Genomic DNA, 72,089 nt, shown 5'->3' with positions numbered 1-72,089 from the left:
TTTGTCTTTCTTCAATCTCTTCTATCTAATCATACCTCTTTTTTTCCTTCTTAAATATTTTTGCATTACCCATTCCTTTAATTTAGTCACCATGGGCTCATTTATATCCTTAACCTTTTATTTAAAGACAGATCATAAAACGTTGGCTTCTGACTTAGCCGGTAGTTAGTCTTTCTGCCTCAGTCTTTTTCTGCCCTTAGAAGTTCATCCTGTATCTTTCTGCCAGATTCATCTTCCTTTTTCAGTCAGTTGCTCCAGTACTATATTTATTTATTTTAACACACTGAACATAAATACCCTTACTAATATCCCTTTATCCTGAGCTGTTTCATACTTGTACAGCTATAGATAAGAAAGCATAAATTGTTCCATCTTGCTCCTCATTATCTTTTGGGACACTGATATTTCTCATATACAAAAATGGAGGTGGATATAATGTTTATATTAGACGTGCTTATTTTAAGGATTGAAATAACTTGCTTGAAAATACTTCATAAATAACAAGCAAAAAGGGGCGCCTGGGTGGCGCAGTCGGTTAAGCGTCCGACTTCAGCCAGGTCACGATCTCACAGTCCCTGAGTTGGAGCCCCGCGTCGGGCTCTGGGCTGATGGCTCGGAGCCTGGAGCCTGGTTCCGATTCTGTGTCTCCCTCTCTCTCTGCCCCTCCCCCGTTCATGCTCTGTCTCTCTCTGTCCCCCCAAAAAAATAAACGTTGAAAAAAAAAATAACAAGCAAAAACCATAGTTATCATTGAGGGTTTTTAAAAGGTTAATATTGTGAGACAGATATTATGTACTAATTTGGCATCTTGCTTTCCCCCTCCACACCCAATTGCACAACTCATCCCAGGGATCCATGCCTTCCCAGCTTCACTTGTAGCCAGCATGTACATGTGATGCAATACTGGTCAATGGAATGAATAAGAAAAACTGCAAAAGGAAAAAAAAAGATTTCTGGAGAGGTTTTCTTTCTCAACAAAGAAGTGTGCAAAGATAGTATGACCCTTGTGTTTTTCTGTCTTAAGATGGTGTTGTGTGAGAATGTGGTATCTAGGACTGTGGTACTTATCTTGCAAATGAGGGAGAGGGTCATGCAATGGAACAAAGAATGCAACGTGGTCACTGAGGATATTTATCAGCTGGTGTCAACAAAACAAAATGTATGCTCTCACAGTCTTTTTTTCTGTTTGACACTTAATTAAATAGTCCGGTCCTCGCAGTTGAAAACTTCCCATCCGATACTTATTTCTACTGCATTCTTGATAGTGCCTACTGCTGGTTTATGCATTCAACAAATTATGGTTGCTCAACTAATGATTACTCTCTAAGGTGCTTGTGAAATGTTAGAACAATCAGGAGTTTCCTTGGACAGTCAAAAGGAAGCGTCATATAAGGTGAAAAGGCATTAACATAACCATGTACTATAGCAGAATTCCACCAAACTAAGGTTTAAATAAACAAGACTTAAAATTACAGCATTGCTATAGGCAATAAGGAGCTACGATAAAATCTAAAATTATGATCTAATATGATGCTTCCCAACTGTGATATGACACACTAACATAGTACAATTCCACAGCTTCATGCCTAATATCTCTTCATTCCCTTAATGATCAATTCCCTTAATTAATACTGTTGAAATTTTTTCTACTTGTTTTCATTCCTACTGGAGTGTCATTGTATTATAAATTAAATTTAGAAACAATGACCGGGGATATTCTAGAAACACTAAAACATATGACTGAATAGTCCATGATGTTCCTAAAAAATAGTCCTTAGAAAATTTAATGCCTATTATTATGAATTAGTGTCACCAAAAGAAAACTACTCTCTCTGCCTCGGAGAAGGTTTAACAGTCTATGACCCTAGTATAAATAGCATCAAATATATTTTGCCAGGTAGGAAATTATTTCTGAGGCATTGCTTTTCCATATTTTATAAGACTGATTTTTAGCTCTGAGCAAAGTGTGAAATTGTTGTTGTTATTTTGACTATTTGATAAAAGACCTTCCTATATGATTGCACTAAATTTGGTTAAGTTGCTGGCAGAAAAGCTGATTCTATGCCAAAAATAATTTTGCAAACCATGAAACTGCTTAGAAGCATAGAAGTTATCTACATTATCTGACCAAACTGAAGTTTCAATTTGCAAACACAGCTGGAAACCTCTGAAAGCAACTTCCAGATGTCATGACAGAGCACCTTCCAGATTTTGAACAGCTCCTGTCAAAATGATAACTGGGAAATAGACACTATGCTTGTGGGAAATTGAATTTATTTCTTATCTCATAGTTGCCAAGCTTCAGTAGTTTCACAACACAGGAAGGACAAAAGTTTATAATTATCTGTCTGTACTTCATGATCATATGGGGTTTTAGAGATTCTGCTGGATCTCATTAGTGTAGTGACTCTGTTACGCTAAGTATAAATGTGAGAAACTCAGCATGCAGAGGTCTGGGTTTCAACTTCAAAGTTTTGAATAAGTACCTGTAGATAGGACCCAGGGGTCTAAATTTTTTTTAATATTTTTTTTCTAATAAAATTTATTTTTAGAGTACTTTGAGTTCACAACAAAATTGAAAGTAAAGTATAGGAATTCAAATATAACCCCTGTCCCTACACACATACAACCTCCCCATCAACATCCTGCACCAGAGCAGTACATTTGTTGTGATCAATGAACTAGATTAACCCATCACTAATACCCATAGTACATAGTTTATGTTAGGGTTCACTCTTGCTAGAGTACATTCTATTAGTTTGGGAAAAATGTATAATGGCATATATCTACAATACAGAATAGTTTTGCAGCTTTAAAAATGCTCTGTACTCTGCTTACTAGTACATCCTTCCCTTTCCCCCAACCCCTGACAACCATTGATCCATTTGTCGTCTCCACAGTTTTGTCTTTTCCAGAATGTCATATAGTTGGAATCATATAGTGTATAGGCTTTACATTGTTTTTTGTTTGTTTGTTTGTTTGTTCATGAGTAATATACATTTAGGTTTCCTCCATGTCTGTCTATGGCTCAACGGCTCATTTTGTTTTAATACAGAATAATATTCCATTTTCTGTACATACCACAGTTTATCCACTCACCTATGGGTGAAGGGCATCTTGATTGAGCAAAGATCAATGAGCAAATTTATGAGCAAAGCTGCTATTAATATCTGTGTGCATGTTTTGGGGTGGTCATAAATTTTCAATTCCTTTTGTAAACACTAAGGAGTGTGATTGCTAAATTATATGGTGAGAGTGTGCTTAGTTTTATAAGAAAACAGAAAACTGTCTTCCAAAATGTATCATTTTGCTTAGTGAGTGTGCTTAGTTTTATAAGCAAACAGAAAACTATGTTCCAAAATGTACCATTCCCACTGCCAAAACTTGACAGTTTCTATTGGTCTGCATTCTTGTCAGCATTTGGCATTATCAGTGCTTTAATTTTGGCCAATAGGGGTATCTCAATGTTTTAATTTACACGTCCCTAATGACATGTAATGATAAACATCTTTTCAAATGTTTACTTGCTAGCTCTACATAGATTTGTTGAGATATCTTTTCAGATCTTTTGCTTATTTTTTAATCAATATTTTTTGTTTTATTTTTGAGTTTTTAGAGTTCTTTGTACATCAGGGGTGGGAAGGTCCTGTATCAGATATATTATTTGCAAATATTCTCTCCCATTCTGTGGCATGTTTTCTCATTTTCTTTCACAGAGTAGATTTTGATTTTCATGAAGTACAGATTATCAGTTATTTATATCAATAATCATGACTTCATTGCAGTATCTAAAAAGACATCATCATCCCAAAGTCATCTAGGATTCCTACTATGTTATCTTCTAGGAGTTTTGCATAGTTTTGCATTTTGCTTTGGTCAATGATCTACTTTGAGTTATTCTTTGTGAAGCGTGAGTTAATTCTGTGTCTAGAATTTTTTTTTTTTTTTTTGGCCTCTGGCTGTCCAGTTGTTCCAGCACCATTTGATGAAGACTATCTCTTCTCCGTGTATTGCCTTTGTTCTTTTTTCAAATGCCGGTTGACTGTATTTATGTAGGTCTTTTCTGAACTCAATTCTAGAGTTCAGAATCTATTGATCTATTTATGTTCTAATAGTCATTTATGTCTTTTTTTTCTTAATTACTCTAACTAGAGGCTTATTAACTTTATTAATCCTTTCCAAAAAACTGAGCTTCTGACTTTATCGATCTTCTCTATGGATCCCCAGTTTTCAGTTTCATTGATTACCACTGTAATTATTATTACTTCTTATGCCTACTTTATATTTAATTTGATCTCCTTTTATACTTTCCTAAAGTAGAAGACTGCAGTATTGATTTTATATCTTTTTTTTATTTTCTAAAAATGTAAATGTAGCTTTACATTAAGTCTAGAATTTAGATAGAATCGGTCCTCCAACTTTATTTTTCTCTTTCAATATTGAGTTGGCTATCCTGGTCTGTTCATATAAACTTTAGAATCAATTTATCAATATCCACAAAATAACTTGCTGAGATTTTGATGGGAATTCACTAAAACTGTAAATAAAAATGTTTTTAATTTCAAATTCTACCTGTTCTTTGCTGGTATATAAAAAGGTAATTGACTTTTGTATATTAATATTGTGTTCTAAAGCCTTTTTAAGTAGCTAATTAGTTTCAGAAATGTTTATTGCTGTTGATCCATTAGATTTTTTTTACATAGAAAATCATGTCATCTGTGAAAAAAAATGGGGTTTTATTTCTTCTTTCATTATCTGTATACACTATATGTTTTTTTTCTTTTCTTTTTGCATTGATTAGGACTTCCAGGACAAGTTGGAAAAGTAGTAGTGAGAGGAGACATCCTTACCTTATTCCTGATGTTAGTGAGAAAGTTTGAGTTTATCTGTATTAAGTGTGAAGTTAACTTAGATTTTTGGTAAATGTTCCATCAGGTTGAGAAAGTTTCCCTCTATTCCTAGTTTGCTGTGAGTTTTTAATCATGAATAGGTGCTGGATTTGTCAAATGCTTTTTTATGTATCTTGATATAATCATGTGATATTTATTTTTTAGCCCACTGTGATGTATTACACAATTTGATTTTCAGATATTGAACCAGCTTTGCATATCTGTGATAATTCCCACATGGTCATGGCATATGATTTCTTTATACATCAAATTATGGGATTGATTTAATGTGGTTTGAGTATTTTGTATCTATGTTTATAAGAAATACTGGTTTGTAGTTTTGTATTCCCTTGTCTGATTTTTGTAATGTTGGTTTCATTGAATGAATTAGAAAATATTTTTGTTGTTATTTATGATGATACCATGAGAATTGGTATAATGTTGTTCCTTAAATGTTTGGTAGAATTCACCAGTGAAACCATCTGGGCCTTGTGTTTTCTGTTTTAAGAGGTTTAATTATTGCTTCAAATTCTTTAATAGATACAAACTTGTCTAGATTGTATCTATATTTTCTTGTGTGAGTTTTAACAGATTACATCTTTCAAGGAATCAGTCCATTTCATCTAAGTTATCAAATGTGGGCTTACAGTTGTTCACAATATTTATTCCTTTTAAATGAATCCTTTTAAAGTCCATGAGATCTGTGGTGACACCTCTCTTTCCTTTCTGATATTAGTCATTTATGTCTTTTTTCTTCATAATTAGTCTAACTGGAGGCTTATCAATTTTATTAATCTTTTCCAAAAAATGAGCTTCTGACTGTTGATTTTCTCTATGGACTCCTACTTTTCAGTTTCATTGATTCCTACTGTAATTATTATTATTTTTGGGACTTACTTTGTGTTTAACTTGATCTCTTGTTTCTAGTTTCCTAAAGTAGAAGACTACATTATTGATTTTAGATCTTTTTTTTCTTTTCTAAAATTACAATCAATGCTATAAATTTCCCTCTAGGCACTACTTTCACTGAATTCCACATATTTGATAAGTTGTGTTTTCATTTTTCTTTAGTTCAAAATACTTTTAAATTTATCTTGAGATTTCATCTTTAATTTATTTGTTATTTGAAAGTATATTATTTAATACCCTGTTATTTTGGTTTTTCTTCAGCTTTCTGTCATTTATTTCTAGTTTAATATTATTGTGGTCTGAAAGCTAATGTTGTGTGACTTTTATTCTTTTACAATTATTAAGGTAGGTTTTTAGGCCCCAGATATGATCTGTCTTGGTAAATATTTTATGTGAACTTGAAAACAATACATAATTTGTTGTTTTGTGTAGTCTATAGACTTCAGTTAAGTGGTTTATGGTGCTGTTGAGTTCAACAATGTCCTTACTGAGTTTCTGGCTGCTGTATTTGTCCATTTGTGATAGAAAGATATTAAAGTCTTCAAGTATGATAGTGGACTCATCAATTTCTCTTTGCAATTCAATTTATTTTGCCTCAGATATGTTGCCACTCTGTTAGGCACATACACATTAAGGATTGTTATGTCTTATTGAATTGTTGATTCCTTTATTATTATGTAATATCTCTATCTTTGATAACATTTCTTGCCATGTAGTCTGCTCTGTCTGAAATGAATAAGGCTACCACTACTTTCTTTTGATTAGTGTTAACATGATATATTTTTCTCCATCCCTTTATTTTAAATCCATATGGGTATTTAAAGTGAGTTTCTTGTTTTTTGATTCATACTGACAATCTGTCTTCTAATTGATGTATATAGATCATTGATGTTTAAGGTAATTATTGATATTATTGTGTTACCACCTGCCACGTTTGTTACTGTGGTCTATTTATTGCCCTCATTCTTTGTTCCTATTTTTGTCTTAAGCACTTATTCTGCTTTTTCTGTGTGTGTGTGTGTGTGTGTGTGTGTGTGTGTGTGTGTGTGTATTTTTAAAGTGGCATGTGTGCCTGTGCACAGTTCAGTAAACTTGATAGTATTTAAAATTTTTATTGTAGAATAGTTGGCATACAATGTTACAACAGTCTCAAATGTTCAACACACTGACGTGACAAGTGTATATATTATTCTATGACCACAAGTGTAGCTACCATCTGTCACCATACAGTGAATGCTATTACAGCACCACCAACGACATTCCCCATGCTGTATCCTTTATCTCCATGACCTGTTCACTCCATAACTGGAAGCCTACATATCCCAGTCCCCTTCCACTTATTTTTATCATCCCCACTCCCACCCTCTGACAACGATCAGGTTGTTTTCTGTACTTATGTGTCTGTTTCTGGGTTTTTTTGCATAGTTATTCTTTTGTTTCGGGTTTTACCTTCCAGCATAAGTGAAGTCATATGGTATTTGAATTCTCTGTCTTATTTCACTTACCATAATACCCTCTAGATCCATCCATGTGGATTTTGCCATGTGGCAAAAAAAATGGCAAGATCTCATTTTTTATAGGTAACATTTCATTGTGTGTATGTGTGTGTGCACATGTGTTTGTATGTGTGTACATATGCCACATCTTCTTAATCCATTAATCTCTTAATGGACACTTATGTTGCTTCCGTATCTTATCTCTTATAAATGATGCTGCAATAAACATAGGGATGCATATATCTTTTTGTTTTAATATTTTTGTTTAATTTGAATAAATACTCAATGGTGGAATTACTGAATCATGTAGTATTTCATTTTTAAGTTGTTAAGGAATCTCCATGCTGTTTTCCATGTGGCTGCACCATTTTTATTCCCACCAACAGTGCCTGAGGGTTCCCTTATATCGACTTTCTGGACAATACTGTGATTTCTTGTAAATGAGATTGTTTTCTTTATTGCTTTTTGCTGTTTTATTATTAGTGTATGCAACAAATTTCTGTATATTAATTTGGTATACTGTGACTTTGCTGACTTTATTTACCAGTTCTAGTGGGTTTTCTATATATAATACCATGCTGTATGCAAATTCTAACAGTATTACTTTTTCCTTACCATTTTGAATGCCTTTATTTCTGTCTGATTTCTGTAGCTAGGACTTCCAGTATTATGTTGAATACAAGTGGTGAGAGAGGACAAGTTTTCCACCATTGAGTATGCTGTTAGCTTTGGGTTTTTTATACATGGGCTTTATTATGTTGAGGTATGTTCCTTCTAACCCTACTTTGTTGAGAGTTTTCATCATGAATGGATGTTGCCCTTTGTCAAGCGCTTGTTCTGCATCTTCTGAGATGATCATGTGACTTTTATTATTTTCTTGTTAACATGATGCATCACATTGATTTGTGAATATTGAACCATTGTTGCATCCCTGGAATAAATCCCACTTGATTATGAGAGATAATTTTTGACGTATTGTTGAACTTGGTCTTCTAATATTTTCTTGAGGATTTCTGTATACACATTAATCAGCGATACTGGCCTGTAGTTTTCTTTTTTTGTAGTGGTTTTATCTGGTTTTAGTGTGAGTAATGCTAGCCTCATAGGATGAATTTGGAAGTTTTTCTTTCTCTTTTATTTTTGAAGAGTTTCAGAAGAATAGATGTTAACTCTTTTTTAAATGTTTCATACAATTCACCTAACAAGCTATCTGGTTGCAGATTTTTGTTTCTTGGGAGTTTTTTGCTTGCCAAATTATTTCCCCTTACTAGTAATCAGTCTGTTCAGATTTTCTGTTTCTTCCTGATTAAGTTTTTGGAGATTGTATGTTGCTAGGAATATATCCATTTCTTCCAGGTTGTCCAATTTGTTAGCATATAATTTTTTCACAATATTCTCTTCTAATTCTTTGTATTTCTGTGGTGTCAGTTGTTATTTCTCCTCCCTTTGATTTCATTTGAGTTTTATCTATCTTTCCATGAGGATTCTGGCTAAAGGTTTATCAATTTTGTTTATATGTTCAAATAACTCTTCGCTTCATTGCTCTTTTTACTTTTTTAATTCTCATTTTCTTTATTTCTATTCTAATCTTTATTATTCCCTTTCTTTGATTAGCTTTGAGCTTTGTTCTTTTTTGTTAGTTTGCTTTTTGGTTCCTTTAAGTATAGGGTTAGGTTGTTTATTTGATATTTTTTCCTGTTTCTTGAAATAGGCCAGTATTGCTACAAATTTACCTCTTAGAACTGTTTTGCTACATTCAAATTTTTTGATCATTGTGTTTTTCATTTTCATTTTTCTTTATATAATTTTTAAGTTTTCTCTTAGATTTCTTGTTTGACCCATGCATTAGATAGTAATGTATTGTTTACCTTCCATATATTTGTGTTTTGTCTAGATTTTCTTCTTGTAATTGACTTCTAGTTTCATAACATTATGGTAAAAATACGCATGATAGGATTTCAGTCTTCTTAAATTTTTTTAGGCTTAGAGTTATTTTGTGGTCTAACATGTGAAATATCCTGGAGGATGTTCCATGTACACTTGAAAAGAATGTTTATTCTTCCGTTGTTGAATTTAATGTTTTGTATATATCAGGTCCCTCTGGTCTAATGTGTAATTCAGAGCTGCTGCTTCCTCGTTGATTTTTTGTTTGGACGATGTATCCATTGATGTAAATGGGGTGGTAAAATCCCTTACTATTATTGTATTACTGTCAATTTATTTCTTTATGTCTGTTAATATTTGCTTTATGTATTTATGTGCTTCTATTTTGGGTACATATATATTTACAATTTTTATTTCCGTTTGTTCGATTCATCCCTTTATTATTATGTGGTGCTTTGATTTGTCTCTTGCTACAGTCCTTATTTTAAAACCTCTATATGTTTTTTCCTGATACAAGTATTGCTAATATGGCTTTTTTTCCTTCCATTTGCATAGTATATGTTTTCCCATCCCTTCATTTTCACTCTGTATATGTCTTTTGGTCTAAATCAAGTCTTTTAATGACAGCATATAGATAAGTATTGTTTTTGTTTGTTCATTTACCCTATGCCTTTTGATTGGAGTATTTAATCCACTTATATTTAAGTAATTGTTGATAGATATGTATTTATTGCCATTTTGTTAATTGTTTCTCGTGTTTTTGTAATTCTCCTGTCTTTTCTTTTGCTCTCTTTCCTTGTGGTTTGATGGCTTTGTTTAGTTATGTTTGGATTCCTTTCTTTTTATTTTTTTTATCTGTTATAAGCTTTTGATTTATGATTACTATTGGGTTCTTCTGTGACATCTTATATATGTAGCAGTCTATATTAAGTAGATGGTTGCTTAAATTCAAACACATTTCTTATGTTTACTTATTATTTATTTTGAGAGAGAGAGAGAGAGAGCACGTGCGTGCAAGTGCATGAGAGGGAAGGGCAGACAGAGAGGAAGAGAGAGGATCCCAAGCAAGCTCTGCACTGCCAGCACAGAGCCTGATGTAGGGCTTGAACCCACAAGCTGTGAAATCATGACCTAGGCCGAAATTAAGAGTTGGGCACTTAACCAACTAAACCTACATTCAAACACATTTTAAAAGCATTACATTTTTACTACTTCCTCTACATTTTATGTATATAATGTCATATTGTGCAACTTTTTATTTTGTGTATTCCTTGTCTAATTTTTATAGATATAATTTTACCAGTTTTGTATTTTAACATCCATACTGGCTTTAAAAAATAATTAATCTACTACCTTTACTGTATGTTTGTTTTTACCTGTGAAAATTTCCCCCTTTATGTATGTTTTGTACTCTACTTAAAGCTTTTTCTTTTTTTTTCACTCGAAGAATTTTTTTTTTAACATTTAAGTCTTGTTTAGTGATGAAATCCTTTAATTTTTTTTTTTTTTTGGTCTGAAAAATTTTTATTTCTCTTCTATTCTAAATGAGAAACTTTCTGGTTAGAGTATTTTTGGTAGCTGTTCTTTTCCTTTCAGCGTTTTGAATATATCATGTCGCTCCCTTCTTGACTGCAGTGTTTTGGCTAAAAAAAATCAGCTGATAGCCTTTTGAGGTTTCCCTTGTATTATGTAACTGTTTTTTTTTTCTTGCTACGTCTTAAATTCTTATTCTCATTGCTTTTTGCCATTTTAATTATTATGTGTCTTGTTACTGACCTCTTTGGGTTGATCTTCTTAGGGACTTTTTGTTTACTGGACCTGAATGTCTGTTACTTTCACCAACTTTAGGAAGTTCTCAGCTATTATTTCTCTACTAAATAAGTTTTCTGACCCTTTCTATATCTTCTTCTTCTTGAATCCCTGTAATGCCAGTGTTATAATGCTTGATGATACCACTAAGTTCTCTCAGTGTACTTATTTTTTATATTATTTTTTTTTTCTTTTCACAGTTCTGCTTGGTTGCTTTCCATTACCCTGCCTTCCAAATTGCAGATCCACTCTATGTCTTCTAATCTGTTGCCCATTCCCTCCAGTGTATTTTTCATTTTAGTTACTGATTTTTTCTATCACTGACTGGTTCTCTTTTATATTTTCTATCTTTCCATTGAAGTTCTCACTAAGTTAATGTGCTTTTTTCTCAAATCCAGTGAGTGTCTCTATGACCATTACTTTGAATTTTTTTATCAGGCCTATTTCTTACCTCTGTTTCATTTAGCTCTTTTACTGCGATTTTTCTCTTTCTTTAATTGGGACATATTTATTTGTCTCATTTTGTTTAATGCTCTGTATTTGTTTTTCTATTTTAAGGTGGTGAGCTATGTTTCCTGGTTTTAAAAGTAGTGGCCTTGTTTAGAAGAGATCTTCTTGTTTCTTCTAGCACAATCCCCCATGGTAAACAGAACCAAACACTCCTGGGGTATCTCTTATGAATGTTGTGTGTGTCCTGCTATTGTGGCTGAGCCACATTGGCCTTAGCCCAGGTGGCCCTGCTGTTGGTGCACTGGGCAGGGTAGGTAGAGTGTCCTACTTGAGGCCACTGAGACCTCGTTTGTGGGCAGGGTTGACAAATTAAGTGTCTACAATTTTCGTGTGTACCACAGTTGCACATGTATGAAAGGGCAGTGCTTGCTCTTTTCACAGCCAGCTTAGATGCCAGGCTGCAGAAACTGGGTATGCTGGTGTGTGGGATATCTCCCCTTTTCCCCAGGACAAGAGTCACTTTAGAGATGCTGGTCCCTGTCAAGGGGACCATGCTTTCAGGATGTGGTAGGACAGGAGTCACTATGGAGGGATGCCTGCCAAGCAAGGTGGGCTGAATAGGGTGGGTCTGCAGGGGAAAATGCAAACGAAACATATAGTGTCAGCAAGGTAAGATGGAGTGTTACTGCTGGCCCCTGCAAGCTTCCAGCTATGTAGGTTGGGGAGGGGAAGAGAAATGGAGCCCCCAGTATGTTTGGTCCCAGAGAGATCTACTGGCAATCCCTACCCCTCTAGCATACACACTGAGAATAGTTAATAAAGCTTCATGCACACCACAGGCACTTTTCAGACTGCTGCTTCTGTGATGTGTCTTGGGCCAAGTTATGCTTGCTCTTTAATGGTGGGGACTCAACTGCCTGTCACCCTCCAGTTCTCCTGGAGTTAAGCCCACTGGTTTTTAAAGTACCTGGAATTAAACCCCATTAATTTGTAAAGCTTCTGAAGTTAAATCCTACTGTTTTTCAAGTCCAGATGTTATAGGGATTTGTCTTCACAGTGCAGGTCCCCACTGCTGGGGCTCCTTGTGTGGGATTTGATTCTTTTACTTCTCATTGCTTGTGGTGTCCCTCCCATATGTGGCTAGTCTCAACAGGGTTGTAGTTCCCAGCCACATTTCTGCCCCTCCAACTCTTTTCAATAAGGCCTCCTTCTGACAATTAACTGTGAAAGGTCTGTTCTCCAAGTCTTCAGGTTGTTTGCAGAGTTAGTTACATATATGTCATAGCTGTTATCTGAGTATGATAATGAGATGAGATTAGCTCAGAATCTTCCTACTCTGTCATCTTTCTTGAACTCCCTTGTGGACTCTACTTTTTATTTAAGGTAGCTTAATTTTGGTTTTCTGCTCCTTCAATCTGAAAAATGTTTAACCAATGCTGGTACCATAAAAAGCCAGATTGTTGGGATAATAAGACTCATCAGAGAAATGTACCATGAGTGAAGAATACTTCAGTCAGAGTCAGGCAGGCTTTGCCTCAGAGCCTGGGTACTTGAATAAATAGACATGACGGAGCTGGGTGAGAAAACTGTCACACCCCTGCGCCTATGCACTTCTGAAAGAAGATGATTGCGGTAAAAATAAAAGTTCTCTGTCTGAAACACTACACTGGAGGAGCTAGGCACAAGAAATGAGTCTTTTCACAATTGGCTGAGGAAGTTAATACCATAGATGTATAAACAGGTTGGTAGTGGAAATAACAGAATTTTGTTGGTAGTATGAAAATTCACGTAAGGAGTGTAGGCAATGGTCTACAACGAGTAGAGCCACAGTAGGCACAGAGAGGCATAGCAGGCATGCAGGCAGCAGCTTTGAATCTGAGAGATACCCCAAATGAAGACTCCAAAGAAAAATCCGCATTGGTTACAGACCATAAATAGTGCTGCATATGTGAGCCACAGTTGAAGGCAACAATTAATATATTTTTTTCTTTTTTTTGTCAACCTCAGTACAAAAATATAGTTGACTTGACACAGCCGTATTAAGTCTTAAAGACTTGAGTTTCTCCAATAGTAATGGAGGAAAATCATGCTTTTAGCTGAGGCTGAGTCCAAGCACACAGCCAGGGTTCTTGTAAGTATTTAGAAAGGTAATTCCTAGAAAAAGAAGGACTTACTAGTAATCTAATGATGAGAGTATGTATTCACCTGCTGATGAGCGAGTTTGGGATATAATTACTCAGCATAATTACTCAAGTGTCTTTATTTTTTTATTTTTTTAACATTTATTTATTTTTGAAAGAAAGAGAGAGAGAGCAGGGGAGGGGCAGAGAGAGAGGGGAGAGAGAATCCTAAGCAGGCTCTGCACTGGAAGAGCAGAACCCGATGCAGGGCTTGAACTCACGAACCGTGGGATCATGACCTAAGCGGAAACCAAGAGTCGACTGCATAACCGACTCAGCTACCCAGGTGCCCCTCAAGTGTCTTTAGACATAGTACTTGGTTGCCCTTCTTCCAAGCCCAGAAATTTCAGTCCCTGGTTAGTAAGACACTATGCTTTTTGTTGTAAGAACTTTGAAAAATCCAACTACTAAGTGTGTCATAAAATTAGATATTTATAATTGACAACTACAATGGCAAAATGCAACAACTTGACGGACAGGAAACAAAAGTAGTATGCTTGAATCTGAATTTTAGTTTCTTTTGTTTCAACCTATTCATCTTTAAAATTAGAAGCACGGACACCATATTCTCTGATGTTTTTATTACTAATAATAAGTGAAAAATAAACTCAGGCTGCAGCTGACTTAATTTTCGATACAGTTTCAAATCTTGAGAAACATTTTGCTAAGGATGCTGATTTGGCAAAGGAGAAAAAAATATATCTAGTCAACTTTGTAAGATGTGATTTTTGCAGAAGTCCTAATCAGCAGGTCCTGATGGAAATCCTACTGCTCTGATGGATGTTTCTTTCTTTTAAACTAAAGTGTATAATTTTACAATTGGAAAAGACAGATGCCTTCTTGGCGGCTGCCTCCTGTATTGTAGATCCATTTATTAAATTAGATATACGTTTTACCTTAACCCTGGTGGTATGTGTGCAGTTATTAGAATATTTCTATAAAAAATGTATACTTGTTGGATTTCATTACTGGTATTTTTCTCTTCTCCACATACCAATTTTCTCCATGTATCAATTGTCAAGTAAGTTTTAGGCAAGAGTACAGTGAAATGTTGTAAAATACCATTTTAATGGAAAACTGTTTGTACGGATTAAATATTAAAGAAACCTAAATTTGAGATCACATGTTTTTAGCCCTTCAGAATACTTTCCTACAAAATATTTGTATTTATCCAAAGACTCTGTGACATTATGTAATATTTGTCATTTAGCATAACCCAGAAGACTGTGTAGGAAATATTAAACCCAAATAAAAACTTACTAAAATAATTCTATTACCTCTTCATCATTACTCTTGGTATTCTTTTCAGGAAAAGTACTGAAAATATGAAAACCTGTTTACTCATTTTAGAATCATTTAGAATTGAAGATTATGAAGCTTACTCTTATAAACCTCAGTAAATCACTTCATTTCTCACGGTCTCCACTTCTCAAATAAAAACGAGAAACTTAATGATTTGTAGAATCCTGTATAATGCCAAACTCCTAATGAAACAATCAATTGCCTTTTACCATTTCACCTCAAATCTAGAAGCAGCTAAAATGCATAAAGAATAAATTATTCTTTTTACTTATGGGAATCAATGTTTATCAAAATATGCTTGTTGAAGTGCCAGTGTTGTCAAATATTTTATGGGAAAAAGTGTTCTATCCTTAGGTACTTGGAGGAAACATTGTTGGATATATTCCTTTCTGAGGAGATAATACGACTATTAGCACATTAAGGATTCTGATGAGTCCTGCAGTTAAAACTCCATTTATCTTTTTCTAATCCATTTTTACCCAAATATATGTGATCTTCAAAAACTTGCTTCTCAAGTAACACATATTAAAAATATGTGGAAAAAGTCTAGTTTTGCTTTGCTTTTCTTTTTGAGAAGTTTATATATTTATTTTGAGAGAACAAGAAAGTGGGGCATGAACACGTGCTCCATGAGATCATGGCCTGCGATGAAACCAAGAGTTGGACACTTAACTGATTGAGCTACCCAAGTGCCCTTGTAGTTTTTCTGATTTAAGTATTGCTACTCTGACTTTCTTTTAGCATTGATTTGCATGATAAATATTTCTCCACCCCCTTGTTTTGAATCTATAGGTGTCTTTAGGTCTAAAATGAGTCTCTTCTTGGCAGTGTTATGCCCAGAATTCGTGATCCCCAAAGACCACTAGGGAGCCGAGTCTGATGCAAAAGCAAAGAGCCTTTATTCGAGCTAGCTCGAGCTCAATCCCCTACCTGCACCAACGCAGCAGTGAGATACCAGGGAAAGAGAGCGAGTTTCAAAAGGACAAAGGTTTTATTGGGGCCTGGGGGCAGTTGGTGAGGTAATGGCTATGGCCTCAGCCGATTGGCTGGGGAAGGGTCCTGGGGAAGGGTCCGAGTCCTGTTAGGCAGGTGAGGGGGGGTTTACTCAAGGGGAGGAGGTGTGGTCAAGGTGAAGGACACGGAACAGGATGGAGTCGGCCAGCATAGGCCCGCCCTTTCAGCAGCATATAGATAGGTCTTGTTGTTGTTGTTGTTGTTGTTTTCCATTCTGACACCCTGCGTCTTTTGATTGGAGCATCTAGTCCATTTACATTCAAAGTAATTATTGATAGATATACTTTTATTGCTATTTTATTACTCATTTTATCGTTTCTGGGTATTTTCTCTGATCATTTCTTGTCTTTGTCACTTTTGATCTTTCCTTTGCACTCAGAGTCCCCTTATTGTTTCTTGCAGGGCTGGTTCAGTCGTTACAAACTGCTTTAGTTTTTGTCTGAAAAACTCTTTATCTCTCCTTCTATTCTGAATGATAGCCTTTCTGGATAGAGTGTTCTTGGCTGCAGATTTTTCCCATTCAGCACTTTGAATACATCATGCCACTCCCTTCTGGTTTGCCAAGTTTCTGTTGAGAAATCTTCAGCTAGCCTTATGGGTCTTTCTTTGTAAGTTAAGGACTACTTTTGTCTTGTTGCTTGTAAGATTTTTTTCTTTATCACTATATTTTGCAAATTTAATTACAGTATGTCTTATTGTTGGCCTTCTTTTGTTGATTTTGATGCAAATTCTCTGTGCCTCCAGGATTTGGATATCTATTTTCTTCCATAGATTAGGGAAGTTTTCAGCTATTATTTCTTCCAATAAATTTTCTACCCCCTTTTCTCTCTTCTTCTTTTTCTGGGACTCCTCTAATATAAATGTTATTATGTTAGATTCACTGAGTTCCCTAAGTCTATTTTTATATTGCATAATTCTTTCTTTCTTTTGTTCAACTTCATTATTTTCTATTATTTTGTCTTCCAGGTCACTAATTTGTTCCTCTGCTTCTTCATGCCTGCTGTTCATTGCATCAAGCCTGTTTCCAATCTCATTTATTGCATTCTTCATTTCTGATTGATTCTTTTTTAACTCTTTAATCTCCATGGTAAGGGTCTCACTGGTGTCTTCTATTCTCTTCTCAATCCCAGTGAAGATCTTTATGACTGTTGCTTTAAATTTTGCATCAGGCATGTTGCTTACATCTGTTTTGCTTAGATCCCTGGTCATCACCTTATTTTGTTCTTTCATTTGGGATAAATTCTTTCATCTTGGCATTTTATCCAGGACTCTGCCGTCTTTTCTGTGTTAGAAAAGCCTGTTATGTCTCTTGCTCCTGGAATAATGACCTTATGAAGAAGAGATCAAGTAATGCCCAACACCTGGTGCTTCAGGGAGTGTCTCCATTGTGTGCTAAGTGTGTTTTATTATTGTGTTTTGGCTGCTCTGTCCTTCAAGCCAGTCACCTGAAGAGGCTTTCTCACCTGTTGTGAGCAGTGTTTGGTCTCTGGCCTGAATGTGGTGAGTTTTAACTAGTTGTGCTCTGGTCTGCTTGTGAAATGAGACCTGACACCAACCCTACCAGAACTGAGGCCCTGCAGAGCTCTCTGATCAGGAGACATAGTGTGGGCAGGGATTTGTACTGGTCTTCTGGGGGAGAGGCCCACCACACTGGGACTGAGGCAAGCTTGATTAAGAAATGCCATCCCCCAGAGCACAATGGGGGTGGGGCATGGTGTAATCAGGATAGGCAGCCAGTGTCCTCACTGATCTGCTTCCCTCAGGGGGTTGGTTCTGCATTTCTGCTGAGGGGCAGAGGTGGAAAATGGCACCAGCCAGTTCTTTTGTTCCCATAGAAGTGTCTCTGTAAATGATGCCTCTCAGAGACATGCTCTGAGAAAAGTGAATAATCATCTCCCCACTGTGTGCCCCAGGTATTTTTCAGATCTCTGTTTCTATGCTGTTTGCCTCTGGAAATGCCTGATTCCTCTCCAGGAGCAGCACAGTTCCCCCTGGTCTCTATCCCAGCCAAGGCTGCTGATTTTAAAACATCAGTCTTTAGGCCCCATTGGTTGCAAGAACTCAAAAAATTTAGCTCTTCTCATTTTCCAAGCTAATGGCTTTGGGGAAACATTCTCCTTATGCATTCCCCTGTGCATTCTCTCTTGCCCTTCTCCATGACCATAGCTCCCTTCCATCCACAGCACCAGCAATCCATTCTCCCCTACACCACATCTCCACTTCCTACCTTCTTAGATTTGGCCTCTTATCTCCCTTTAGTTGTGGAGTATGTTCTTTTAGTGTTCAAGTCAATTTCTTTGTTATTTAGGATGATTTGATAGTTATCTAGTTGTGTTTATGGGACAAGACGAGCATAGGGATCTCCAACTCCACTGCCATCTTGTAAAATGTTCTTGTATTGTTTTTATCCTGATTTGGTGTCAGGGCTTTATACAATGATTTTGAATGTGTTCCTTCTATTCAATTTGTAAGATTTTATTAAATATTGCCATTTTTTAAAATGCTTGGTAGAATTCACCAATAAAACAATGTAGTCTTGGGCTTTTCTGTACTGGGACATTCTTGGTTCTTAATTCAACTTTCATTCTTATTTTTGGTCTCTATGTCTTGGATTCAAGATTCACAATTCAGTATTGGTAACTTGTGCATTTTTAGGAATTATCTTCTTGTTTTTTTCCTAAGTTTTCTGATGTGTTAGTATATTATTGTGTATAGTAATCTGTTATCACAGTATGTATTTCTGTGGTACCTTTTATATTGTTTTCTGTTCCATTTCTAATTTTGTTTTTTGTTTTTTTGTCTTCTTTCTTTCTTAGTTAATGTAGTTAAAGCATTGCCAATTTTATTTTTTTTTAATTGGTCATTATTTTCAATGTTATGTTATTGTCTATTCTAGTGTCTATTTTATCTATTTTTTGTTTGTCTATATTTTACTGTATAAACAACTCACAGTTCTGGAAGCTGGGAAATCCATGATCAAGGCAATAGCAAGGTCATATTCTGGTAAAGGCCTGCTTCCTGGTTGACAGCTGGTGCTTTCTCCCTGTGCCCTCACATGGAGAAAGGGCTAAGGATTTCTTGGGAGCCTCTTTTATAAGGCACTAATTCCATCTATGAGGGTTTCACATTCATGACTTAGGGACCTCCCAAATGTCCCACCTCCAGGTGCAATTTTGGGGGTTCAGTATTTTAACACATGAGTTTGGGAAAGACACAAACATTTAGACCATAGCTTATATTCATTTTACTTCAATACAGCTGTAAAAAATGCTTAGATCCAATTTACTTGAAATAAAGCATTTCAAAATTGCATTATGCATCACTTCTCTAAGTATCTCCTTCAGGACTAACAACCCATGGATTTTATTTATTTATTTAATTAATTAATTAATTTATTTATTTATTATTTCCTTCCTCCACTAAATTTCAGGTAAATTTCTTCTTTTTATAGTTTCTTGTGGTATAATATTTATTTGAACTAATTTTTTAACACAAGCATTTATACTATAAAAAGTAAAAAAAGTGTATATTAAAACAAGAAAATCAAATAAAATGAAAAAAAAAACAACACAAAACAAATAGAACAAGACAAACAACAACAAAAAAACCCAGAAGCATACTCATAGATACATGAAACAAACTGTTGGTTACCAGAAGGGGATCATTTGAAGGGTCAGGTGAAATAGGTGAAGGTAATTAATAGGTACAAACTTTCAGGTACAAAATAAATAAGTCATGGGGATGGAAAGCACAGCATAGGGAATATAGCCATTAATATTATAGTAAGTTTGTGTGGTGACAGATACTAACTTGATGTATCATGGAGATCATTTCAAAATGTGTAAACACATAAAATAAATATGTATACCTGAAACTAATAGAATATTGTATGTCAGTTATACTTAAAAATAATTACAATGATCCAAAATAAAATAAAACATCTATTTTTAAAACAATGGGTTGTTACAAATTCAAGGTAATTAATTATCAAATGCCAGTAAGAACAATTAAGGATATTACTCTATATTTGACTGAATCTTATAAAATGATCGACATATACATTCAGTATAAATTGGACAATCTGGAAATATGTATAAATTTCATCTTTCAAATACTTCATATTTAATAATACCTAGTATTACTTTTTTTAATAGAACCTGGAATGTTCTATTCATTTGGGTCTTTAATTTCTTTCAATGACATGTAATTTTCAGTGTACATGCTTTCAAATTTTTCATTAAATTTATTCAATAAAACATCTTACTTGAAAAGTTTTATACACACACACACATATACACATTATGTATATACGCATATATATATACACATTATGTATATACACATCAAATACATATATAAATATATACACATACATATACAAACACACATATACATACACACACCAAAACCTCCACAGAATAATCTTTGTAAAATAATCTGCTAGAGAATGCTTCTACTGAAATTCTTTGGATTTTATACAGTTGAATTATATAAAATGTCTGTATTATCTCAGAGTTTCTGTAAAACGTTTAGTTGTATCAACAGTATTTCTCACTTTTGACTATATATTCAGAGATAAGTGATTTCACAGTATGGCTATGTGTTCTTGATCTCTATTTTTAAAACAAAATTAATTCAAGGAACATTTTTTTTCTTACGGAAAATAAATATCCTGGAAATATAAGATAAGTGGATCTATAGTCATTCTAGACTATACCACAGTTTTATTTCCAAAGGCAGCAGATGGGCCTGATTATCACATAATCTTTTATTCTATTTACCTGGTGTTTAATTATGGCCTACACCAGGAAGTTTGTGCAGAAAAATAATACTCTTCACACCACTGTATTTGGTTATAAAGCACAGTCCTTGGCATGACTTCAGTCCAGAAAAATGTCTATTTACATGACTCCAAATTCATTCAGAAGACAATAAGCTGACGGGGAGCCTGGGTGGCTCAGTTAGCATCTAACCTCGGCTCAGGTCATCATCTCGCAGTTCGTGAGTTAGAGCTCTGCATCGGGCTTGTGCTGACAGCTTAGGGCCTGGATCCTGCTTCAGATTCTGTGTCTCCCTCTCTCTCTGCCCCTCCCCCACTTGCACTCTGTCTCTCTGTCTCTCAAAAATGAATAGACGTTAAAAAAGAATTTTTTAAAAAAGACAATAGCCTGATAAGAAATTCACCAACTTTGATATTTTCCCTCTATTCTCTCTCTGCATATTGAACTCTGTGTATTGAACTCTGACATGAAGATAAAAGTATTTTAGTTTGATGACTTCTCCAAATTCATGTATTATTTTTTAAAGTTATGAAAGAAACTCTTTAAATGATAGGGTACTTTAAATCAACACTGACAGACTAATGCATTTTACCTTTAGGATTATAAGTGTATATTTATTTTTCAAAGAAAAGGAGCATGTCAAGTTTTGAATCTTATAAACTATTAATTTTCTTTCTGATGATTGCCAGAATTGGTGGGTGTATTGTTCCTTCACTCTTAGAGAACTTAAATTTTAACTTTTCCATGCCTTTATCTTTCCATTCCTGTTTTTTTTTCCTTATTGTTAAAATTAGGCTTTTTTTAAACTTATGAAGTGACAATAATTCATACTTGAAAAATTGTTCTACTAATCCAAAATAACTTTCACATTAGTTTTGTGTTATCAGCTTTAAATTTACTACCTAACTTTGTGACTGAGCTATGTGTAAACAGTATTATCTGAGAGATGACTGAACTAAATTATTTTGTTTTGGGTTATCGACACCATCAATTCAATGAAAAGTTAGTAATAGATAAAAGTGTGTCTATAAGAAAAAAAGTATTTGTTAACCGAGGTGTACAAGTTGGAATAAGCTGGAAGAAAACAACTTTGGGACATTCATTGTAATGTTGAAAACATACGATCCCTGGGTTATTATGTTGTGTTTAACAAGAAGAGCTTGCGTGCATACTGGAGACATGGGTGAACTTCATTAGCGATGCAGGAAAAGATGAATGGATATTCTGCCTGCATAACATCAGGTGAAAGCACTTGTTAGCCAGCTTCTGCTATAATCTGACTGACATGTGATACAGTAATTATGATAAACAGCCACATTTAGAGAAGTGGCAGATAAAATTAAATAGCTTGTATAGGTTAGATATAATCTCATGGTCAAACCCTATAAAAACTGAATAGGTCTCTGGGGATCAGAAAAACTGCAATAAAAATTTTGCTAGTAGAGTTTTGAAATAAATAGCTTAAAGGCATATGATATTCGAAAAAACAACAAGCACAAGTATTTCGCTGAGTACAGCATATTTTAGAATGGAATGAAGCACTAAATAAAATTACTCAGCTAAATATATGAAAAAAAGCAATATAATCACTTGAATGTGAATGAGAACATAACCCTGAGGTTTTGACAAGAGAATCTTGTTTTTTTTCCTCCCCTGCTTAAGAAACTGATTTAAAAGAAAGAAATTGTATTGAATTTTCAGACTGCTTTAAATATGTTTTCTGTTCTCAGGCTTACATTATCTGAGAAATAATGAATTGTTGGGAAGACAGTGATAGGAGAGGGGACTTGGGAAGAGGGTTTTAAGAAAAGGAGACACATTAAGATTGGAATAAATAAGTAAATAAATACATTGCTATTCCTTCTATAGTTTATTATCGCTGCCATTACCATTATCATTTTAAAAATCAGTATCTGTGTAAATTATCATTCTAAAAGTTTCAAGAAAATTTAGTGGTAGGACAGAAATATGGAAAATGTCCATTTGCACCTCAGTTTATAGATAAGATTTTGCTATGTATTTTTCATTTCTCGGGTTAATACAACATGTATGCCCAAATACATGTAAATACACACAGAAGCATACTTCCGATAAATTGATCCATTTAATACATTTGGTCTGATTTGATGCTTTGATGCAGCTGTGTGTGTTGGCACATTTCCCAAGAAGGAATACACAGGCCTACCTTCCTTTTAATGGCTGCATAATTTCCTGCACGATATAGCTTTATCATACCTGCATAACCACTCTCTCAGAGATGGATATTCACATCAAGTTCATGTTTTTATGTTTTAAACAAATTTGCAACGAACATCCTTAAACTTAAATATTGAAGTTATGATAAAGTATTCCTTTAAGGTAGAATTTAAGGCATGGTATCAAATACACATACATTTTATTTTCTGATCCATACTGTCCGTCTAATTGCCCTCCAAAAAATTGTTTTACATTTTTGTTGTCCTACCTGCAGTTATGCCCCCCTGGCTACTGTCTCACACTCTTACCGGTACCATACATTTTCCAACTTCTACATTGTTGATAGATGATTCTATAAATCTTGAGACAGTTTCTATCTTCTATTAGATAAATATATGGACTCAAATTCACAGGCCTTTGGGAGTCAGACATGTAAAATAAATGTTTGAATCAGAGTAAAAGAGTGATAGCTTGGCCACGATAGGTTTTACAACAACAGATATTGACATTTATACTTTTTGGAAAATACTCTGCTTACCACATACAACACTATTGTGGCTTGAGGACCACTGATTTCAAACATGGCTCTAAAAGATGTGGGAAGACAAGAATTCTCTCTTCCGCACTTTCAGAGTCTGTCCTCCTGCATATATTTTCAAGGTCGGTCCTTGTCCGTGCCAACTCAGAGATCCATATGGGAACATCCTATTTTGAGGACTGAGGTGTGAGAGAATCATTCTCTGTTACCTTAGCATGGGGTGAGTTATTTCACAGTCTGCAGAAAAGTTACTTATCACAGCCAGAGTCAGCATGATAAAAGATAAAGCATTTATTTAAAAAAAAACAAAAACAAAAACAAAAACCTGACATGTTTTCTGCTATTTTCATGCAAAATATGCAGTTTGCTGCAATAACTCAGCTTTTTAAAGATACCAATTACCTCTCCAGTGAAACCATGAATTTTAGGCTTTCACCCCATCTCCTACCACCTTTCCATTCCTGTCTCTTAACACATTGCTGAAAGTTGTACAACTGAAAAGTTCTATTTAAAAACTGTTTTTGTTTTTTTTATTTTTTACTTTTTGTAGCCATTCAACTTACTGTATTTTAAGTGGCAGTGCTGTGCTTTATTAATTGGATTGTCATTAAGCTACATTGTAGGGCAGTTTTTATTATTTAAAAGGAAATTGTTCTTCTGTTCATATATATTTTCTCAAGGTGGTGAAAGTCCCTCTTCTTACAGTACCCGGAAGGGCTATAGATGGTCACATATCTCATGGCCATGAGCCTGAAGACTATCACTAATTTTCTTTAAAGTTATTTCTGGCTTTTATCTGAAGGCCAGCTTTAATATCCATGAGGTACTGGATTCTTGAGTCTTTGAAAACTGTCATGATTTTAGTGGGCAAAGAACAGTTACTTTTCCAAATTCAGCATCCATCTGCTTTAAAAGAGCTCACTCAGCTGCTCACTGTTCTACTTTTCTTGGGTTTGCAAACATATGAACGTGGTAAAAAATTCTTGTAGGATGAATTTTATGATCGAAGCCAAAGCCAGCCCCTAGCCAAGTGATGAAGTAAGACTGAGTGACAAGGGGTATTTGGAAAATCTGTAGGAGTATCAGAATTGGAAATACCTTTTTTAGACCCCAAATTTGGCACATTTATACTATGAATTCACAGCCCATTTGCTGTAACATTCAAAACCATTAGTTTCCTAATAGGATGTACTGGGAAAACATCAGTTCTCCTCCTGTGTGTCTTTCTTTTACTCTCACACAGAAGACTTCACTTCTGACACTTCGTGTCACCAAATGTGTATGTTTCCCCTGCCCCCCCCCCCCACAGCAAGTAATTATCTGACACAAGCTAGGTGTCTATTTAACTCAATTCTTGCCTGAAGATAGCTTCAGATCCTGCAGGTTAAGGATTCAATCCCATGAGACTGCCCCCCTTTTCAGATGCCAGTTATAAGTAATAGATCCCCAGGTTACCCACCATATCTATCTGACCTGGCTACAAAAAAGAGGTTCTCATGATCTCCTCTCCTTGTATTTGATTATTTACTAAAGCGGCTCAGCTCACAGAACACAGAGAAACACTTACTTGTGTTTATCAGTTTATTGAAAAATATGATAAAGGATAAAGCTGAGTGGCCATATGAAGAGATGCATAGGGTGAGGTCTGGGAAAGATCTGAGTGTGGGGGCTTCTGTCCCCATGGAGTTGAGGCATCTCACCTCCCTGGCATGTGGATGTGTTCACCAACCTGGAAGCTCTCCAAACCCACTACTGTTGGGATTTTATAGAGGCCTCTTCATGTAGGCATGATCAATTATTAACTCCATTTCCAGCCCCTCTCTCCTCCCTGGAGGATGGGCTGAAAATTCTAAGCTTCTAATCATGATTTGGTCTTTTGGTGACCAGACCTCATCCTGGAACCATCTAGGAGCTCACCCAGAGTTACCTCAGAAGAATAAAAGACATTCCTAGTGTTTTATTACTTAGGAAATCACAAGGGTTTTAGGGGCCTGTGTCAGGGATGGGGTCAAAGACCAAATATTAGAATAAAAGATACTCTTGCCATTAGAAAATTACAAAGGGTTTTAAGAGTTGTGTGCCAAGAACCAGGGGCAAAGACCAATACATATGTTTTCTGTTATCTCACATAGATAAAGTAGTACTAATAAAAACCTATCTCCTTAGGTTGTCTGGATTAGCCACATTGAGGTAAATAAGAGAAAGCACTATGCTTTCTCTTATTTAGCTCTAGTCTCTCAGTGAATGTCATTAACTGAGAAGTACAATAGAATGATTCAACAACTCTCTATATGTCACTCGGTGCTCTTTATAGTAAGTGTACTCTTAATCCACTTTATCCATTTCACCTATCTCCCTGGCTACCACCCCTGTGCCAAACACCAGCTTGTTCTCTGTATTTAAGAGTCTAATTTTTTGTTTGTCTCTGTTTTCCCCTTCATCCATTTATTTTGTTATATTCCACATATGCATGAATTTATACAGTATTTGTCTTTCTCTGTCTGATTTATTTTACTTATTTATTTGTTTATGCACTTTAGGACCATCCATGTTGCCACAAATGGCAATATCTCATTTTTTTTTAATGAAATTTATTGACAAATTGGTTTCCATACAACACCCAGTGCTCATCCCAAAATGTGCCCTCCTCAATACCCATCACCCACCCTCTCCTCCCTCCCACCCCCCATCAACCCTCAGTTTGTTCTCAGTTTTTAACAGTCTCTTATGCTTTGGCTCTCTCCCATTCTAACCTCTTTTTTTTTTTTTTCCTTCCCCTCCCCCATGGGTTCCTGTTAAGTTTCTCAGGATCCACATAAGAGTGAAACCATATGGTATCTGTCTTTCTCTGTATGGCTTATTTCACTTAGCATCACACTCTCCAGTTCCATCCACGTTGCTACAAAAGGCCATATTTCATTTTTTTTCTCATTGCCAAGTAATATTCCATTGTGTATATAAACCACAATTTCTTTATCCATTCATCAGTTGATGGACATTTAGGCTCTTTCCATAATTTGGCTATTGTTGAGAGTGCTGCTATGAACATTGGGGTACAAGTGGCCCTATGCATCAGTACTCCTATATCCCTTGGGGAAATTCCTAGCAGTGCTATTGCTGGGTCATAGGGTAGGTCTATTTTTAATTTTCTGAGGAACCTCCAATATCTCATTTTTTGTGGCCAAGTAATTTTCCATTGTATAAATATAATACTTCTTTATCCATTTATCTATGGATAGATGCTTGGGCTGCTTCTATATCTTGGCTATTGTAACTAATGCTGCAGTAAACATAGGGATGAATATATTTTTTCAAATTAGTGTTTTCATTCTGTTTAAGTAATGGAACCCAGTATTGGAATTACTGGATCACATAATAATTCTATTTTTATTTTGCTGTGGAAGCTTCATACTGTCTTCTTCAGTGGCTGCACCAATTTGCATTCCCACCAGCAGTGCATGAGGGTTCCTTTTTCTCCACATCCTTGCCAGCACTAGTTATTTCTTGGTTTTTTGTTTTTTGTTTTTTGTTTTTTTTGATTCCAGCATCTCATTGGTGTGAGACAGGTGTGAGAGCTTCTCATTGTGGTTTTGATTTGCATTTCTCTAATTATCAGTGAAGTTGAGCACATTTTCAGGTGTCTGTTGACCATCTGGATATCTTCTTTGAAAAATGTCTCTTCAGGTCCTCTGCCTGTTTTAATCAGATTATTATCTTGAGGGGAGGTGTTAAGTTATATGTTTTATATATATTTTGAGTATTAAACTCTTTCTGGGTACAGCATTTACAAATGCCTTCTCCCATTCACTAGGTTGCCTTGTTGTTTTGTTGATGGTTTCCTTTGCTGTGCAGAAGCTTTTTGATTTAGGTACAGTTGCAATAGTTTAATACTGCTTTTGTTTCCCTTGCCTGAGGAGACAGATCTGGAAAAATTGCATGTTTTCTTTGAGGATGGTTATAGTTTCAAGTCTCACAGTTCGGTCTTTAATTCATTTTGATTTTATTTTTGTGTGTAAAATCAGAAAGTGATCCAGTTTTATTCTTTTGTGTGTAGCTATCCAGTTTTCCCAGCACCATTTGTTGAAGACACTGTATTTCCCTATTGTATATTCTTGTCTCCTTTGTTGTAAATTATTTGACCATATAAGCATGGGTTTATTTCTGGACTTTCTATTCTGTTTCATTGACATATGTGTCTATTTTTGTGCCAGTATTATACTGTTTTGATTATTATAGCTTTATAGTATAATTTGAATTCTAAGATTGTGATGCATCCAGCTTTGTTCTTTCTCAAGATTGCTTTGGCTATTCAGGGTCTTTGTGGTTCCATACAAATTTTAACATTCTTTGTCTCGTTCTGTGAAAAATTTTGTTAGTATTTTCATAGGGATTGCATACAATCTGTAGATTGCTTTGAGTAATAAGGACATTTTAACAATATTTTTTTTTCCTGTTCATCAGCATAGAATTTCTTTCCATTTGCTTGTATCATCTTCAGTTCCCTTCATCAGACATTTATAGTTTCGGGGTATACAGCTTTCACTTCCTTAAGTTTATTCCTAGGTATTTTATTCTTTTTGGTGCAATTGCAAATGGATTTTTTTCTTAATTTCTCCATGTGCTACTTCATTATTAGTATATAGAAATGCAATGAATTTCTGTATATTAATTTTATATATAATTTCTAGTAGTTTTTAGTAATGTCTTTAGGGTGTGCTATATATAGTACCATGTCGTCTGCAGATAATGAGTTTTACTTATTTCTTACCAATTTAGATGTGTTTTATTTCTTTTTCTTGTTTGATTGCTATGCCTAGGACTTTCAGTACTATATTGAAAAAAATGGTGAGAGACAACATTCTTGTCTTATACCTGATCTTAGAGAAAACATTCTCAATTTTTCATCATTGAGTGTGACAGTTACTTTTTTTTTTTTCCATTTGTGGCCTTTATTATGTTGAGTTGTTTCCTTTAAACCTACTTCGTTGAGAGTTGTTTTTTTGTTTTGTTTTGTTTTTTTACCATCAATGGATGGATGTTGTACTTCCTCAAATGCTTTTTTCTGCATCTACTGAGATAATCATATAGTATTTGTTATTTCTCTTGTTAATGTGACATATCACATCGATTGATTTGCAAATAGTGAACCACCTTTGCATCCCTGGAATAAATCCCATTTAAGTGTAAGAATACTTGTTTTAGTGTATTGTTGAATTTGGTTTGCTAATATTTTGTTGAGGATTTTTGCATCTATGTTCATCAGAGATATTGGCAGTCTTTTCTTCTTTCTCTCCATCCTCCTCTCTCTCGCATCCTCCCCTCCCCCTTCCCCTTCTTCCTCTCCCTCCTCATATTTTTCTTCTTCTTCTCGTTCCTGTAGTGCCTTTATCTGGGTTTAGTATGAGGGCAGTGCTAGCCTCATACAATAAATTTGGAAGATTTCCTTCCTCTTATATTTTTTTGTAAGTTTGAAAAGAATACGCAGTAACTCCTCGTTAAATGTTTCGTAGAATTCACCTGTGAAGCCATCTGGTCCTGGACTTTTGTTTGTTGGGAGGTTTTTGTTTGTTTGTTTGTTTGTTTTATTATTACTGATTCAATATAATTGCTAGTAATTGGTTAATTCAAATTTTCTACTTCTGATTCAGTTTTAGGAGATTGTGTGTTTCTAGAAATTACCCATTTCTTGTACCTTGTCCAATTTGTTAGCATAAAAATTTTTATAATCTCATAATCCTTTGTATTTCTGGGGTGTTCATTATTATTTCTCATTTATTTCTCATTTTAGGTATTTGAGCCTTCTCTTTTTTTCTTGATGAATATGGTTAAAAGTTTATCATTTTATATCTTTTCGAAGAATCAGCTTCTGGTTTCATCAACCCATTCTATTTTTTTTTTTTTGGCTCTATTTCATTTATTTCTGGTCTAATCTTTATTTCCTTTCTTCTACTGTTTTTGGGCTTTCTTTGCTATTTTTCTAGCTCCTTTAGGCGTGAGGTTATGTTGTTTGGGATTTTTCTTGTTTCTTGAGGTGAGCATGTATTTCCATAAACTTCCCTTTTAGAACTGCTTTTGCTGCATCACAAAGATTTTAGACCATTGTGTTTTCATTTTTATTTATTTCCATGTAATTTTGATTTCCTCTTATTGTTTGATAGCATGTTATTTATACTCCCTGTATTTGTGTTCATTCCATATTTTTTCTTGTGATTGATTTCTAGTTTCATATTGCCATGATCTAAAAAAAAAAAAAGATATTATCTTAATCTTCTTCAATGTATTGAGAATTGTTCTGTGACCTAACATGATCTTTTCTGGAAATGTTCTATATCCATTGGAGAAAAACATGTAAAATGCTTTTTTTTAAATGGAATATCCTGAATATATCTATAGATCCAATTGGGGTAGTGTATTATTAAAGCTACTGTTTTCTTGTTGATTTTCTGTCTGACTGTCCTATCTATTGATATAAGTGGGGTGCTAAATTTCTCTACTTTTATTGTGTTACATTAAATTTCTTACTTTATGACTGTTAATAGTTGTTGTATGTATATTATTGCTCCAATGTTGGGTGTATAGATATTTATAATCCTCATATCGTCTTGTAGGATTGCTTCCTTTATCATTACATAGTGTCTTTCTTATTACAGTCTTTGTTTCAAAGTGCATTTTGTCCTATATAAGCCCCCTCAGTTTTCTTTTCACTTCAATTTGCATAGCAAATGTTTTAATGTCCCTTCGCTTTCTTTCTGCATATGTCTTTAGGTCTGTATACTCTTGAGGGCAGCACATAGATGGGTCTTCTTTCATACATTCCGTCACTCTGTCTTTTGGTTGTAGCCTTTATTCCATTTACATTCAAAGTAGCTGTTGTTAAGTGTGTACTTATTGCCATTTTGATACTTGTTTTATGGTTTTTTGCTTTGTTTTGTTTTTGTTTTTTAGCTCGTTTCAGTTCCTTCTCTTTCTTTCTTCCTTTGTGGTTTGATGGCTTTCCTTAGTGTTATATTTGGATTAATTTTTCTTTATCTTTTGGCTTATCTGTTATAGGTTTTGAATTTGTGGTTACCTTTAGGTTCATATATAGCACCTTATGTATATAGCAGTCTATATTATAGTCACCTAAGTTTGAACCCATACTAAACACTAAATGTTTACTCCCCCCCCCACACACACACATACTTTATGTCATACTTTACATCCTTTTATTTTGTGAATTCTTTGGTTGATTTTTATAGGCATAAATGATTTTATTGCTTTGCTTTAACTTCCATACTGGTTTTATAAGTTATTACGTTGCTACTTTTATTATATGTTTGCATTTAGGTGTGAAATTTTTCCCTTATTAATTTTGTTACTTATGATTATGGCCTATCCTTTACTCAATGAATTCCCTTTACCATTTCTTATAAGGCTTGTCTAGTGGTGATGAACTCCTCTAACTTTTGTTTTCCTGAGAAACTCTTTATCTCTTTCCATTCTGGATGATAATACTGCCAGGTAGCATATTCTTGTTTGCAGGTTTTGTTTCTTTTCTTTCTTTTTTTTTTCATTTCAGCACTTAAGTATATCATGCCACTTCCTTCTGGCCTGCAAAATTTCTGCTGAAAAAAATCAGCTGATAGCTTTATGCAGTTTCCTTTGTATGTAATTTTTTCTTTTCTCTTCTAAAATTCTCTCTTTGTCGTTACTTTTTGCCATTTTCATTATCATATGTCTTACTGTTGACTCTTTGAGGTTTATCTTCTTAGGGGCTTTCTGTGTTTCCTGGACCTGAATATCTGCTTCCTTCCTCAAATTAGGAAAATTGTCAGTTATTATTCTTTCAAACATTTTTTTCTACCCCCTTCTATTTTCTCTTCCTGGGATTCCTATCATGCAAATATTATTCCACTTCATGATGTTGCTGAGTTCCCTTAACCTATTCTCATTCTTTGTTAATCTTTTCTTTGTGATGTTCAGCTTGGTTGGTTTTCCTACTCTGACTTCCAGATCGTTGATCCATTCTTCTGCACCTTCTAATCTGCTACTGATTCTAGTGTATTTTTTATTTCAGTTACTGAGTTTTTCATTTCTGACTGGTTCTTTTTTATAAGAAAAGGGATTTCTTAATTGTTTCCTTTATCCTATTTTCCTCATGGATAACTGAGAATGGTTGGTTCAGTTGTTCTGGTTCATTGGGAAAGTGCTTCTCTCCTTGGACTTCTGATATTGCATGATGATGTGCTCACATGGATGGCCTATCACAATATAGAAAACCTTAACTTATCAAAGGGCATAAAAACTGCCACATCCACAACTGCAGCTTTCATTTTAAGTAGTTGTGCCTATAGCATCTCCTTCTCCTAGTATTCATTATCTAAGACCCCCATTCATGAAATTATCCCCTATCTCAGCCCCTTGAGCTCAAGACTAAAAATGCTTTTTTATTCCTTTATTGCATTCACTCATTTAGAATAGTATTCTATTTTCTTCTTCTTAAAATATCACCCCATATCTCTGAGCCCAATTCTTATCATTCTCCACTTTTCATTTTTCACACATTTATCTGCTCCCTTGATTCATTATTTTAAAATCTTCCTCCTCTGAACTGCACCTTCTATATTGGTTTATTTAATTTCTTTCCACCCAACAGTGAATGCTTATGTTACTCCCCTGCTCAAGAAACTTTAATTATTTGGCTGAAACATTAATCTCGTGTGTGTGTGTGTGTGTGTGTGTGTGTGTGTGTGTGAGAGAGAGAGAGAGAGAGAGAGGGAGGGAGAGAAAGAGAGACAGAGAGAAAGAGAAAACGTAAATCATGGAAAAATATGTGTGGAAAGTTAGCTATTCAAAGAAAGAGCCTTTTAATATTTTTGAGTCTAATAAGTACACTGCGACATTTACCAGGAAGTACCTAATCATTGTATGTTAGAAATCCAGAAACAACAAGGAAACAACCATTTAGAAGCAGGCACTTCCATCACAGGCATAGTTTTTTCCAGTATCATGGATTTAGAACTTGTAATAAACCAACCACCGTTGTGAAAAAAAGAATATTTTTATGATGAAAAAAAATCTTCCAGATTAAAAGTTGAGAGAACCTTCCAAGGTTGATATACTTCACCTTCAACAATTCCTCTTGGTAATACAGAGGCCATGGAAAAATTTCGATATTAGTTTCTTCTTCTAGTCAGGATTCACTCACCGGACAGAAATCACACAGTACTTTGAAAAGAAAGTGTTTAATATAAAGAATCATTAATGATCACAAGGGATTTTCTATAAAGGACTAAAGAGTGATCTAAAGAACCCCCATCCTGGGACTAAGGGAGACTATCCTTTAAAAAAAAAAAAAGATAAATATCAAGGCTTGAATTCAGATCTCCTTAGAGAAAACGTGATTACAGACCTGTGATGGTAGAGGTGGGTGGGTAATTAATCTAGGTCAGATCTTATCCACAGTTGTTGAGGAAGCAGGAAAAATCCTTTGAGGGTACAGAACAAAACCAGGGCTAGTACTGACAAACAGGAAGTAATACCTTTTTGAATTGCTGGCAGAGTGAAGCTGAGAACAAACCACTGGCACACATAAAAAATCCTCATTGGTAATTCACTAGAACGTACCACTGAATGTCAAGGGGAAGCAGTCAAGGGGCGCCTACTTGGTGAGGGTACTTGGTGAGGGTGCTATAGATGGCTATTTTCTCACTGTGTCCTCAAAAGTGGAAGCAGCGAGAGAACTCTCTGGGGCTTCCTTTACAAAGACATTAATCACATTCATGACTGCTGCATCCTCACAACCTAATCATCTCCCAAAACTCCTACATCCAAATACCTTCACATTGGAGATTAGGTTTAAATGTATGAAGCTGTGGAGAACACACACATTAAATCTGTAGTATTCTACCCCTGACCCCCCAAATCCATGTCATTCTTATATGCAAAAAATAGTCATTCCATCCCAATAGTCTCAAAACTCTTAAAATATTCCAGCATCAACTTCAAAGTCTAAACTCAAAGGCTCATTTAAGTGTCATCTTACACAGATATGCATAAGACGCGGCCACAGTTTAGCCTGAGGCAAATTCCTCTGCAGCTCTGAAACTGTGAAATCTAATACGTAATTTACTTCTAAAATGTAGTGGTGGAACACACCTTGACTGGACATTCCCTCCAAATGGCAGAAAAATGAACGAAAAAAAAAAAAGTAACATGTTCTGAGTAAATCCCAAACCCAATGGGGCAAGTTCTAATAGAATTTAAAGCTTGAAAATGATCCTCTTTGTCTCAGTGGTCTGTCCTGCGGGCCCACTGAGCAGTGGTCCTGCCGCTCCAGATTGGCGGAGCAGGGGTTGGGCCCTTACAGCTCCAGATGGCCTTGTGCCCAGTTTGGCTGGACAGCTCCATGGGGGTTCTCTGCCTAAGTATTTTTTGAAAACTTGTATACTCTGCATACTGCAGAGATGGCATAGTGTAGACACTACCAATTTTTCATCTATACCCTCAGAGGGACAGTCACGATGTCCTGTGCTTCATTGGGACCTACTAAAGCCACACCTGGGGCAGCTGAGAAGCCAACAACAGTTCATGGAGTGGGGAGCACTCAGGTGGTTGACACAGTGAGCTGAGGTCCCATAGGTGATGGCGATCCATATATTCTTTCCTTGTGCTGAACAATAGCTCATGGTTTCTGTTGATATGGTTAAACTAATCTTATCAAACATCTTCTGGTCATACCCTTCATGTTCTCTCCGGAACAGGCTTTCTTGTTTTTAATATAGATAGGCTGAGAATTTTCCAAATCTTTGTTTTACTTCCCTTCTGGTTAATAAACATGTCTTAAAGTCATTTCTGACTTTAAATTTTACTGTAGTAGTCCAGAGTAACCAGACCTTTCCTCTACCACATTGCTTAGAAGGAGCTTCAGCTAAATATCCAATTTCATCACTTACACATTCTATCTTTCAAAAGACACTAGGACACTAACAGAATTCAGCCATGTACTTTGTCACTTTATAGTGAAAATTGCCTTTCCTCCAGTTTCTTTTATTTTTAAAAAAAATTTTGATGTTTATTTTTGAGAGAGAGAGAGTGCAAGCAGGGAGGGGCAGAGAGAGAGAGGGAGACACATATGTGAAGCAGGTTCCAGGCTCTGAGCTATCAGCACAGAGCCTGTTGAAGGGCTCAAACTCACTAACCGCGAGATTATGACCTGAGCCAAAGTCAGTTTAACAAACTGAGCCAAAGTCAGTTTAACAAACTGAGACACCAAGTCACCCCCCTTTCCTCCAGTTTCTAATAAACCTGAGTCCTCACTGGAATGATTTTTACTGTCCATATATCTACTAATATACTGTCCAGATTACTTATGTATTCTCCTAGAATATGGAGGCTTCATCTACAGCTCTCTTCTTTTCTTTTTGAGTCCTCACAAGAATTGTCCATTCATGGTAGTGCCGTTTTTTTCTATAGCATACCCTTGAAAACTCATAATGTCTACCCATTGCCCACTTCAAAGCCACTTCCACATTTTTAGTTATTTGTTACCACAACATTCTGTTTTCAGTACCAAAATATGTATTAGGGTTCTCCAAAGAACCAATTGGAGATCTATATATCTATATCTATATCTAATCTATATCTATATCTATCTACCTATACCATCTATATCCTTATCTATATCTAAAGATTGTTCATCTTATGGAGGCCAAGAAGTTCTATGACTTGCTGCTTGTAAGCTGGAGAATCAAGAAAGCTGGTGGTGTAATTCAATTCAAGTCCTAATGCCTGAGAACCACGGGAACTGATAGTGTAAGTCCCAGCCTGAGTCCAAATTCCCAAGAACCATGAGTTCTCATGTTCCAGAGCAGGAGAAGATAGATGTTCCAGCTCAAGCAAAAAGGAACGTTGTCCTTCCTCCACCTTTTTGTTCTATTCAGGCCCTAAGCTGATAGAATAATACTCATCTGCATTGGTGAGAGAAATCTGTATTTCTTAGACTATTGACACAAATGCTAATCTTTTCCAGAAACACCTTCACAGACACATCCAAACACAATGTTTTACCCAGTTATCTAGGCATGTATTTGCCTTTTTAAGGTTACATAGTTAGCTATCACAATGTTATTTTAATAAAATTGTATGGGCATTTCATAAGATTTAACATATATTTAGATTTAATAATTTAAAAAAATTCTCAGAAAAATAGGAATAAAAGGTGGTTTCCTTAATCTGTTAAAAGATACATTTTATAACCTATAGAAATTTCATATTTATTGGCGAAAGTATTTTTCTTGACATGGGACAGAAAACAAGAATCCCCTCTTCCATCCAGAATTATGCTGGAAGTCACAGATACTTGAATAAAACAACCAAAGGAAACAAAAAAATATGTAAGAAGAATGAAATAAAATCATATCACAGTTGATTGGTTATGTATACAGGAAGTCATAAGAGTCTATAGATAAACTATTAGCTTAAACCAGAGGAATACTACTTGGCGATGAAAAAGAATGAAATCTTGTCATTTGCAACAACGTGAATGGAACCGGTGGGTATTATGCTAAGTGAAATAAGTTAGAGAAAGACAGATATCATATTATTACACTCATATGTGGAATTTGAAAAATTCAACAGAGGAACATAGAGGAAGGGAAGGAAAAATAAAATAAAAACAGAGAGGGAAACAAACTATAAAAGACTCTTAAATACAGAGAACAAACCGAGGAATGTTGTGGGGGGGGGGGGAGGTTAAATGGGTAATGGGCATTAAGGAGGACGCTTTTTAGGAAGAGCACTGGGTGTCATATGTAAGAGATGAATCACTGGGTTCTACTCCTGAAGCCAAGACTGCACTGTATGTTAACTAACTTGAATATAAATTTAAAAAAAATAATCAAATAATAAAATAAAATAAAAATTGTCAAAAGAGCTGAAATCACTCTTCAAAGGAAAAGAAAACCTGAATAGCTAAAAGACTTATGAAAATGGAAAAAAAACGATCTTAACACTCTAACTATTCAGGCAATTCATTTTAAAATTACAGTAAATCTTCATTGAACTTCCATCAGAATATCTATGTTGTTTTAAGTGACAATAACACATATTTGCAAGAAAGTGGAGTAATTGGCATTCTCATACACTTCCAGAGAGTATATGCATTTGTACAAACACTTCAGAAAACTGTTTAGCAATATAATGGCTGAGTTATATATCCAGTAATTCCACTCTTAGAAATAGCCTCCACAGTAATATATATATATATATATATATATATATATATATATATATATGGACATCAATAGATTTATGAACAAGATTTATGGCAACATTATCCATAAAGTTGAAAATTTGGAACAATTCCAATGTAATTCAATGTTTTCGCAAAAAATAAATATTTTGGCAAATTCATGCAATGGGATAATTAATATAAAACAATGAAAAAATTCCAACTATATCTTCACAAAACAACATAGATAAATCTCATACTCATATTACTTGCTGCTTTTATATTTTTTTCTTTATCGCTATATCTTTCTATTTCAATTACAATATGTTTTGGCATGGATCTGCTTTTGTCGATTTTGTTGGGGGTCCTCTGTCCCTCATAGATCTGGGCATCTGTTTCCACACCTCCCAGATTAGGGAAGTTTTCAGCTATTATTTCTTCAAATAAATTATCTGCCCCCTTTTCTCTCTCTCCTTCTTCTGGGACTCCTAGAATATTACACTTGACATCACTGAGTTCCCTTAGTCTATTCTCATTTTATTCCATCCTTTTTTTCTTTTATTCAGCTTGATTACTTTTGTTAGTCCGTCTTCCAGGTCATTAGTTTGTTCTTCTGCTTCTTCCAGTCTGCTGTTCATTCCATCCATCATGTTTCTCACTTTGTTTATTGAGCCCTTTATCTCTGCTTTGTTATGCCTTATCTCTGTGTTAAAGTTCTCACTGAAGACTTGCACTCTTTTCTCAAGTCCAGTGAGTATCCTTATTATCATTGCTTTGTCTATCAGATATGTTACTTATTTTTGCTTAGGTCTTCTGCTGTGGCCATATTCTCTTCTTTCATTTGGGACAAATTCTGTCCTCATTTTGTCTAAGTCTCTGCACATAGAGACTCTCTGTGTTATTCAGTGATGACTCCTGTTTGCAGATAATGGATTTATGAAGAAAAAGTCCTGTAATGCCCTGCAGTATAGTGTCCCCTAATTCCCAGGGCCTAGTGCTTATGGGAGTGTCTCCCATGTGTGCTGCATGCACTCTGGTGTTGTGTCCAGACCATTTTATCTTTTGGGCCCATCATCTGGGGAGGCTCTCTTTGCCTGTTGTGGGCAATGTTTGGTCCCTGGCCTGAATATGGTGAATTTTATCTAGGTGTGCTCTAGTCTGCTTGTGATATAAGACCTGTCACTGCTGTCACTGGAATTGAGGCCTCACAAAACTCCCAGGTCAGGAGATATAGTGTTGTGAGGGGTTTGAGCTGGTAACCTGCTGCCCTGGAACTGAGGCAAGTGTTACTGGGAAGGCTGATTTCACCAGAGCATGGTGGGGTAGGGGTGTTTGGTGTAAGCAAGTTAGGCATGGACTTTTGGTGCTGTGTTGATTCCTGCAGGTCTCTTTGTATTTATGCTGAGGGATGGGGTGGGCAATGTCACCTACCAGTTCCTTTGTTCCCAGAGGGTATCTCTCTGTGAAAGCTGCCTCTCTGGGACACACTCTTTGATGAGCAAATAACCTCTTCACTGTGTACCCAGGCACTCATCAGATTGCTATTTCCATACTGTATGTTCCAGACTGTTTGCCCTGCCTTTTGTCTAAGAGTAGCCCCAGAGCCTCCAGGCTCTTGCTGAGCCAATCCTGCTGACTTTTAGAACTCTAGGCTTAAAGCTCTACTGGTTGCAAGAACTCATGAAATTTGGGACCTCTTGTTTTCCAAGGAAATTGCTATGGGGATTCATCTTCCTTATGTGCTTCCCAGTGTGCTAGTCTGTCTCTAGCCCTTCTTTGTATCCGTGGCTCCCTCCCTAACACACTAGCCAGATTCCATTCATCTCCCAAGTGGTGTTTCCGAACTTCCTACCTTCATTGGCGTAGCCTGTTCTCTACCTTTAGTTATGGAGTTTGTTCTTCCAGTCTCCAAGTCGATTTCTGGGGTGTTTCAGATGATTTGGTAGTTACCTAGTTGTGTCTGTGGGACAAGGTGAGCCTACAGTCTTCCTACTTCTTCCCCTCCTCTCTGAGAACATTTTAATTTTTTACTATCTTTCTTAGTTTCAGTACTTTCTCCTAAGATCTACCTTGTTTTGCTGATTATTTAGCACTTATTAGAAAGATACCTCTGTGATCCTACCCTTTGGATTAATGACATAGTGACAAAGAGGGATCTGTTTAAAAGAATCATACCTTCTGTGACCGAAGACTATCTTTAAGACTTATTTAGAAGTCATAGAATATGAAACATTACTTTCTAACTTGAATATAAATATATAGTGATTTAAACACCTTGAGTTAAATGTTTTGAGGAGCTTTGGTTTAGATACACCAGTTTTTATGCCCGAATTCTCTTTTTATTTACCTTTTGTATATTTTCCCACTGGATTTGAGATTAAAAAAAAAAAAAAGAATGTCAGTATCACCTTGAGTTCACCAGGATGGCAGCTCAAAAGTGCTTTCATAACCTTATGGTTAGGCTCTTCAGAATACCTTTTGTGCTGTATTTTCAGAGGCAATGTGAGACTTCTTTTGTATTTGAAGCTGGGAATTTTGACTAAAGGCTGAAGAATACAATTTGTTTAAAAACATCCTCATTAACCCCATGTAATCTCTCAGTCTTCAGTGGGAAATCTCTTCCCCAATTTGCCAATCTGTCAGATAGTAATCTTATTTATAGCCCCCTCTGTTAAATGGCAACCAGCTGAAATAAGGTAACTCTATGATCTTTAATATGGAATGTGTTTGGGGTTTGTGTGGTTTTGAAATAGCAAGGTAAGGCAATGACATAATGCTCATTTTCAGTAGCAATTCCCGGGGATGCTGGTGTGCATATAAGGGTGTCTATATTATATGTAGTCAGGGAAATAACAAAAATAATTATTTAATCCTTTCTTGATTTCTCAACTGAGAGTTCCATTAAAAGCACATTTTTGATAGGTATAGAAACACTGGAAATTATTGTTTTCCTAATAGTCTTCTGAAAAATGTGATCATATCTCCTGAAAAATTTGGATTATAAGTATGTTTAATTATCATGTGTGCAGATGGGTAATATTTAATATAAAATATGATTGTTTCTAAGACACTGATTTCCCCCAGATTCCAATATGTTCTCCACTGCACTTGAACCATGCCCCTGTGGGAAAGAACAGACTTATAGTTTGCCTTTGTTACTTTTACTGGTTTATTGGCCTTTATGCCAAGGCATTTTCATTCAGGTATTGTTTTTCTCTCTCTCATTATTCTACACCCAAACAGATGCCTATTCTGTGCCATTCCTCAAACTGTTAAGATATATGTTTGCCAGTGATATATTATTCATAAGTACTCAAGATAGCATTTCTAAAAGGTATTGTACATAAGTATCACTAAAGAGGATTGTTAAAGTATAGATTCATGGACCCCAAATCAGAAATTTTGCTTGAATAGGTAAATAGTCTTAGGAACCTCCAATTTTATCAGCTGTAGTTTCTAGAAATATTTACATAGAGAGAGAGCCCTTAGACCAAGTCTTCAAGATCTGATAGATATTTGGCCTAAGGCCTTCAAACTATAAGCAGCTGCCTTTCTCTTTCCTTACAGGGCAAGCTAGCCTTCTTTTCAATACCTCTCTCACTGAGCCCTAAACGAGGATTCTCTTATAGTCATTTACTTACATGTAAATGAAATCACATGTAAATTAAATTCTAACACTTATTTATTCATTCAGCAAATACTGAGTCCCTACTATGTGCAGACTACTCTAGTTTTTTGGGGTTATAGCAACACATAAATTAGAACCATTTCTGTCCTCATGGACATTTCTTTCAAGAAATAGAGACAGCCAATAAACATAGCATATAAAATAAGTACATTTTATATTATGCTAAGGAAGTGTTATGAAAAAAAAAAGAAAAAGTGGAGTTAAGGTTAGAAAGTTGAGGGATGTGAGCCTGGTGGGACAAGATGAAATTTTAGATAGTACAGTAAGGGTAAGCTTCATTGAGAAAATGACAAAGATTTGAAAGAAGAGAGGTGGGCCTGTGTATACATTGGGAATGAGTATTCTAGGAAGAGATAACCTTAAAGGAAGAGTGTGTCTGTATAAGAGTCCCCCTTACCTGTGATTTTATTTTCTGTGGTTTCAGTTACTTGTGGTCAGTCACAGGCCAGAAAGAGACGTTCCTCCTGATGTATTATCACAAGGTCAATGGTGGTCCAACACTGTGTCACAATGCCTACAACATTCGCCTCACTTCATCTCATTATATGAGTATTTTATTATCTCACATCATCACAAGAAGAAGAAAGGTGAGTACAATACGCTAAGATATTTTGAGAGAGAGAGAGAGAAAGACCACGTTAAAATAACTTTTATTACAGCATATCATTATAGTTGTTCTATTATCCGTTATTGTTGTTAATCTCTTACTGTGCCTATCTTATAAATTAAACTTTATCATAGGTATATATGTGTAGGAAAAAAGCATAGTATACACAGGGTTTCTTACCTTCCATAGTTTCAGGCATCCATGAGGGGTCTTGTAACGTATCTCCTGAGGATAAGAGGAGACTGCTATAGTCTTTAAGGAATGCCAGGATACTATATGTCTGTGTGGGCTAAGCACAGTACAGGACAGTCGTGAGAAGCCAAATCCTGTAAGATCTTTTGATACATTATAAGAACTTGTTCTTTACCCTGACTGACATAGGAACCCATTAAAACACTTTCATCAGAGGAACAATGGAGTCAAGTCTTTAGAGGCGTTTTAATGTAAAGAAAGATCTGGTGTTAAGCGAAATGGAAATAAAAGAATGTGTTTTGTTTTTAAGATAGAAGAAATAAGAACATATTTGTATGGTAATGAGAACAATTGAAAAAATTTAAAAAAAAGTGAGTAACAGTAGATATCAGGAGGGAAAACTACTGGAGTAATGGCCTTTGATGCAGAAGAGGGGTAGGATCTAGTGCAAAAGTGAGTGGGTTGATTTCAGAAAGCACAGAAAGCTCATCCTTCAGAATAGGTATAGGATCCCCCAGCTCAACTTGGAAATGATATTGTTGGAGTTGACTGGTACAGTGACTTGGAAAAATAAGAATTAGTGTGAAGTGAAACTGAGGTTATGAGAGGTAATTTGTGGTGTCAAGGACTAGGCTAATACTATGAGAGTGTGAGTGGATGAGGGAGGGTGGATATCAGAATCTTTGGGGAGAAAGATTTCAAAAACCGAGAAGTAAGGTGTTAGAAGATTCATCTTACCGACTAAGATGAATACCAGTTTTAGGATAACAATAATATAAACATTAAAACTTTTACCAAGAATTGAATAACAGTTCTTTGGAGATCCACAAATGGCATGATATATATACTCAAGAGTTTTTACAGAGGGCATAATAAAGATTGTCTAAGAGTGAGAATGAAAGGAGATCTGACCCTTCAGGCTTAGGGGTGGCAAAAGTTTCCCACTGTTGCTCATTGTTGGGTTCCTCCGCATTTCTTAACAATTCTATTAACTCTACCAACACCTTTGTAACTAGCACCTACATTAAAATTTGTTAGTTAAAATTCTTGAATGTGCTATCTCTTTCCTTCTGATAACTTAGCTTGTAAAATTCCAGAGGCTAATGTGTGAAGTAGTGAACTCCTTAATATTAAAATTTTTCTTTTTATTTAAAGTTAAAAAAATTTTTTTAATATTTATTTTTGAAAGAGCAAGCAGGTGAGGGAAAGAGAGAAAGAAAGAATCTGAAGCAGGCTCCAGGCTCTGAGCTGTCAGCACAGAGCCCAACCCAAGGCTCAAACTCAGGGACTGCTAGATCATGACCTGAGCCGAAGTTGGACGCTTAACCAACTGAGCCACTCAGGGCTCCAATATTAAAATGTTTCAGATGGAAAATTAAGGATTATTTGTCTATGATGTATAAAAATATCTCTATTAGGTTGGAAGTTGGGTTTAATGTTCTGCAACTTTCTTTCCAATTTTACGACGGTGACATATAATTGGAAGCATTCCAGACAACAAAGCATTAAGTGAATCAGAACCACACAAAATTGTCGTATAATTCTTATTTTTAAAATACATTTCCAGTATTGAAAATTAGAAGTGACCATCACTTTTAATTGTGTGGATTTGTGACATTCTCAAGCTGTGGTTTCTTCTAACTAGTGTTCAGTGAATAGTTGATCTATCCTAATAAATTGTAGCCATATTCATCCTAACCCTTATACCATCAAAGGATGTTCAACAATCATGTTCTACCAGCTAATTTTTCTTCTCTATTTTCTAGAATAGTTTATTGGATGCACCTTGAGAATATCCAAATCTCATGTGTGTTTTTATTACTCATTATATTGTTGTTATTTTTATTCTTTGGCATTTTTTCTTTAGCATTTTAATTTGTACATGAGTAGTCAGCCATTATGGGTTAGTAGTAGAATATCAAATAAATATATAATATCAGATAAATATAAGAAAGAAAGGATCCTGCATTAAATAAACAGTATACATTGCTGATCGTGCTTATTTTGGATAGAGTATCCAAATTGTTGGCTAAAAATATTGACCATATGGTGGTATAGCAATGCTCATCAGTAAAGAATGTAGAACACCATCTGCTTTACACATTCTTACTGGCTGAAAACTAATGCTAGCCCCTCTTACCATAATGAAATATACTTAACAGTATACAGTAACATAGTAAATAATTTTTTCCTAAGTTTATCTATTAATAAATATACATTTGGGGCTATCAGAAAAATTAAATGCCACGTCATTCGTGTAAATAAATAAGGTATACATATAACCATTTATTACCATATATGATTATCAACAAGAAGGAAATTAGGAAAGTAACAAAATAAAATTTCCTGAGCACCTACTTTATGCCAGATACTATGCTATGAATATTGTGTCTACTATTTCATTTGATCTTTATAAAATCTGAGTGATGGATATGTTTATGTGTATTTTATAGATGAAAAAATAAGTAAGGAATATTATATACCACAAAGTATGTTAGGGATTCATCTGAGGTTTAGACATAGGTTCTTCTAAAGCCAAATCCCCATGCTGTTTTGATGACATTATGTAAGTTGCTTTTGTATGAAGGTTAACCATCTAGCTATCTGGAGTCCCATGAATTTCTATGTATTTTCCTATGATTTTGCAAGAAGAAGTAGCTGGAGGAGGAGGAAGGAACAAAGAGAGGATGAGGTGGACAAAGAGGATCAGAAAAAGGAGAGAGAGATTCAGAGAAAGAGAAAGATATGGGCAGGTCTATGAATTTATACTATATGAAACATAGTAATGAGGATATAATTTTATTGATTTGGATGTGACTTTGAATTTTTGATTTAAAGACTTGGCAAATTATACCAATTTATTCATTTAAAAATTTTCTGAATAGAATAAGGTTTATAATGGCTTATATACAATAGAAATTAGCTTCTACATGAGATGTTAGAAGACATCAGAGAGTTCTGAATTTATGGACATCTTATTCACAGGAAGAAAGAATAAATTCATTCAGCCTGTCAGCTAATATTGGGAAGGACTGACAAAAACATTTGGAAGCAAGATTTTAAAACATAGGACTCTTGAAACCAAGATAGGAACCCACCTATTAGCCAGTGGCTGAGTTTCTGATAATGAGGAATAAGGCAAGGATCCAGGAGCAGGAGCCAGGTTGAAGTTCAGAGCAACCCACAGCAAAGACAATGAAAAATGACTCACTGGATACCAGTACTAAAGCCTCTGTGTTATCCCTTCGAAAGGGAATGAAGGGCTCCACAGCCTGACAAAGGGCTTGGCACAAACCGATGGCTCAAAAAGGGTAGAGGTTAATGGATGCAAGAACAGCACCCTGGCCTGATCCCTACAGAAGTGATCATATTCACAAATCTTCTTAAGGCCCAAGCTGATTCGACAAAAGCGTCCTTTATAATCTATAATCTAAATTATTAATCTAAATTAACTCAAAATAAACTGTAAAAATCTCAAACAAATACAATCTATCAAGGTTTCCAGATGGAGATTTAAATAGAATTTGCCATGAAGTGTGTGTTGTCATCTATACATTTTGTAGAAGTTATGTAGAAGAGGATTCATTGCAGTGATACAAACCTTTGTTTTTCCAAAAGCCTTTGACTGATGATCCTCGTGCTTTAACACTGTAGCCTTCATGGATCTTTCCAAGATAATACTTGTGTTCAGATAGCACTTGAGGTTTGATTTAAACTGATACCAGTTTAGGGACACCCGGGTGGCAGCTCAGTCGTTTAAGCGATAGACTCTTGATATCGGATCAGGTTGTGATCTCGCGGTTGTGGGATCCAGCTCCACATCCAGCACTGTGCTGAGCACAGAGCCTGCTTGGGATTCTCTCTCTTCCGCGCTCTCTGCCCACCCCCTTCTCACTCGTTCTCTCTTTCTCAAAAGAAATAAACGTTTATAAATACGTGTGTGTGTATATACGTATATTTACGTATATATATAATATATATACATACATATATTACATATACATATACATAATAATACATATATACATAATATTTTATGTATATATACATATGTATATACATAATAAATGAATAATTATACCAGTTTTTACCTACCTTTTTTAATGAAAATATATAAAGGGCTACCAAGATTTCTTAAATATGAAGGTAAGTTTTATTTTTACTACTAAACAAAATTAAAATAAATAGCAGCCAATAAATAGTCTTTAGTCAGTAACGCTAACTTAGAATTTCTGAAATGTATGTTTCCAGGAGAATCTTAGAAATCTTTACACTGGACCTTGCCACATTGCAAGACAACCACTCAACAGGGGCAGATTTGATACAGCACTCACATATTCATTAAAGAGTTCATCAAAACACAATTTGGAGCAAATGAGACTTTAAAATAGACCCTATACATGGGGGACCTGGGTGGCTCAGTTGGTTGAACATCCGACTTTGGCTCAGGTCATGATCTCATGGTTTGTGAGTTTGAGCCCCACGTCGGGCTCTGTGCTGAGAGCTCAGCGCCTGAAGCCTGCTTCGGATTCTGTGTCTCCCTCTCTCTCTGCCCCTCTCCCACTCATGCTCTGTCTCTTTCTGTCTCAGAAATAAGTAAACGTAATTTTTTTTAAATAGACCCCATACAGGGACACCTAGGTGGCCCATTTGGTTGAGGGTCACACTCTTGATTTTGGCTCAGGTCATGATCCCAGGGTCATGGGATCAGCCCCACATCAGGCCTATATGGAGCTCCATGCTGGGAGTGGAGGCTGCTTAAGATTCTCTTTCTCTCCCTCTCTCTCTCTCTCTCTTTTGTTCTCTCTCCCCCCCTCTGTCCCTCTCATGTGCACTCTCTCTCTTTAAAAAAATAAAATAAAATAAATAATAAAGACATAAATAAATCACTATACCAAAATGATTTCAACACAAAACTCCAGTTCTTCATTGAACATTGGCCTGGATACCATTTTCTACCACAGATCAAAGTCAGGATAATCAATTCTGAACACCTTTCTCTAGGTCCATACTTACCCTCTGGATATATTAAATCCCCTACCAAAAATGCAATGGAAGGCAAACATTGTTTTTCAGATATGCCAAAGAGGCTAATTGTAAATGCTTGCCCCTATTTTATTTTGTTTAGTTTTCTGTTTTAAAAAGACCTTGCAGAAGTTCAGTCATATGCCTCTGGAATATCTCCAGCATACTTGTACAAGGAAATGACAGGCATCTAGAATAATTTCTCCCTAAAGAATAGCCAAAGTTATTTCTTTACTGTCAGGTAAAACGTTGATTTGTTGCAGAGCTAGACATGGTCAACAGAGAGATACTTTGCTATCTCTTCTAACCCTTCTAAGATAAACCGTATTTTCCCTTTTATATTAAATAAGAAATTATCTGAAAAAAATTAAATGCATATAGGTTATTATATTGTGTTTATACTGGATCTTGAAAAGCTAAGCCAATTCTAGGAAAGAAGAGGTTTGTTTATGTGTGAATGTCAGATGCAATTATAAACCAATGAAGGTTATAAGAAAGGCATTAACTTAAATGGGTGCTTTTTTGGTATCTTTGTGTATTTTTTAACATATTCTTTTTTTGGTTTTTATAGTATGGAAGTTGGACACTCTTCTTCTGAAATTTTTCAGCTGATAATTTATTTTTGTACTCTTTAATTTTCTAGATATTTGGAAATAACATTTATAAGAAAGTGACAATTATGCATTACTGTGTACCAGTCATCATTAAGGTGTTCTGTATACACCATCTGATTTTTTTTAAATCATAAGAACCTATGAAATGGAGAGGAGGCACAGGGCTATTAAAAGATTGCTTAAATTACCGTAATTGTTAAAAGGGCACCCACATTTCATATTATACCTTGAATACAAAAGCACAGTCTTTTTATTAAAAAGTACCTCCAATTATATAGCTTCTACTATAGAAATATAGTATGTTTAGACATTTGCTATAGAATCAAATAACTGATTTTTAAGTCTCAACTGATTGCTGAATATATTTTTAGTGCTTTATGCTATGGTGTGAAATTATTTTGTGTTTATTGTTTTGTACAATAATCTGCCAACCCAAAAACTCAGTGGGAAAAAAATCATCCTCAATGATCAGATCAGTTATTTGGAACCACATATATTAAGCAACTAGTTGTTTTACATCGTTTCCTTATCTTTCTTGTTTTGCTATTCTTGTTTTCTTCTGAATCAATTATTTTGCTATTGGGTCAGTTGTGGCCATGTGTTAAGACCTTCCAGAAAAAAGGTTAAAAGAGTGATTTGCATCTTACAAATGGGCAGTGTGTGGGGGAGAAAAGTGAAAGGATTTAGCTAACATCATACTGCAAAATATTCAGATTAAAGAAATAGTATCTAGTTTCTTTGACTTTCTGTTAGTGTCTTATGATAAGGATTGTCTTCACCTATTCTCTACAATGGAAAAACTTTGCATTAATGGTGATTTCTTTGCCAGTTGTCATATATGAAGTAAGAACAGCTTTTTGAGAAGTATAATGACTACCCTTTTCAGGGAAAATCCTTGTGCTTTTGGTTCCAAGAAATGGATCCAAACACTTTTCAAATCATCTTTGTTTATGGATACTAACGGCATTTTGGAACAAGGAAGCCCTTTCATTTGGCAAATAGTAAAAGGAAAAGGCAAATCTTAACGCAGGCATCTTCTTGTCAATGTAATTGAAAAGCACCCAGTGGCTTGTAGGTTACCTTGTGTATCCATCAGATATCCATCAGATTTGTGTATCTATCAGAATATTTCCATGGATACATCTCCTTAAATAGCAGTTTTTTCAAGAAGTGTTTCTGCAATCACATGGCATGATTTTTAATGTTTTATTATCCATCCCCAGGTTTGTATTGCCCATATACAAACACTTTAATTAAAGTCTTTTTAGGGGCTCCTGGGCGGCTCAGTCAGTTAAACATCCAACTCTTGATTTTGGGTCAGGTCATGATCTCACAGTTTGTGAGTTCGAGCCCTGTGTTGGTCTCCACGCTGGCAGTGCAGAGCCTGCTTGAAATTCTCTCTCTCTCCCTCTCTCTCTGCACCCCTCCCCCTTAAAATAAATGATTTTTTTTAAAAAGGGTGCTGAGGTGATAGAGATCAATATTCACTGGCAAGCAGCATTTAAAAAAATAATAAGAATAAAGTATTTTTGCATCTAATGGCATAGAAAACCTCCTTTTAGAAAAACAAAATAGTTTTAGAAAGGTTAGAAAGAGAAGAAAAGAGTGTAAAATGATTCGTGGCAGATGAGAGAAGTGAATTACAATAACAGCAACATCTTTGGCACATGGGAGGGCAAATATTGTCAGTTTGAACCCTTTGGTCGGTGTTCTTAACTTGAAGTCCACCATGAGCTAAGGAGGCACATTACACAAGCCACATAGCTATATCATTTGCTTTACATTAAGCTGGAGACGACACAATTTTTTTTTTCCGTTAAGCTCTGGAGGATTTGAAATGATACAGCCAAATTCTGCTGCAAGCCTTTCTGTAAAATACTAGAAAATAATTTTGGTAAATGTGCCAATTTAATATCTAAGGTTACCAGGGTGACCTGATAATTTATAAAGCAGTCTTAAAAAATAGCTGCTATTATGGAAATAACTTACTTTGCTTCTTGCTCAAAATTAGCATGAAAATATTCTCCTTTATCCCTGAAGAATCATAGCTGCATTTGAGTTTAAGAAGTGGGATTGGGAGAAGTAAAAAAACTTGGTTGGAGGAAAGAAGATCTCACTTCTCTGGACTGTTTCGTTTATTAAAATTATGTTCTCTTGCTGTACCTCAGTCTTCTCATCCAGGGCATGTAGAGTTGAACCAGATGAACTCAGAAGTGCTCTCAAACTCTGGTACTTTGCCAAAGATTTGATAGCATATCAAGATGGAGTACCTAGCTTCCATTTTTCCTGTCATTACTGCAGTGGAGTACAACAGCTGCTGGGGTTCTGAATTTAAAGTTGAAGAGATGCTTACTGTAGGTCTCTTCTTCCTCCTCTAAATCCTAGTATTAGATGATGACGACGATGATGAAGATAGACATCTGAGGAAAAAGAGGCTTGATCAAACTCTTCCTTCTAGAGGAGCAGGAAAACACGTGCACATGCACACACCTACACCCCCCACCTCCTGCATACACACAGTGAAAGCAAGAGAAGGCAAGAGTGAAAGAGAGAGAAAGAGAAAATGGATCCAGGTTTTGAAGCGATTGCTCTATAATCACTTTCTTATTGAGTAAGCAGGTTGAAAGTTGGGTTGAATATTGAGTAGGTGGGCTCCATGGCAGACACATACGCTCCCCTGGTAAGCCGGTTTTGGTATGTTGCCTGTAGGATTCATCTTAAAGTTTAGCAATGGTCTGTTTCTTTTAACCCTCTCAATGCTGTTAGCCATTTATTATGCCATTAATCAATTACTTTTTTACTTAACTTCACTAGAATCAATTCTGTATCACTCAACCAAACCACAGATAATATGGCTAGCCTTGGTACATAACATAATTTCTGTAAGTCTATGTTTATTTCTCTGCAAAATATGAGAAAAGATTATTTTGTGCATTAAATAAGATAGCATATGTTAAGTGCTTAGCACAATGAATGACATATTAAGCATTCAATGAATTTTGGTATTGCCATAATTATTACTCTAACAAGATGGAGGAAATAGCATTAATCATAATTCTCCTATTCTGGTTATGTCTTGATGTATCACCCCTCTCCAAACTTGGTAGTGTAAAATAATCATTTTATTATGTCACAAGTTTTATTGTTTAAGGATTCAGAAAGAGCATATTGGGTCACTTGTCTCTGCTCCAGAATGTCTAAGATACCAGCTCAGAGGATGTATAGGCAGAGGTGATTCAAGGGCAGGGCCTTATTATCATCGAAGACTTATCCACTCATAAGTTTGGCTCTGGACTTGAAGAATAGCAAACCATAGCACATATACTTTTTCTCAATGTGGCTTGATTTGTTCAGAGCATGGTAATATTCATGATAGCTCTAGGCAAAGTTCCTTAGCAAAATTTCAGCAAGCCAAATTCCACAGTATATAGCAAAAATTTAATACATTAATAATAATAAATGGAGTTTATCCTAGAAATACAAGACCAAGTTAAGATTTATGAGTCAATTAATATATTTCCCAAGTGAAAGAGATTTCTGAAGAAGTTGGTGAATATACTGTACAAAATAAAATATGTATACTAATGGGCATAATTGTCCAAAGCAACACTTTCAGGACTCTGAATGACGTAAAAGAAATTGAGCAGTATTTATTCTTTAAAAAGTGCAACATATTTTGTAAGAACAGAGAGAAAAGTGTAACAGACCTTGTAAGAACAGAGATTATAATCTTATTACCTGGAGCCACTCCTATCTCCCCACTCTACCATTTAATTACCAAGAATGGTACTTTTACTGAATTGAGTTGATGAAATTGATCATTTTACCCACATTGATGTGGTCCTGACTAAGTGTTGCTCTTTAGCTAGAGGTAAAGACTTAACTAGAAGAAGGAAGCATGGGAACCTAAGGCCTTATCAGCTAAAATTGTGAATTTAGAGGGAAAAACCCAGAGCTTGTAACCTGTAGTTTTAGTTGCAACAGGGAGTGGATCAGTCTGAAATTTATTGAAGTGACCCAAAAATGAGATTGCAGTAGAAAAGTTAGACCAGCTTTCCATGTATCCTTGGCTAAACGTGGAGCTAGATCTAAGATAGCCCATTATAAAGTTGAAGTAAAAGAAAGTTTTAAAATGAGCTGAACTTTCAGTGCATTCCCCAACATATGTCAGTTGGCACAGGGTGGACCTATAAAACTTGAGAAGGTTGAGAACAATTGTTTTACATTGCCTAACCGGTAATCTATGTAGAAGCACTGGTGATCTCTGGGAAGCCAGGCTTAAAATATAAAGTAAATATGTAAAAATCTGAACATGAGTATCAGAGCCTACACATTATAAGGAAAGATAGGTTCGGCAGTTTAAATGCAGGCAAATTTGCTGCCCATATTCTTATTCTATATACTAGAGATTTTGAACTGTGTAAAAAGAAAGGAAAGGAAATGAAATACATATGCCAGACTAGAACTGAAGATGTAAGTCTATTTTATTCATAGTCGACCTCATTTTGTTTGTATAAAATCCTAAGTAATCTAAGTTTTTATAAAAATGATTCCTTGAACTAATTAGCCTGTTTAGCAAGGTCTCAGAGTTAAAGATGAGTATATAAAAAATCAACTATATTTTTTATGACTTAATAATTAACAAGGTAAAATGAAATTTAAAAAGCAAAATAGTTCCATTTGGCAACAAGAAGAATAAAACAATTATAAATTTAACAAAAGGTAACCACAAAATCCATGCTGAAAGAAATGAAAGATCAAAGCCAATAGATAAATACATTCATGACTGTATGTTTCAGAATTGTTAAATGTCAATATGCCCCAAATACGTATATCTATAGATTCAATTCAATTTTTAGCAACATCACAGCAGACTTCCTCCCCCTATTAATTGACATATATATATGGAATGAAAAAGACCTGTAATAACCAGCTCAGTTTTGAAAAATAAGACCAACCCTATGACCCAGCAATAGCACTGCTAGGAATTTACCCAAGGGATACAGGAGTACTGATGCATAGGGGCACTTGTACCCCAATGTTTATAGCAGCACTCTCAACAATAGCCAAATTATGGAAAGAGCCTAAATGTCCATCAACTGATGAATGAATAAAGAAATTGGGGTTTATATACACAATGGAGTACTACGTGGCAATGAGAAAGAACGAAATATGGCCCTTTGTAGCAACGTGGATGGAACTGGAGAGTGTGATGCTAAGTGAAATAAGCCATACAGAGAAAGACAGATACCATATGTTTTCACTCTTATGTGGATCCTGAGAAACTCAACAGAAACCCATGGAGGAGGGGAAGGAAAAAAAAAAAAGAGGTTAGAGTGGGAGAGAGCCAAAGCATAAAAGATTCTTAAAAACTGAGAACAAACTGAGCATTGATGGGGGTTGGAAGGGAGGGTGATGGGTGATGGGTGATGGGTATTGAGGAGGGCACCTTTTGGGATGAGCACTGGGTGTTGTATGGAAACCAATTTGACAATAAATTTCATATATTGAAAAAAAAAAAAAGAAAAATAAGACCAAAAGTGAAGCTCTTAAACCTCCTGATTTAAAAAAAAAATACTGTATAAAGTAATAATCACAGTCGTGTGGCAAGGATAGACATGATCAGTCGACAGAAATGAGTCTAGAAATAAACGTTTAAGGTCAAGTGATTTTTGACAACAGAGCCATATTAATTCAACATGGATAGGATTTTTTTAATCAAATGTTGCTGAGATAGCTGGATACTCAAATGCAAAAAAGAAAGGAAAAAGAGGAAAAAACTGAAATCAAATGAACTAGGATTTCAAGAGCACTGGGTGTTGTATGTAAGCAATGAATCACGGGAATCCCCCTGAAACCAAGAGCACACTGTATACACAGTATGTTAGCTAACTTGACATAAATTATATTAAAAAATTAGAAAAAAAATATATCTGAAGAAAGTACAAGAAAGGAAACTTTCAAGATGCAACATCTATTTAAGAATAACTTTACAATAGAGAATATAAAACAAATTTTGTGGGGGTTTTTGGAAAAACTGAAAAAAATGTGTCTAGGTAAAGAAGAGGATAAAGTATAAAGAATATAGAGAGTTTATATGTGCTCATTAATATTCATGTAATATTTCACAATAAAAACAGAAAAGAGCAATATATTTTTTTCACAGTTGGCCTCTTGGAAAAATGTAAACTCCATTGAAAGGCAATGGAAGGATTTTGTTTTCAATGTTGTTGTTTTGGTTTTAGCAGGGACACCTATGACTTTGTTTTGAAAATGCCCCAGTATGAGACACTACCCTCTCAGAAGAGCTGAAGGACTCTGAAAATAAATTATCTAGTCCCAAGGAATCAATACTTAGGTTAACCTACAAACTTTTGTTCTTACATTAATATATATTTTTGCATCAATCATAGAGACTGTCTCATCATTTTTTAATCAATATATGAGACATAGAAGTATGCAGACAATTTTTCTTAGCAGAAATGAATGAATAAGAAGCATGGAAGGGAAAAATAAGAAAGCAGGGAACATAAAAATGTTATAGGATTAAATAAGGTCAAGGATAAAAGCAGGCACATAAATATCAAAAATATGGAGTTCATAGTTTCACTAAAGAAACTGCAAAAAAAAGTATCCTGGAAAAGGCATCTGGCATCTAAAGATAAATCTCTTCACAGATGCATGTAATAAATGCAATCAAATTAAAATTTTTTTAAATTTTTATTTGATTCGACATTGAGATCTCTGCTGTTCTCAGTGTGAGGAATTATGTGAGAAGAATATATAAACCACCCTCAGGAGTAACAATGTCATCAAAAGAGAAAAATAAAAAGATTTGGTTTCTTCCAGTTATTTGAAACAATAATTTTCATAAGTTGGTCAAATGGTTCACCTTCCAAAGATGATTTACATAAATTAGGCAGGCTTCTTTCTCTTCCCCAGACCAAGATAATATTGTAAACATGCTATATATCAATTTATTTCTTAGAGATGTCAATCAATTATACTACAACATAAAGTAGTAAGGGGCTTAAGTCTGTAAGTGGAATTTGTGCCATTTTTTGTTGGGTGAGTGGGGGTGTGTATTCCACCCGTTATCCAACTTTCTATCTTGTCTCATGATCTAGCTTCCATATGTCCATACTGCTTCCTCCATGTTTATATAATAGTCTTAAAGCTGTCATATATTTGAAGAAAATGATGACAAAATACCATTTTTGGATAATAATATGCGTACCTAAGCTTTAGGTTGTCCTCAGTAAAGCTTATAGGAAGTGAGCAAGCATGTGTATTGGTGGGGGGTAGGGGGAAAGAATACAAAGAAAAGTGAATAACTGATTATAATTCTAAACTGTAGGTGTAGAAAATATTATGTTCCTCCAGCACTCCCTCCCCAAGACTGAGGTATTCATTGCTAGAGCTGCAAAAATAATGGTAGCTGATAACTGTTAGCTGAATATTTCTCTGGTACTTGGCTGAACAGAGCTATTTCATTCAAGGTTACATGTAGCTTCAGGGTAGCTGCAGAGGAATAAAGTCTCAGACCAATTCCTTAGTTTTGGACAACCCCAAAGAGCCAGCTCAGTTCTAGTTATGTCCATGTGATCAGTTGAGCACTTTGTTTCAACTTTATCACAATTCAATTATCACTTCTTCATAAACCTGCATCCTTCATTCCCTTAAATGTGTTGATCTTGAGAGTGTTCATAATAAACATCTTAGTTGAAAATCTCTAGCTGAGTCTACCTCCTAGAAAACCTGGACTGAGATAGTTGGTACCAGAAATAGTCCAAGAGAACAGGTCTGATAATAGCATCTTGAAGCTCGATCGACCACCAGCTCAGCAGAAAGGAGAACTCCAGCACTAGTGGTAGGTGGAACACGAATAGCCCATAGTGGATGGTACTGCTCCAATTTTATATTTCCATGTAGAATTTAACTGGGATGATGGAAAAAATGTACCAGCACATGAAATGTTTCAGGTGTTTGAGAAATATGAAAGAAATTGTAATAATGAAGAGTGAGGAATTAGAGCATCGAAATATTGGAGGCATTCAATGTAAAGGCCCACACCACTTAAATAATTAAAGGTATATAAAGAGATTCTCATCGCCTGCAATCAGAAGATAGACAACGCTTGGGATGTAGCCTAAAATTTAATTATAAAAGTAGCAGAGCACTTAAGGTATTTAAATTCTCAAAGGTCAGAGTTCTGCCAGATCAAGGTAGGGTCCCTGATTAAGAAAATGTGGAAAGCTAAGGCATGGAACAGTGATACCAACAAAAATCTAACTGACATTGCCAAATTTGGCCCATTCATCCCTGTGAAAGACTTGAATTCTCCATTTGTTTGAAGGAGAACAGAGGTTTCTGTCTTGCAAGTCTCTTGTCATCTTCAGATCTACTGTAACGTCCCTCCTGGCCACCACACCAATATTTAGAGTTAAGGCCAGGAAAAAAAAAACAAGATGATATGTTCTCTGGGATTTCCTATGGGGCACTCATTTACCACAGCTCTGGGAGAGAGAAACTGGCATCATTGAGAAGTACAGTGGTGGCTGTCCCCTGTAGGACAGGCTTATGGTAAGAGATGCTGTTAAATAAAAGGGCTCTCTGATTGCGTTGGATATTAAATAGTACTAAAAATGACTAGGCAGATGGTGGTGTTTACTCAAACAAGATAGGTGCAATTATAGTAATGACTACTAACATCAAAGAGTCATCTGGGAGTCAGGCTGTCCCACAGAGAGCTGTGGAAATAGTTAATAGACCATAGTATCTACAGAGGCAAGTTAGATGGGCCACCAACATGGGTGTTGCTCAATCTACAAATCCCTGGGAGGAATGTCCCAATAATATCATAGATAGGGTAATGATTTCTGTGCACATACTGTAGAGATACAGTAATGATTTCTGCAGGCTTCCACAAAAGATACGTATGATCATTTATTTGGCTAACTATACCTAGACAAAGTCTGACACACAAACATTTTGAAGACCTTTTGGCAAAAGTGAAGCTGACATTAATGACCAGGGAACAGAAACATCCCCTGACTCTACTTTTAATGTTTATTTTGAGAGAAAGAGATAGAGAACAAGTGGGGAAGGAGAAGAGGGAGAGGGAGAGAGAGAATCTTAGGCAAGCTCCATGATGTGGGGCTCAATCCCACGGACTGTGAGATCATGACCTGAGCCAAAACCAAGAGTTGGACACTTAACCAACTGAGCCACCCAGGTGCCCCACCATCGCTCCACTTTTAAAGTGGAGGCTTTGGAGGACTAGTTTATCAATGGACGCCTGGACTCAGTACATTAGATCAGTGATCCCACCTCGTGGTCATATCCCATCTGCATGTGTTAATTAGAGTGAACATACTTGTAACTGACAGAAACTTCACATTGATTGTTTGGTTTGTGGGGTAAGGGCTATTATAGTAGGGAAAGGTGCATACAAAAAAAACTAAAACTTCATCTCAGCAAGGTATCAATAAAAATCATATCACATCGTAGCAGCAGTAGAAACTAGTGCCAACCTTTAAGACCTAAAGCGTGTGATAGTGGTGCTTCCTATGATGTTCCCTTTTAATTCACTACTTGGCCACTACAGAAGTTAGGCAGAACCTGTAAAATGATAGTGGACTATCACAAAGTCAACTGAGTGGTAGCTACCATTGCAGCTGCCATGCCAGATGTGTTATCTTTGCTAAAGTAAGTTAACATGACGTCGGGTGTATGGTATTTGGCCCCTGAGCTGGTTCACACCTTCTTTTTCCCACCTATCAGAGAAGAGGGCCAGAAACGGTTGGCTTTCTCCTCAGTTAGACACCCAAATACAGGTATGGTTTTGCTCCAGGGCTATGTAAAGTTTTTGTCCCCTGTCGTCTCATCAGAGGGGACCAGAAACATCTAGATTTAGAATGCCTCAGTTGGAACAGTGTATTGAACAGATTTTTATTAGAACAAGATGAGCAGAAAGCGACAAGTCTGTTGGAGGTTTCAGTAAGCCACACATACTCCAGAGTGTGGGAGTTAAAACCCGTGAAGACTCAAGGGCTAGCAATGTCAGTGAAGTTTTTCGGAGACCAGTGATCTGGGAAATGCTAAGGCATCTTCTCCAAATACAGAGCACATGGTTGAATCCCACATCTCCCCTAAGAAGGGAACACGATGCCTTGTAAGCTTCCTTGGGTTCTACAAGGCAACATATTCCACACTTGTTCCAACCCATTAACTAGATCTCATAAAAGACTGCTCGCTTAGAGTGAAGCTCTGCACAGGAAAGGAGTCTGCTGCAAGACTATGCTACAGAGCAAGTGGCCCTGCTGCTTGAACATATGGCATGGGCAGTGAATTACACTTGCACTGCTATTCCATTCAGGAATGACACTGGAAAGCATAGTGAAGAAAAATTCTCCTAAAGACCTGATCATCTACTTTTTGTAGAAAGAAATACTTTGGTTCATCAGGGATCTAGGAAATATTGGAAGATAAGGAAAATTATGTATATTAGATTCCCAGGACTGCTGTAACAAGTTACCCCATCAGGAATCTATTCTCTCACGGTTAATGGAAGTTGGAAGCCCCAAATCAAAGTGTCAGCAGGATCATACTCTCTCTGTGGGCCATTAGGGGAGAATTTAACTTTGTTTTTTTTAGCTTCTGGTGCCTATTTAAATGCCTTGAACTGTGGCAATACTGCTCCAATCTCTTCCTTCCTGGTCTCGTTGGCTTCTCCACACGTCTTGTCTTCTGTCTGTCTTCTCCTCTGTGCGTCTCTTCCAGCTTACTGGATTAGGGCCCAGATAGTTCAAGACAGCATCCTCACGTCAAGATCCTTAACTCAATCACATCTGCAGAGATTCTTTTCACAAAAGATAACATTCACAGATGTTCAAGCTAAGTCCCCAGTAGAATATCTCTAGAGGAGACAGGTGCTTGGTGCCAAGTTGATTCCATTAGATCCCATATACCCTGGAAAAGTAAGTAATTCTTTTTGACTGCATTAACTTATGTTCCATTTATGGGTTTAGCTTTCCTGCATGCAGGACCTTAGCCAGTATTCCCTCCAATATCATAAAATAGGTTTGATCTTCTGTCATGTGATACACCCTACGTAATGTAACTCAGACTATGGGATCTATTTTATTGCAAAAGAGATATAGGTGTGACCACAAAATCACAGACTCTACTAGTCCTACCCTGTACGACACTGCCCAGAGTTGCTGGTTTTCAATAGTCTATTAAAAGCACAGTGGAAACACCAACTTGAAGAAGATACTATATGAACTGAAGTGCACTTGTAAGCACAATTTTAGGACAGCCTTCAATATCCTTGCTTTGTGTTGTATAAGCATAATCCTAGGGGCTGAAAATATTGGCTTTCAGTCCCATAATGATGACCCCTATATTTCAAAAGGAAATTTTTATAATTAATTGAGGTCCCAAATCACTTGACTTTAAGTTAGGGAGATTATCCAGGTTGGTCTGACTATCACATGAGCCCCACAAATCTTAAACTAGTGGTCAGAGAAAATGTTTCAAAACATGAGAAAGATTTGATGTTCCATTACTGGTTTTAAGATGGAGGGGGCCACATGGCAAGGAGTGTGTTAAGTCGCTTGGAGATGAAGATTGCCCCAGATAAGAGCAAGAAAGGAAATAGCAAAGTTAGTTGTACAACCAGAAAGTGAATGCTTCCAATATCAAGAGTCAGCTTGAAATCAGATTTTTCCTCAGAACCTCTAAATGAGAATTCAGCCTTCCCAGGGGATCAACAGGCACTCACCAAAAGGCCCTCTAGGACAATGTGAGAATTTCAGGAGCTATTGGGTTTTGCCATACTTATAGCAAGAGAGTGCGAAGGTTCCTGAGTAACTTCTTGTAGGTTCTGGAGCAGTCTGAGCCACACCATGTCTTGAAACTGACCAGATAAAGCTACTGTCCAGGACACAGCCTAATGCTGAGAAGAGGAATTGCAATGAAACAGAAGAGGGATAATACAGATGAAGAAAAGAAGGAGTTCTAGATAAACATGGAAGAGAAGAACAGAGCCAGGGAATCTCAGAAAGCAAGCTGCTGTATTTTTAAATACATCTCCACAATAGCATAATTGGAATTATGTAAAATTAGAAAATCTATCTTGAATCTTTTAAAAGTTTAGATAAGATAATTTTGTTACAAGATGAGCAATGGAAAACATGACTGTCAAATTCTAAGAAAGACAGGGGCGCCTGGGTGGCGCAGTCGGTTAAGCGTCCGACTTCAGCCAGGTCACAATCTCGCGGTCCATGAGTTCGAGCCCCGCGTCAGGCTCTGAGCTGATGGCTCAGAGCCTGAAGCCTGTTTCCGATTCTGTGTCTCCCTCTCTCTCTGCCCCTCCCCCGTTCATGCTCTGTCTCTCTCTGTCCCAAAAATAAATAAAAAAAAAAAATTCTAAGAAAGACAAAGACGAGAATAGGGGCTGAATACCACTGCAATGGTCAATGATAGTGTGCCAGAAAGGTATGCCTACAAAACAGATCAAAAGTGTAACCTACTATTTCTAAATGATATAAAATAGAATAAGAAAAATGATATGACATGAAAAAGCAAAATACTTTGCAAAATTAAAAAGAAATCTCACAGATGATATGTAATAACTTAGGTATGAATTTAAAAAAAAACAATTCACAGTGAAATTCTGATTTAGGAGAAACAGAGAGGAAATAAAACAGATAACCCCTTAAGAGAAATACAAAATGAGAGGGAGGAAACATTTTAAGAAGTGTTTAAAGCCTGGGTTTAGTCGGTTAAGCATACAACTTCAGCTTAGGTCATGATCATGCAGTTCATGGGTTCAAGCCCCGCATCAGGCTCTGTGCTGACAGCTCAGAGCCTGGAGCCTGCTTCAGGTTCTGTGTCTCACTCTCTCTCTGGCCCTCCCCCAATCATGCTCTGTCTCTGTCTCAAAAATAAACATTAAAAATTTTAAGTGTATAAAGTTTTTTTAAAGTGAAATATATGCAGAGTAGTCAAAAAACAGTATATGGATTATAAGGATTCCTGAAGAAGGAAATCAAAGCAAGGTAACAATAAATACTTAAAACTGTAAGTTGAAATAACATACTTTATACCTGAGACTAGAAACCTGGAAAGATCAATAGCCAAACATACTCTTGTTAAATTACTGAACTTTATTATTATTTTTTCAATTACTGACCATTAAACAAAACAAAAATCACTTGGTCAGCTATGCAAAAAGAGAAAATAACTTATAATGGAAAGAAAATTGGATTGCACAGACATTTTGGCAGTAACACTTTATGCTAGAAAAAATGAAAGAAAATGTGCGCCAAGAATTTTACATGAGAAAAACTGACAATCAAGTGTTAAGGATGCAAAGAAATTGTTGTCAGCATGTAAGAATGCTGGGAATATAACTCCAGTAAGCACCTCTTGAGAAATCAACTAGAGAACAAGCTGTGCAAAAACCAAACTAATTGGGAAAATATCAGTTTTAAATTCTAGGCATGGAGGTAAGGGTTTAATAAAAGTGACTTGTAGAAATGACACTACATGAGAGTTACAAGAGAATGTGTAGTTTGCAGTGGCTCTATATTCAATGTAGATAAAGTACAACTATTAAAATATGGAGGTAGGGGCACCTGGATGGCTCAGTTGGTTAGGCGACCTGCTTCAGCTCACGACATGATCTTATAGTTTGTGAGTTCGAGCCCCATGTCGGGCTCTGTGCTGAAAGCTCAGGGCCTGGAGCCTGCTTCAGATTCCATGTCTTTCCCTCTCTTTACCCCTCCCCTGCTCACACTCTGTGTCTCTCTGTCTCTCAATAATAAATAAATGTTAAAAAAAAAAACTTTTAAAAAAATTTAAAAATATGGAGGTACATGGGAAAAAATGTAAACAAATTAACTTTTGTCACTATTCATACTGATGTCAATGATAATAATAACACTTTTTTGATGCTATTGTGTGTTTAATACATGGTAAAGTAAATGGGATAGCCTATCATTCCTTGTGTCCTTGAAAATCAGGATTAGCTTTGTAGAAGAAAGTATGTAGAAAGGTATAGTATAGAAGTAAAAACCCTCTAGTTTTGAATTTTAATTGGTAGTATGATTGATTGATTGATTGATTGATTTAAATATATACTAGGCTTACTTCTAAGATGGTCTGCAATGATCCCTGCCTCCTGGGATTAATGGCATAGTGTAACCCTTACTCAGGAGTAACTTGCTTCTGACAAAAGGGATGGCAACATTGAAAGATTTCAGATCTGTTATTACAGTACAAAAGATTGTATCTACCATCTTGCTAGGAGACTGGCTTTCTAAGCTTGTATCCTTTGATGAAACAAGCGGCCGGTTTGAAAAGGCAGAGAACTCAGGGTAGCCTCCATCCAAAGCTGAGGTAAGAACTGCGACCCTCAGTCCAACCCAGGAGGAACTGAATTCTGCCAACGACCGTGTGAGCCTGAAAGTGGATTCTCCCCAGTTGAATCTCCAGATGGGCCCTCAGCCCTGGCCCATATTTTGATTGTACCATTGTAAGATATCTTAAATATTGTGTCTCTAAAGCCCAACATATGATCAGTGCTCAGGAAATATTTGTGAAGTGTGTGAGTATATTATAGCACATTTTTTAAATCCACACGCTATAAAGAATTACTGACTTTTAATTTATCTATGATTAGGTTTAATAGTTTTAAGTTCCTAATACAATTTAAAAACAAAATAGTTCTTTAAGAGTTAACCATCCTCTGGAAATTACCAAATACAGCTTTTGTGTTTAAAAACCAAACAAACAAGCAAACCTATTCTTACTGTATGGATAAAATTGTTGCCCAAAGAAGAGGGTTGTCTGGTGAGAGCTTTCAGCTGATTATGTCAATATGAATTCCTTTCAGATTTGTAGAGCATATAATGCCTCTTGGTATGGGACTATTTGTAATTATAAGGCACTTAATATAAGAATTCAGAATGGCTGATTGATTGCTCATCAATTAGTCTGAAAGGTGGCCCAAGGCTGAGAAGTGAAACTAAAAGAATAAGTGTTATTAACAGATGACCAGTTACAAATAGGGGTTACAAATCAGCCCATAAAAATTCCCTAGGCATTTAGTCTTCTTTGTTTTTATTTTATTATTATTATTATTTTTTTTTAATTTACATCCGAGTTAGCATACAGTGCAACAATGATTTCAGGAGTAGATTCCTTAATGCCTCTTACCCATTTAAGCCCATTCCCCCCTCCCACAACCCCTCCAGTAACCCTCTGTTTGTTCTCCATATTTAAGAGTCTCTTAGGTTTTGTCCCCTTCCCTGTTTTTATATTCTTTTTGCTTCCCTTCTCTTGTGTTCATCCATTCTGTGTCTTAAAGTCCTCGTATGAATGAAGTCATAGGATATTTGTTTTTGTCTGACTGATTTCGCTTAGCATAATACCCTCTACTTCCATCCACATAGTTGCAAATGGCAAAATTTCATTCTTTTTGGTAAGGCATTTAGTCTTCTAAATGAACTTAGAATGTAGGATAGGGAGACCCATGACTTCCTAATATTTTAGATACAGTAACTGTTCCTTATTAGGATGGCTAGAAAGTAGCTCTGTTAGGTCATTGTTAAATTGAATCCTAATTTTTCTTTTGTGCCCAGAGCAAGCAATGATTGGGAAATCACTTTTCCACTACTATCAGGAGGAGTTTGAAGATGGTGGTGTTGGAAATGTATGGCTTCTAAAGGAGAAGTGATTAAGTGATTTACAATTAAAAGGTGTATGGTAATTTTACCAAGTATAAGTCAGACACATTTGTTTTCTTTCAACCCAGCTGATAGTTTTACTATTCAGAAATACTTTTATAGTTCATGAAATTTAGACGTTATTGATTTTAAGAGATTTCTAAGAAAAAAAAATGCTGCCATTTAGAATGTACTACACAAACAATTGTAAAATGCTTCCAGATTTCAGAGATGATAATATGGGAAAATATGAATTATAAAATATCTGAGTTACTAAGTCAGTAAGGTCATAGATATGATGCTCCGGGGGCACATAACAGAAGGCCCTACTTTTCTGTTTCTATTGGATGCAGCCCATTCTGTTATCTTCCAGGAACAATGAAAAAAACAAAACAAAAACAAGAAACAAACATTCATTCCTCCTGCTTTAGTAAGTAGAAAATATTAAGTGATAGATTCTCTCCTTTTTCATTTAAAAAAGGCCTATCTTCTCAATATTAAATGAAATTCTGGTTCCTGGGAATATGACCTGACGGTAAATGACAGCTGTTATCACCCTACCCACACTTCATATAGACAATTATTTTCACAAAGCTCCGCAAAGCTGTCTTCCTTAGAGTGATGGATGCTCATGAGATCTAGGTTCTCATCTTTTGAATAGGGAAGCTGAGCCCATCTTTCCATCTCAAATATGTGGCCCTGCACAGAGTAAGACAGAAAATCCAGGCATTCACAAAATTTTAGTGACCCTGAGAGCTAAATATTAGCATGAGTGAAATATATTTTTTTTATTAAACTCAGATTTTAAAATAGTCTTGGGCAAATTAGTTTCCAGAGGTTGTTATGAGGGAGGGTTTTAAGTAAAAAAAAATTCCAGGAGGCCTATCTCTTCAAGAGGGTAGATAAATTCCAGAAATTTCCAGAATCTGAACCCAGTACTCATTTGCTAGTGCTGCCATAACTAGGTAACACAGACTGGGTGGGTTAAAAGACAGAAATTTATTTTTTCATGATTCTGAAAGCTAAAAGTCCAAGATCAAGGTTTCAGCTGGGTTTATTTCTTCTGAGGGCCTCTTTTTGGCTTTACTGGCTATTTTTTCTTCCTTTGTCATCACACCGTCTTTCCCTGTGGGTGCCTGTATTTTAATATATTTTTATAAGGACACCAGTCATATTGAATTAGATCCCATTCATATGACCTGATTTTATGTTAACTATCTCTTTAAAGGCACAGTCTCCAAACAGAGTCACATTCTGAAGTATGAAGGGTTAAGATTTCAATATATGATTTTGGGCCGTGCCTGAGTGGCTCAGTCGGTTAAGCATCTGACTTTGGCTCAGGTCATGATCTTGCATTCCTGGGTTTGAGCCCCACATCAGGCTCTGTGCTGACAGCTCAGAGCCAGGAGCCTGCTTTGGATTCTGTGATTCCCTCTCTCTCTGCCCCTCCCCAACTTAGACTCTATGTGTGTGTGTGTGTGTGTGTGTGTGTGTAATAAACAAACATTAAAAATTAAATAATATATGTATATATGTGTATGTATGTGTATATATACATATTATACATATATGAATTTGGGCAGGGGAGCACAATTCAGCCTATAACACTCCAAGATTTTTAGACTTCTGAATGAATTTAGAATTACACAGCTCCTAGGAATTACTCATCACCATGGTCCTGGACTCACATGTTCAAGGTTATGATGTCTGTCTTTATGTCTGAAACAATTTGAGACCTTTTAGGCCAAGGTGTTCTGGGCTTAGAGATAGAGTAGATCTGTAGGGGGATTGAATATTCTGGAAGGCAAATCTAGGAATTCTGAGGTATCTTCCATATCAATCAAATAACGACAGATAGAAACACAGACTATATCATTCCACTTTGCCAACAGAACCTGGCTGCTAAATTTCCAGCTGCACCAAGAGATGTGATACTAGCACTGTGGACACAGATGCAAAATTAAATCAATTCAATGTCACCTAAATATATGGCTCTTTTCCACTGAATGTTCAGTTCACTTGAAAGCAGCTGTCTCGTTGTTTGATTTCACAAGGACGGTTGCTCAATAAATTCATTGGAAAGAGAGTGAGGAAGATCTACGCAAATGGATAATAAGATTAATGATTTGGAACTCTGAAAATATTTCCTGAAATTTTTACTTAAAATGTATCTGTTTGGATGTGAATGCCTGAACGGTGGTGTAATATTTGATTTAAAAAAGACACTTAGTAAAGGAAATAGTATTATTTGGACGACAAATTCCTGACTAGCATTAATCAGCTTTATGGAAGTCTATGGGAATTAAAGTTCTAAAGTATGAATATATTAGTGGCAATTTCACACTTTGCTAGGTTTATTTAAAAGGAAATGTTGACATCAAAGATCTTCTTTGAAGTACAAAATCCCCTATCTTTCTGAGTTATTATTCCTTGATACATTTAAGGCAGAACAGATCTGCCATAGTTATCATATTCTATCTGATTTTTTTCAACACTTCAGAAAATTATGAGACTTCCTAGAAAATAGAGCTGCCCTGCTTCATTTTTGCTCTAAATCTTAATTTACCTTTCTATTAGTATCTCTGATGAGACAGTGCTCCCATGTTTACTGTTTTAGCTTTGGGTACTTGAGTGCCATAGTAGATGGGACATTTAAATGAGATCAAGTTGAAAGATTGAGCATTAACTTTGCTTTTCTTAAATACCTAACTCTAGAGTGTTGTTCCGTCATCACACTTTCCCACTTCAGAGGGTTTCTTTATTCGTAGATGAAAAACATACAATTACCCTGCTTCCCTAAAGAAAAGAAATAAGATAAAATAGAGGCTGGGGGAGATTTAATTAAAAGGAAATTTTAAGGAGATACTGTTCAGCTCAGTAATTATCCAGTTATGCCACAGGTTAGTGTCAGAATATGATTTAAATGCAAGTTTCCTGACTCCCACATCACTGATCCTAATATTTTGCTGTTCTTTTTTTTATTTTTAATATGGCCTGCACCAATATTTTTTCCATCTTTACTGACATATAATTGACATACGGGAGTAAGTGGAAGGCTACAACTTGGTGATTGATACATTTGTAGATTGCAAAATGATTACCACTATAGCATTAGTTATTCTAATTAGCCTATTGTGTTTTTACTGTATACATTCTGTATACCTTGCTTGATTTTATCCTCAAAATGACCTCTGCAACAGATGACTATTGCATTTCATTTACAGATATGGAAACTGAACCCAGGGATATGAAGTGATTTGAAGATTACATAGTTAGAAAGAAATATATTCGAGAGCAGACCCATGCAATCTGACTACAGAGTTTCGATCATTCCTACTACCATCAGTTTAGTGTCTGAAGTGATTTCCTGGCCAAGTACCTGCACCTTCTCAAAGCAAATACAGTTAGAACCATCTGTAACTTCATTTTAGTTTGCCCAGCCCACGGTGCTGATTCAGCTGTGATGCTATTATTTTATTACATATGTGCTATAGAATAGCTCCCACAATCACTGGGGCATAGACAACTTTATACTCCGAGTAATTGAGATTTGATTTAAATATCACATTTAGGATCCTACTCACCAACCCCCCCCCTCCCCGCCCTTAGTAACACGCATTATGAAGGAGTAAGATTTATTCTCTTTTGTTTTGTTTCCTCCAGGCAAATCAATAAGATAGAATCGAAATATAATTCAGCTTTTTCATGTGTCCAATTGGTGCCTTTTTTTTTTCAGATTTTCATGTCATTTTCTTTTTCTTTCTCCTGTCATTTTCTACTCTCAAGGAAAACCACCTAGTCAATAAATTTTTCAGCACCACATACTTCCAAGGCATATGTTATACCTTGAGGATTTTGTGGTGGGTATAATAAAGTTTTTGTCTACAGTGACTTTTATTTTTGTCGTGCCTGTAGAACTAGGAAGACAGGGAGTATTTTACTGAGACAGGGAGTAGTTCTAGGAGGAAACTCACAGACCAACAAATTGGCTCCTAGCCAGTGGTAGATTGATAATAGGAACCTAATTGGGAGTGAGGAGGTCTTTGTTCTACACCTGACTTTACCATGCTCTCCTTGTGAAACCGTAGTAATGTCCTTCCTTGGACTCCCTTAGCATTTGGCTTCTGAAGCTTTTTGATAAGAGTCTGGGAAATCCTTAATGCTTCTAAAGCATAAAGATTTATATTTTCCTTATTGACCTTTGTGCTTAAAGTCTCTAAATATTTTTTTTAATTTCTTGTCAGTTAGTCAACTACATCTTTAAAAACGTTGGTAAAGAATTATTTCTTAATTTGAATTTCTGCTAGTTATCCATTGGAAAACATCCTAGACATAGCTAAATGTGTATGGCTTCTGAGGAAGGCTATACAAAATAAAGAGGAAAAGAAACTCCATCTTGTGCCATGCCTGCTATTTCCTCCACTTGGAGAAGTCGCTAGGCAACAATCTATTTGTAATAATTATGTTTTATTTAATATTAGAGTGATTTATCAAAGTGTACTTCTGGTCGAATGCCTCTTATTCATAGGAAGGAGAGATACTACCATTGGTTCAAAAACCATGTAACCTGAGGCTTGGGAATGGATGGGAGCAAGTTGCAAATAACAGGATTGACTGAAAGTGTGAAACACACATCGACACATGCAGAAACTTTCCCCCTGCACGGAGTCTAAATCCTTCATTTGCTCATTCATTCATTTTTAGAGTGAAATTTACTAATTTTCTGATATGTGTTGGGTTTGGAACTATACACAGGTATATAGAATTTGTAAACTGGGTTCATGTCTTCTGGCAATGAGAGGAGGAGCACAGGGTTTGATCTGATCTATGATTTAATTTTATTTGTATTCTAATTCTAAATTTCTTCAACCATTAATGTTTCCTAATTTATAAAGTTGTTGTAAATATTGAGATAATTTGGATATATCTAGTCTCTGGGGTCCCACATTTGCAAGGCTTTAGAAATCCATTTTTTAATTGCTAAAGATTACACATAGACATATACACACATAAATACATACACATTAATACAGACACACAAGCATACATTTACACACAAACACATGAACATACTTGGATATCAGGTATTTGACACTCTCATCCCAAAGAGTTTAATAAATGAATCCAAATTTTTAAAAAATCATATGGATATAAATGAATTTAAATTTAAAAATCATAAGAATGTCTATTAAACATGAAGTTGGTGAGAGAAAATCGTATTTTTTTCATTCTTAAAAATGTTTTATTTATTTTTGAGAGAGAGAGCGGTGTAGGGACAGAGAGAGAGGGGGACAGAGGATCTGCAGTGGGCTCTTTGCTGACAGCAGTGAGCCCCATGTGGGTCTCGAACTCACAAACCATGAGATCATGACCTGAGCGGAAGTCAGACGCTCAGCCGACTGAGCCATCTAAGTTCCCTGAAAGAAAATTGTATTTTAAAGAATATTTTATGCTTACCATGAAAACTGGGATGAATCAATGTATTTTGTTCTCTAGATATTGTACTGCTTATCTTTTGTTGACTGGAGGATGTAAGAGAAAGTAAGAGTTTTGTTGATCAAACATGTATTGGGTATAATTTTAGTCCCTTATAGACTGTGGAACTACAAACAAGTAATTTAAGCTCTCAGAACATCAATTTTCCTATTGTTGGTATGGGGATAATAATCCTGTGATAGTTGGAGATTGGAGCAAAGAATAGTGAAATAACATGCAAAAAGCCCTAACATTTAGGTCATCATTTTTTCTCTCTGCGGAATCTTCCCCATGGACAAAACAAAATGCACAGCCAAAAATTAAGCATTTCCTGAGATTCCTCAATAATAATGTTCCCCTCTGAGTCTATGGCCTTCCTGATCCATGCCTCAGTATTGTGTTCTGCTGGAGAAACACAGACCAGTAGCTGAGAAGTAATTTGAAAATAACTACTTGCTTGCAGTTTCTCAAAACACTGAATGCAATACAATTATCAAGACTTCAAAGAGAAACAAGTGTTAGCTCCCCTTTCCTTCTTGTTCACTTCTCAAATACTGTTCAGCTGCTCCAGAGACAGTCTATATGATTCTGACACCAATTCAAACGTGTTTTTCCCTCATCACCAAGCAATAAACTCAATTCTGGCAAAATCTGTATGAAGATAGTTCATGATGCCGTAGGGGCTCAGTCCTACAAAATTACCCTCCACCCCACTTTAGATGCTGATTACAAGTCCGGGTTGTCACCTGTGCTTCTGACTGGCTGGCAATAAATGGGAGGTTCCAATGACCCCCTCCTTGGGTTTGATTGATTTGCTAGGGCAGCTCACAGAACCGAAGAAAATTTAATAGATTACCAGTTTATCAAAAAGGATAATGGGGTGCCTGGGTGGCTTACTGGGTTGAGCATTTGACTCTCGATTGCAGCTCAGATCATGATCCCAGGGTCATGGGACTGAACTCCACACTGGGCTCAGTGCTGAGCCCAGAGTCTGCTTAAGACTCTCTCTCCCTCCCCCACTCACCCACTCATGCTCTCTCTCTAAAATAAAAAAAATAATAATTAAAATAAAATAAAATAAAATAAAATAAATAAAAGAATGTAACTCAAGGATAGTCAGATGGAAGAGATACATAGGCAAGTTATGTGGGAAGGAATACAGAACTTCCATACATTGAGCAAGGCATTCTCCTTGAATCTCCAGGCATTCACCAACCCAGAAGTTCTAACTTCATCCTTGTGGGGATTTATGGAGGCTGTATTATTGCATAGGTATGATTGATTAAATCATTGGCCATTAGTGACTGAACTGAATCTCCAGCCCTTCTCCCTCCCCAAAGGTAAAGAGGTGGGAATAAAGATGGTTCCCACCATCTAATCACAAAGTTGGTATCCCTGGCAACCCCTCCCATTTGTAGTTTACTTGGGGGCTTTCCAAAAATCACCTCATTAATATAATAAGACTCCTTTATTGCTTTCATAACTTAGGAAATTTCAAGGGTTTTAGGAGCTCTGTGACAGGACCAAGGATGAAGACCACAAAGCTATTATTCATTACAAATAACAATATTGGTCTATGGGCCAACCCAATAAATGCTGACAAATTTGTCCTCCAAACTCAGTCCTTTGTAAAATATCTACTGCTTTATTTCCCACTTTATTAGATTTTCTCTTCCTCCACCAACCCTCCACACTTTATAAAAAAGAGTGGATCCTTATGAACACCATTTATTGAGCTTATTTTGCTATCCCAGACTATGGACTTTTTATACATTATCTTAATACTTGCGTAACTTTGTGCTACATATAATTTTATGTCAATTTTAGAACTCAGGAAACTGAATCTCAAAGAGTTTAAATAATTGGCAAAAGACCCTCAGCTGATAAGTATATAAAATATTGAAGATGAGGGAAGAAAAAAAACAAGATTTTTTTAAATTTTTTAATGTTATTTATTTATTTATTATGAAATTTATTGTCAGATTGGTTTCCATACAACACCCAGTGCTCATTCCAACAGGTGCCCTCCTCAATGCCCATCACCCACTTTCCCCTCTCCCCCACCCCCCATCAACCCTCAGTTTGTTCTCAGTTTTCAAGAGTCTCTTGAGAGAGTTTTGGCTCCCTCCCACTCTAACCTTTTTTTTTTCCTTCCCCTCCCCCATGGTCTTCTGTTAAGTTTCTCAGGATCCACATAAGAGTGAAAACATATGGTATTTGTCTTTCTCTCTATAACTTATTTCACTTAGCATAACACTTTCCAGTTCCATCCAGGTTGCCACAAAAAGCCATATTTCATTCTTTCTCATTGCAAGTAGTATTCCATTGTATATGTAAACCACAATTTCTTTATCCATTCATCAGTTGGTGGACATTTAGGCTCTTTCCATAATTTGGCTATTGTTGAGAGTGCTGCTATAAACATTGGGGTATAAGTCCCTCTGTGAATCAGCACTCCTGTATCCCTTGGGTAAATTCCTAGCAGTGCTATTGCTGGGTCATAGGGTACATCTATTTTTAATTTTTTTGAGGAACCTCCACACTGCTTTCCAGAGTGGCTGCACCAGTTTGCATTCCCACCAACAGTGCAAGAGGGTTCCCGTTTCTCCACATCCTCGCCAGCATCTATAGTCTCCTGATTTGTTCATTTTAGCCACTCTGACTGGCATGAGGTGGTATCTGAGTGTGGTTTTGATTTGTATTTCCCTGGTAAGGAGCGACGTTGAGCATCTTTTCATGTGTCTGTTGGCCATCTGGATGTCTTCTTTAGAGAAGTGTCTATTCGTGTCTTCTGCCCATTCTTCACTGGATTATTTGTTTTTCCGGTGTGGAGTTTGATGAACTCTTTATAGATTTTGGATACTAGCCCTTTGTCCAATATGTCATTTGCAAATATCCTTTCCCATTCCATTGGTTGCCTTTTAGTTTTGTTGATTGTTTCCTTGGCAGTGCAGAAGCTTTTTATCTTCATGAGGTCCCAATAGTTCATTTTTGCTTTTAATTCCCTTGCCTTTGGGGATGTGTCAAATAAGAAATTGCTAGGGCTGAGGTCAGAGAGGTCTTTTCCTGCTTTCTCCTCTAGGATTTTGATGGTTTCCTTTCTCACATTCAGGTCCTTTATCCATTTTATTTTTGTGAATGGTGTAAAGAAAGTAGTCTAGTTTCATCCTTGCTGTTCAGTTCTCCCAGCACCATTTGTTAAAGAGACTGTCTTTTTTCCATTGGATATTCTTTCCTGCTTTGTCAAAGATTAGTTGGCCATACTTTTGTGGGTAATTCTAAGGTTTCTATTCTATTCCATTGGTCTATGTGTCTGTTTTTGTGCCATTTTTATTTATTTTTAAGACAGAGAGAGACAGAGCATGAGTGGGGATGGGGCAGAGAGAGAGGGAGACACAGAATCTGAAGCAGGCTCCAGGCTCTGAGCTGTCAGCACAGAGCCCGATGCAAGGCTTGAACTCAAGAACCCTGAGATCATGACCTAAGCCAAAGTCGGATGCTCAAGCACCACTGAGCCACCCAGGCGCCCCCCACCCCCCAAAAAAACCCAAGATTTTAACAGAGGCTTATTTATTTTCAAAGCTCATGCTCTTAATTACTATCCTACCATGTTTTACTACTGTTATTTCAAAGTATAGTGGTGTTCCATTGATTTCCAATGCCACGCTTATTAACTTGATGTAAAATACACTTGTTTGTTTATGAAGATATGTGTGTGTATTTTGTTTCATTTAGTTTTGTTTAGTTTGACTTCTTTCCCATTAGATATTTTCCCAATTCTTCCCTATTGGATGCTTTCCCAGCTCTTTTAATTTTCAAAGGCTTGCTAAACAAGGATTGCATGTGGATGGGATTCCAGGTTCTCTAGCCATCTGCCTTTATGATTTGGCATAAGCTACTTTCTATGAGCCTTGTTTTCCTCATCAGGGGGGAAAAAAGCATGCTTGCTAAAACACCTACATCCTAAGGTTATTTTGAAGGTTCAATGAAACCATTAACATCCCGTTCCACAAACGCTAAAACAGTTTATTTCTATAACTTGTGGAGATGACAATAATGATGATACAACCTGATGGTGACTTTGAGACTTCCCTGT

Source organism: Prionailurus viverrinus, chromosome B2 (assembly GCF_022837055.1).
Source record: "Prionailurus viverrinus isolate Anna chromosome B2, UM_Priviv_1.0, whole genome shotgun sequence".
NCBI lineage: Eukaryota > Metazoa > Chordata > Mammalia > Carnivora > Felidae > Prionailurus > Prionailurus viverrinus.
The sequence above is the reverse complement of the archived record's forward strand: the minus strand, read 5'-3'. Positions refer to the sequence as shown.